Source organism: Talpa occidentalis, unplaced genomic scaffold, assembly GCF_014898055.3.
Source record: "Talpa occidentalis isolate TD23 unplaced genomic scaffold, MPIMG_talOcc4v2.1 talOcc4.8, whole genome shotgun sequence".
Taxonomy (NCBI): Eukaryota; Metazoa; Chordata; class Mammalia; order Eulipotyphla; family Talpidae; genus Talpa; species Talpa occidentalis.
This window is the reverse complement of record NW_023605194.1, coordinates 34,580,910-34,640,350: the sequence shown is the minus strand read 5'-3', so window position 1 is coordinate 34,640,350 and position 59,441 is coordinate 34,580,910. Positions and strand designations below refer to the sequence as shown.

At 39.6% G+C, this 59,441-nt stretch overlaps 1 long non-coding RNA gene across 2 annotated transcripts; it reads left to right on the top strand.

The window, feature by feature from the left end:
• The first annotated feature begins 3,731 nt into the window (after positions 1–3,731).
• Positions 3,732–43,443, top strand: LOC129145070 (uncharacterized). Of its 2 annotated transcripts, none has more exons than XR_008550113.1 (3): positions 3,732–3,883; positions 4,868–5,030; positions 43,157–43,443. It is a non-coding gene; the product is annotated as an uncharacterized LOC129145070 (long non-coding RNA). The 2 variants fall into 2 exon arrangements; XR_008550114.1 differs by having other exon boundaries at positions 3,732–3,898.
• Positions 43,444–59,441: the final 15,998 nt, after the last annotated feature.

Here is a 59,441-nt window from a genome sequence, read left to right as displayed (position 1 = left end):
TTCCTGGGTGATTGTTCTTACTGTACCAAAGAAAAATTATGTACATTAGATACAACACTTTTTCTTTCAGGTTAGCAGATGCTCACTCAAATCCTGTTAAACAGTAAGAATGTATTATAACCATGTAAAGATGTCTCATGAACCCCAGGATATTAATGCTACTGGGCCTCAGGAAAGACGGGACTTGCAGCAAAAGGAGTGTAGTTAACAAAAACAGGTGTCTAGCAGGAAACCAAAATGAACATAGTCAAGAATCTCCTGGTGGGGATATCCCAATATTACCTCAATTAAAAATTAATCAATTATTTTAGGGCCTCCCCGGTTGTGCAGCGATTGAGCGCTGGGTTGCGAAGCTGCCCGCAGCCTCTGCAGCACCAGTTCGATCCCTGGCCACTCTGGCGAGGGTCCCACATGGCCCGCAGACCTCTTTTGCAGCCTGCTGCTCCCCTCAGCAGTGTACTTCGTCCATCTGCCTGTTCTGCTCCCCGCTCTGGCCCTGGTGAATTCTCTCACCCTCCCGCGCTTCTGACTGTACCCAGTGCTTGTATAAATAAATAAATAAATCTTAAAAAAAATTAATCAATTATTTTAAAAGTTTAAAAGACAAAAAAACAGTGGTCTATGGTGGGGAAAATTAAGAAAAATAGCACATTTGGATTGGCATTAAAACCTTCTAGATAAAGTATTTGTCCCTATAATTCCTTATGTAGTTACTTCTCACAACATCTGAACTACCTGGGAATTACTGAGTGTTTGGACATCTATATTCTCCCTTGCTTATTTATATTAACATGGATTCACAAACAGGAAAATTGTTTATGTATCTTTTTTAAATTATTTTTTATTAATTTATTTTTTATTTTCTTACATCACTGTTCATTTTTTTACAATATTTGATCTCCCCCCTCAAGTATAGTCCCCTTAATTCTCCCTCCACCGTGGCACCTGTGATCCATATACCATTTGAATGAGTGGTAAATTCAGATTAAGTTGATAAACCTTTCACAAAAAGAATCACCTTAAGTGACTACACTAATTATCACCATCAGTACTATTTGGGTGACTAAAGCCTTGTTTACACTATTGGATAATTAGCCCAGGGAAATGCAAACAGGTGGAGACTCTGATAAGAAATATAAGGGACTGCAGAAGCAGCCCTGAGCATTCAGTGTTCGGGATTCAGCTTTCAGGATTTCAGCATTTTCAGATCTTCAGTGATTGGGAGGTCAGCGATTTCTGTCCGAACCACGCCAGTCTTCCAGAAGGCTTTTGCAAACCTCTGAAGGACATGGAGAGGCCTCCAGCAGCCAGACCCAGAGAGGGGGAGTTCGGAGCCTTTGCAACTAGCCAAGCAAAATGAAAACTGTTTCCGGTTTTGCTACTGTTACAGCCTGGCAGGGAAGGCGAAGACGCAGAGCCAGGTACCTTGCTGAGTTGCTGCGTAAGTGTGACCATGAATGTCGCTGTTTGTTGGGTCCTTGGGCTGCTGCAGCTGCTGTTTTGAGTGTTGCTTGTCTGGTGCTGCATCCGGGCATCTCGGCAGCTTCATGAGCTTCTCCTGTTGTGTCTTCTGCTGTTTTGTGAGTTGAAACCTGGCTCACTGTCTGGCTGCCACGTTCTCTGTTTCTGCATTGGGGGGTGGGGGGGGGTGGGGGGGTGTTTAAATCTTAGGAGCCTGTTTTTAGTACTTTAAAACACTGAACAGGGCCTCTCTGGTGGTGTAAGCAGTTGAGCGCCGCACTGTGAAGCTGTCCGCAGCCTCTGCAGCGCGGGTTCAATCCCGGCCTGCTAGTGAGAATCCCACATGGCGCCTCAGACCTCTCCTGTCTTGCCTGCTTCTCCCCTCAGCAGTGTATTTTGTCAGTCTGACTGTTCTGTTCCCTGCTCTGTCTCTGGTGAATCCTCTCATCCTCCCACGCCTCTGGCCTATACCCTGGTTCTTGTATAAAAATAAATAAATCTTTAAGAAAAATTTAAAAATAAAAAAATAAAACACTGAACACTGCTTCAGGTGAGGTAAACAGCCATTTGTGGACTCAGTAACTCTTGGTTTTCCCTGGTTTGTTAAATAAATCCCATTATCATTGTTCTCTGAACCTGAGTAGTCTTGCAACTGCACTGAAGAACTCAGACAGTGACCGATAAACTATTTGGGCAGCATCCTTGGCCAGTTTTAATGCCCCTTGCTTCCCTGTATCAGATTTACAGGGACCATTTTTCCTCTCCTAAGTATCTTCTCATTAGACATTTCTCAGAGAAAGCAGAAAACATTCAATTCTATATAAGCTTTGTTCAAGGGTCAGGAAAGAAAACTACTACACTTTTATTAAATACCTGCTTTATAACAATACTCCAAGAAATGGGTATATTATTCATAAATGTATAAATTTGTGTCACTTTGGGGAATGGCTATAAACTCATGTGTGTTTATTAACGTCTCCTGTCAAGATACCAGCAGACATTTTGCCTATGAGTTCTGGGCTTCTTTTTCAGTTGAGCAGAAATTTCAGAATCCTTGCCCCTGTAAGATGAAGAAAATTTTCTAAAGGGGGATGGGTGGGTATTGGGCAAGTGTCATGGGCTTTGCTCGTAGGTAAGGGCCAATCTGAGAAAATGCTGTCTGAAATAAGAAAGGTTGGATTTGTGGGTGCACAAGAGACAGCAGTATATACCTCAGCCCCAATGTACCCCACAAGAGCCAGAATCTCAGTATATAAAATCTGCTCAGGTGTCTATGAAGGATCTACTCTTAGCCTGGGTCAGCAAATGATGAGGGCTGCCAGGAGATCTGATGTAAAGTTCTATGAAATTATGTATAAGAAGCAGTGATAATTTCACATGAGAAATCTGGGCCTTTCTCATGATTTCTAGCTTGAATACATGGTAGGTTTCATATAGGATCTAAGTAAGGGAAGGTAAGCAATGAAGCATTGCTGGGGATGAGCTTCTCTTTGACCTTGGCAAGAGATATGGGATAAACTTATGTTTTTGTGTTTTTTTAATAAAATATTTATTTATGCATACAAGAGCTTGGATATAGGACAGAGATGCAGGGGCTGAGAGGACTCACCAGAGACAGAGTGGGGAACAGAACAGGCAGACTGACTGAAATACACTGTTGAGGGGAGCAGTGGGCGAGTCAGGGTCTGCTGCACCATGTGGTTGCTCCCTGGTGGGCTGGGGATCGAACTCATGCTGCAGTGGCTAACAATAGCTTGTGGTTTTTCTGCCCCAAATGAATTATCTAAATTTAATTATGAGCAAGCATCGAACAGTTCTAAATTGAGAGATAATCTACAAAATAGTGAAAGTGTTATTTTCAAAGGATAAAATTTGTGCAAGTCAGTAAAGGCCAAGAAACTATTCCATATTGAAAAGATGTTAACTAAACAAAACTGCAATGCATTGGAGGTAATGTGTTAATAGCAGTGATATACTAATATATTAATACCAGTTTCCAGTTTTTCTTCTAATAGTTGAATGGTGTTTTTTAGATGTCTAGCATGAAGTGGCATCATATTGGCAACTTGTATTCAATCTGATAAATGGCTGATGTACCTCTAGACAACACTTGTCTACAGCTCTAGCTTTGCCTCTCAATTCCTGAACTTTGAGGAGTCACTTCTCTTTCCAGACACTGGAATGTACATCTTTTGGACATTATAATAATGTGTTCTGAGTCCAGACCACTTTGGAGTTCTAGAATGTGGGCTTCTGTTATAGTTGCTAAGTTCATCTAGAGAAGCTTTTCCCCAAAGGTGAAATGAGATAAATCCTTCCACCTCTTTACTCAGACACAGGAATAGTAAATTTTGAACACTGATTTTGTCTCCCAGGAGTGATGTACAACATAGTTAAAACTTCCAATGCTGATATAACTTGTGTGAGTGTTACTCATGTGAGTCCGTTATCCTGACTGTTTTTGCAATTTCTTTTACTAAATTTATCCTGGATACAGTGATTGGGCCCTCAAAATATAAATATTATATTTTAGTCCAGGAAAGTTATCAATATATTTTGAAATTCTCTCTTAGCTATTTTCTATTTTCTTCTCTCTCTCGTTCTTCCTTTCTTCTGGAAATCTAATAGATAAATATCAGGATTTTGATATCTTTGGTTTTAACTGTCCTGTTTTCTATCACTTAATTCTTTTAGAGAATTCAAGATCAAATCTTCTATTATAGTACTCATATTTTTTGAGTGTTTATTTTTACTATTCATTTTGATATATACAATTACTAGATTTTCAATGGGAATTTCTGCATAATCACCAAAATTCTTGTATGATGTAGAAAAAATCCTTAGCTATCTTTGAGTTTTGTCCATTATAGTTTTAAAATACTCCTTAGTCTGCTATATTAGTTCTGTATAGTTATGTTTCTTCAAGATACTTTTTTTCCAGATTTTTCTATAATTTTTCTTATGAGTTCATATTTATATTTAATATTGCCTTAGAAAGCTTCACCTGACTATGGATTTACCTGAATACATTAATTTTCCCTAACCCAAATCCCCTTTCACTGCCTTGCAGTCTAATCTTGCTATGATGTGGCTTCTATCGTTCCTGTCAGCACTCTGCAAAGTTATTGTGATGTTCTTTTTCTTCTTGCTAAATTTCCAATTGCCCTCATTCTCTAATATCTACTGCATAGCCTATTTCCTCTAAAATTTCCCTTTTTCATGTTTTAACATGCTGGATTTCCTCAATTCCTCAGTTTTTCCAGACTTTGATACATGATACATCATCCTGATCTCATCTAGTGAATGCATCATGCTGTTATCTGATTAAACTCACAATTATAAAAGTATATTATGAGAAGAAAGTCAGATACACTGAAGGACTTGTGTGTATCTTTCTGCTTACCAGTAGGAGGACTGCATGCCAGTAACCATAGGAATCTGAATCTCATCGAAGTTGTCACATGTTTCACAATATTCTGACTGTGTTCAAGCCTATGGCCCTTCATTTTCCTTTGATGCTTAAATCCTTCTGAACAGTGGGTAGCACTGTTACTTCAGTTGATTTACAGGTGAGAAAAATATATATTCATTATTATGGAAAAGTTATTAATCATTCTCAGACTTATTGACTCCAATTCAGTAGATTTCTTTTTGACACAATAATATTCTTTAGTAATAATAGCACTATTAAATATATACATGTATGCATATATTTATAGCACATTGAATGTATATATATGTTGTAATGTAAAATGATAAAATAGAATTTTGCAAATTTTAGTAGAAAGAAAACTGAGTCTCAGAAAGTATAAATAACTTATTCAAAGGCAAATAGAACAAGCAGTGGAGCAGAAATCCAACCCTTTATCCTGAGGTCTATCGCCCTTAAGAAATGCAACACATGTACATCTTTATTTGTCTATGTAGCGGCAGGAAGGGCACAGAGAAGGGTTTATGATTCTGTGCAGACAGGTGAAGGAGGAGTCCTGGAGCCCTCAGTAGCTTTTTCAGGCTTTTATTGAGATTACCAGGTACATGGCAGGCAGGGGTGTGGCGGGGGGAAGGGTTTTTGAGGGGCGGGGAATGGCAGGCCTCCCAAACCCTAGCAAGTCTTCACTCTTCCTGAGCTCTCCAGCATTCTCTTGTGGCCTTGTACTGCTCTCTGGCTTGTTCTCCTTCCCTTTCGCTCTGGTGGCATCCCCATGACACCACCCTTATAAGCCCAGTGTTAGCCTAGGGGTACCTACCTACATATGCCCACACCCTACTCCCGGGGCCCGCCATGAGGCATGTGTTTAATCTAACGGTGGGAGGGCGTAAAAACCTGATACTTTACCTACAGTCTAACATGAAAAAATGACACAGTACAATTTAAATGTAAAACAAAGTATGCATTTACAAAGACACGGTAACTCACTCTAATGCTCTCCTAGGAAATGAGAACTTTAACATTTTTTATTCAACTTCACACAACTCAAATAGTATGTAAACATAGACTTTTACTTTCTTTTTTTAAACATAACTTTTTTTAAAAAGATTTTATTTATTTTTATACAAGAACTGGGGTAGAATTTGTAACAGGGTGGTCCCCAGAAAAGGGAAAGGTTCCAGGTTCCCTGCCTTACCCTAATGGAGGGTGGAGCTGAGCAGGGAGAGAAGAAGCTGCAGAGGAGACTGAGGAAGGAAGCAGGATGGAGCCAGAAGGAGACCTAGAGGAGGCACATGGAGCCTAGAGACATGTAAAGAAACTGCACTTGTCTTTTGGTTGTGGACTGTGTAACACAGATGTGGGTGAGACCCGTGGGGAGGTGACAGTGGCAGCTTTTATCTTGATTTTGATTTTGCTCTTTTCCTTCTGGGCTTGTCTGGTTATTTCTGATCCTTTTCTGTGGGTCCCCACTGGAAGATGCTTTAGACTTGTGGCAGGCTTTGGGGCCTTGCTCTGGGCCAGTCCCATTTGGATGGAGTTTTACCCATGAGGGGATGGGTAACTTTGGGTGTTTGATTTAGAAACTAGGTTCTTTGCCTTTCCTGTATTGTTTCCTAGTTGTATTAAAGTTCCTTCCCATTAAAGTCTCATATGTTTTGTGTTGATGCGGCAGATGGCAGAACCCATTTAGAATAGGCAGGTTTGCAGGGTTTGGGCTGCCCCTCTCCCTGCCCTGTAACAGACTCACCAGAGACAGAGTGGGGAACAGAGCAGGCAGACTGATGAAACACGCTGCTGAGGGGAACAGCGGGAGAGACAGGAGAGGCCTGCCATGCTATGTGGGATTCTCGCCGGCAGGCCAAGAGGCTGCAGACAGCTTCACAGTGCAGTGTTCAACCGCCTGTGCCACCAGGAAGGCCCACTTTACTTTCTTATAACAATGCTAGATTAAGTAAAAAGAGAATTTAAATAACTAAATCCATTATAATGTTTTATAGATAAGATTCCAAAGCACAACTAACTGATTCTATAGAAAAGAGTAATTGATTTGTTAAGGTTTTAAAAAACTTGATGGTGGAGTCTAGATTGAAACCTGTCTTTAAAATACAAACCTTTGACATTTTTACTATATTTCCTTAATTAGGGGAAAGGTTAATCTCTTTAAGCAATCAGTGAACTCCTGTAATGTGCAAAGCAAAGTCAGTTAATTGATTGGCAGGAAGTGGTACTGTTACAGGGCAGGGAGAGGGGCAGCCCAGACCCCGCAAACCTGCCTGTTCTAAATGGGTTCTGCTATCCGCTGCATCAACACAGAACATATGAGACTTTAATGGGAAGGAACTTTAATACAACTAGGAAACAATACAGAAAAGGCAAAGAATATAGTTTCTAAATCAAGTACCCAAAGTAACCCGTCCCCTCGTGGGTAAAAGTCCACCCAAGCAGGATTGGCCCAGAGCAAGACCCCAAATCCTGCCACAAGTCTAAAGCATCTTCCAGTGGGGACCCACAGAAAAGGATGAGAAACCACCAGACAAGTCTGGAAGGATAAGAGCAAAATCAAAATCAAGACAAAAACCACCATGGTCAGATGTGGGTCTATCACCCACATCTGTGTCACCCAGTCTACGACCAAAAGGCAAGTGTAGTTTTTTCACATGTCTCTCCACTCCATGTACTTCCTCCAGGTCTCCTTCTGGATCTCCATCCTGCTTCCTTTCTTCTCAGTCTCCTCTGCAGCTTCTTCTCTCCCTGCTCAGCTCCACCCTCCATTTGGGTGGGGCAGGGAACCTGGAACCTCCCCCTTTCCTGGGGACCACCCTGTTACAGTACTGTTAGGGGGGAAAGGATGTCCTAAAGCTAATCCCATACAGGCTTTGTGGACTCCACCCCCACCCCAGGTCAAAGCCAAAGACACTGGGAACTCCAAATCCCATCACCACCAAAGGGAAGGTGGCTGGGACCTGAGGGTGGGGTTAAGCAGCCAGGTGGATATAAAAGGCAGACACGTGGGCTTTGGGGGACCCCATTTTGGCTCTCCACCAGCTCGCAGCGTCCGGCCAGCTCTAAGAGTGACTTTGGGTTTCCAGGTCGTCGGATTGGGTAGGACGCATTAAAGACTTTATTTCCCTATTTTCTCCCTGAGTTGTACATTTTCCTTATTTCCTTTCCTCTTGTAAATAAACTTTTTATTAACCTTTTTGTGTGTGTCTGTAGTAGAGTATTCATTAAGTCCCTTAAAAGCGCGCGGGTGAGGACCCACAGCCAGGAACCCGTTTAATATCGGAGTTGCTCTATAACAGTACCACTAACTGGAATGGAGAAATCTAGAAGTAAAACAAGTATAGGAGTAAAATCAATGTTTCACGGACATACAGGAATATGTAAAAAACATACACCATTTTGTATCTAAATTTATATCTAAAGTAATATAAATAATTTAGACATCCTTTTCCCCCTAACAGTACTAGTTTAAAAAGAAATTTTCAGGGCCTCCCTGGTAGCCTAGGGGTTAAGTCTCAGCACTATCACCACTATGGCCAGTTTGATCCCCAATCAGGGAGCTAACCCACATGGCACAACAGACCTCTCCTGTCTCTCCTGCTGCTCCCCTTAGTGTATTTCAGTAAAAGCTGCCTATTCTGTTCCCCACTCTGTCTCTGGTGAATGAATCCTCTTACACATACCCCTCACCCCCAATCTCTGGCCTATACCCCAGTTCTGTTGCAGAAATAAATTCTAGCCTTTTACCCAGGCAAGGGAAGAACAAGCAGTACTTCAGGAATGGTGAAGTCAGGAGAAGCTTTATTACTCATGTGTGAGGTCTCAGACCTGGGTAGCCCCATAAGGCCTGAGAATGGGTCTAAAAACAAAGGGTCTCTTTTATACATGACCATCTTACATTGATAACATCAGTCAGCAAGTACAAAAGTTCTTGACAAAAGAGGGGGGGGAAATGCAGATATCCAAGGATGGCCTGGGAGATCAATCAGCCTGGCCAATGGTCCTACTGTGTTAGAATGTCACCTTTAGATATGCTTATTAAGGAAGCAAACTTGCCATTTACACTTACTTTGCATTATTTACTGCACCAGGCCTGTGACTTTATAGCAGGAAACAGGAAAGGTTTTATTTGCTTAGCAGTTCCCTTTCACTTCTACACACACACAAAAAAGGAAAAATAAAAAATTTTCAGAAAATTGAACAGAGGTTGTATTCAATACCTTGAGCTACAATAGTGAGACTTCCAGTCAATGCTGAGGGATCTATGTGTTAACTGGAGAGCAAATAGAAACTTAAAATGGTTTTAAAATCTCCTCCAGCTTTTGCTTTCTCCCAATCTGCCTCACAATGTCCACACATATACACTGGGTTTGCCAGCAATGATGTGAAGGTGGCCTGTACCTTTCTGTTACCTTTTGCACATGCAGATTACTTTCAGTCAACCCACAGGATCCATGAATTCAGCAAAACCCAGCTGCTCTCTCACCTCTCAGAACTCCCTAATAAATGTCCAGTTACTTCATTGTTCTGTTGCTTTTCACCAGTCAGGCCCAAAAGCCATTGTTACTTTGCATCTACTTGCCATTGACACTTGCTTTGTTATATTGTTGTTTATTTAAAAGAAAGACAAAGGCAGATGCATAGGGAGAAACTTAACCAATTAGATATTAAGACCAGTAGCATGTTAAAAAATTTTCATCTAGATTCTGTGCATTTTTGTAAGTGAATTCTGTATCATTCCTTCTATTCAAGGTTATCATATAAAAAGTGTTATCTTTTATAACTGTATTTTAATTGTTCAATAAATGTCATCTCTCAAAGGGTAGCATTTCATCAATAGTAATTGTTATCACCATTATTATCCATAGCCATAGCCTATTGCTAACTGCTCATAAAACTCTATAGTTATCAGCCCAAATCAAACACAATTTGAGAATAAAGGCAATATAAACTATTCAAATGTCATAATTATTTTATCATGCATTTAATTTCTTGTTTATATTTTTATAACATTTACTTCAGAGATGTAAGCATTCAGGACTTGCCTTGAAATATGATTTTCTTCAGCAAATACTGGTTTGCCAGTACATACTAATAGTGAAACTGTATCAAAAATTGAAATTTTGTATTCTACAGATGACAATTTTAAATATTGACAAAGGCAAGACTATTATAGTATAATCACATTGTGTTAGATATAAAAGAACTTAAATACTATAAATTCTTTTGCTCATCAAAATATAGAGCTTTTATTAATATTCATATAATAATGAGAAAAAGATTAAGAAACAAAGGGGGAAATTTCTGAATTACTTGGAAACCAACTACAAAATGGAGCCACAAACAATTATAGCATGAGTCACACATGCACATGTTTATTTTCTATTTAACGACCAAAAGTGTTCTCCTGTTGCTTCTATACATTTGTGTGTTTCAGAGACTGCTACAAGTCTGGAAAGTATATTTCTTTGAAATTCTAGTTTATATTCTATCTGTGAGAGTTATTGCCATGAGATTTGAGAGTATTTATTACACCTGTACTAATATTGCCAGGCACAGAACTTTGGCAGTCTGCATACACTGCTTTGCAGAAGCTTTCCAAAATTCTTCGAGACAATCCTGCTTCTGTACTACACTATCTGCTATTCTTGCAGTGATTCTGCTTGCATCCTTGCAGATACATTACAATTGTATCCTTGCTGATACAATTACTGCTCCCCTGAGATTGTTGTTTTTCTGACCTTCACAATACCACATCTCTTACAGATATAATATATTATAAATTTCTCATTTCTTGCATTAATTCCCTGAGCAAACTCTAATGATGTAGGATTCTGTATAAGAATAAGTTCAGTAAACAGTCACTGAAAACTTACAGATTCACTATGTAGAATATACATTTACTGTTCAGGTACTAACCACATGTGCCTGCATATTTCTTATCTCCCCTTCAATTAAGTGAAAACTAATATCTATTTCTACCCTACATGGACTTTGAAAGGAAGTTACTGAAATTGCTTTTGGTATAAAAACCAGGATATTATTAGTTAAATGGTGCTGGGAAAACTGGGTCACTACAAGCAAAAGAATGAAGCTTGACCTCTACTTCACACCATGCACAAAAACCAAATCAAAATGGATTAAAGAACTAGACATAAGACCTGAAACCATAAACTATATAGAAGGAAATAAAGGCGAAACACTACATGACATACACCTTAGTAACATCTTTAAAGACACCTCACCCAAAGCAGTGATGGTGCAGGCAAAGATAAACAGCTGGGATTACATCAAATTAAAGAGCTTCTGTACAGCAAAAGAGACAGTAACCAAAACAAAGAGACACCCGACGGATCAGGAGAAAAAATTTGCACATACACTAGTGATAAAAGACTGATCACAAAAATCTACAAAGAGTTGATGAGACTCAACAAAAACAAAGTATATAATCCAGTCAAAAAATGGGCAGAAGAGCTAAAAAGAAACTTCTCCAAAGAGGAAATGCAAATGGCCAACAGACATATGAAAAAATATTCAACATCACTTGTAATCAGGGAAATACAAAACAAAACTACAATGAGATACCATCTTACACCAGTGAGAATGGCACATATTAAAAAAACTAGCAACAACAAATGTTGGCGAGGATGTGGAGAAAAAGGAACTCTCCTGCACTGTTGGTGGGAGTGCAAACTGGTCCAACCACTATGAAGAGCTGTGTGGAGATTTCTGGACCTACTAAACATAGAGCTTCCATATGATCCAGCAATACCACTCCTAGATATTTACTCAAAGGACAGAGAAACATTAATTCAAAAGGGCACCTGCACCCCTATGTTTATAGCAGCATTATTTACAATAGCTAAGCTATGGAAACAATCCAGATATCCAAAATAGATGAGTAGATCAAGAAGATGTGGTACATCTACACAATCAAAAAAGATAAACTTATGCAATTTGCAGCAACATTGATGAAGCTGGAAGGGATCATGCACAGCAAAATAAGCCATAAAGAAAAAGAAAAATACCGCATGACTCGCTCATAGCAGGAATTTAGAAAACCTAAATAAGGGACCAGGAGAAAGACTATAATAAAATAAAAATCAAAATCAGTAAGCAACTATAAACCAGAGATACACTATGGGGGTTGGGGAGGGACTAGGATGAAAAAAAGTGGGGTGGGAATTGTATGGGGACTATAACCAAGATGAAAATGCATACATTGTGCAAAAATGAAAAATGATGTAAAAAATGTATAAAATAGGGCCTCCCCGGTGTCACAGTGATTGACCACTGGGTTGCGAAGCTGCCCGCAGCCTCTGCGGTGCCGGTTCAACCCCCGGCTGCTCCCCGGCCACCGGAGGAGGGTCCCACATGGCGCACTGACCTCTCCTGCCGCCCACTGCTCCCCTCAGCAGTGTACTTCGGTCCTTCTGCCTGCTCTGCTCCCCGCTCTGGCTCTCGTGAATTCTCTCATACTCCTGCACTTCTGACTGTACCCAGTGCATGTATAAACAAAACAAACAAACAAAAACAATAAATAAATAAAACATGCCTCTATAAAAAAAAATGTATGAAATAAAAAATGAAAAAATAAAACCAGGATATTAAATGAATATTAAATCATTTTGTTTTCTAGTTGCATATGCATATTTGTAGGCAAACATTTTTTTTTAACATTTGTGCTTTATTTATTTATTTATTTATTTATTTATTTATTTATTTATTTATTTATTTATTATTTATTTATACAAGCACTGCACCAGAGCCAGAGCGGGGAGCAGAGCAGGCAGAAGGACTGAAGTACACTGCTGAGGAGAGCAGCGGGCAGCAGGAGAGATCTGCGTGCCTTGTGGGATCCTCACCCGGTGGTGGCCGGGGAGCAGCCGGGGATCGAACTGGCTCTGCAGAGGCTGCGGGCAGCTTCGCAATCCCGGGGCTCAACCGCTGCGCCACCGGGGAGGCCCGGCAAACAGTTTTTTATCCTCAGTTTTCTACCTGCTCTGCTACTTGAACAGTGATGCACTGACACCACGGCTTCAGAGCCTGGGACATGTCCATGGTGATTCTTTTATTTTATCTTAGTTATAATGTGAATGAAAGATAAATGTATTTCATGCATTTACTCTTCATAATTACATAAGCATAATCACAGACTTAAAATAAACAAATGTGTACAGTTGACAAAACAGCATAAAGTGACATTGTTTAGATGTTTATGGATTTGGTTCTTATAGATAATGAGTGTGTTCTTGAGATGTGATGAAATGTATAGCTTTATTGAATGTTGAAAACTCTGCATTTATTCCTTCATTCAACAAATATCTTTTTAGCACTTTCTTTGTAACAGACATTGTTCTGCATATGTTAATGCATGACCACATATATTATTTGTTGCTTTGGGCTTCCATAGAAAAATACCACAGACTGGGTGACCAATAGAAATACTTTTTTTTTTTTTTATAGTACTTGAAACTGGAAATCCAAGGTCAAGGTGTAAGTAAGGTTTGTTTCAAGTGAGACCTTTCTCCTTGCCTTGCAGATGGTGCCTCCCATGGCCTCAGTTTTCACAAAGAGGGTGAGCTCTGATGTTCTTTACAAGTTCATCAATCCTATCAGATTAGGGGCCCACTTTTATGACCCCACTTAACTGTTACTATCCCCATCTCTAAGGCCCTATTTTTTTGTCTTCCACAAAAAATTTGGAGGAGTGGTAAGGTATAATAGAATTTCATTCATTAAAAACATGCAAGCAAAATCATTGTAGAGTTTTCTTTTCTCAAGAGGGGCTTATATTAAGGAAGTTGTAAAATATTTGTTTTTCAGAATGAAGTAAAATGTAGGAAGGCCCAGTGTCTAGTATGTAAAATGCTAAATGCAACAGAAAGAATTCCAAATGCAGGTCTTCTGATTTTTAATACTAAAAAAAATTTTAATATTAATATAAAATATTTTAATATTTAAAAATAAAAATATTAAATATTAATATTAAATATTTTAAAAAGTTAATATTACATAAAAGTAGCTTTGTGACTTTAATGATACAACGTTTTTCCAGTTTTTACTTTCCAAGCTTGATTAGCTTTATTGCAAGTATCTGCCTCCAAATTTCGAGGTTTTACAATGTATCTTCAAAACAGTTTTAAAATATGAAAAAATATTTGACATATGAAAAAGTGAAAATCAGGACTTAAAAGTTATTTGAGAGGTCATGTACTTGTAATCTTTGATATTAAGCAAGTACTGAAACAATATGAATTTGACATTTTCTTGGATAGGTATATATGAAGGAAGTAGCTACTCTTTTGACTTTACATATTGTATGGGTTGAATTCATTAATTATGCCTGCAGTTTGGGACACTTCCAAAGCATTGTTATTCTGGCACATGTCAAAGAATATACAGCTATTTAACTACAGTGTCAAATAAAGATCTGTAGAAGAAAATTTTCAGTTCCCAAGAGAACAATGGTATTTTAAAACAGAAAGATTTATTATAAAATGAAATGCCCCTTACTCTATGAATATGAAAAGAAAACAGTGGCTTTATATATCATCTAATTATTTTTATGGCCATGTGACATTATAACAGAGTGACAATTCAATATTTTCCCATTCCCCTCTTTTCCAATTTATTTAAAAATAATTCTTTTTCCTTGTCTTAGTAAGTTAGTCTGCTATAACAGAGCACCTTAGACTGAGTGACCAAAACAACAATTTTTATTTCTCATGTTCTAGACACTGAAATTACAAAATTAAGGTGTCAGCATGTCAGGATCTTGGTGAACAACTACTCTTTGGCTTATAGATGTCCATTTTTTTGTTGACTTCCCCTGTTGGAGAGAAAAAGAACTACTTCTCCACTTCTTGTAAGGACACTAATTCCACAGAGGAATACTCTACTGCAGTAGAGGAGACTCGACTTAATTATCTCCCAAAGGTCCAGCCCAATCACTATCACAGCAGGGCTTCAACAGAATTTTGGAGAAACAAAAACATTTAGTCCTTAATTTCTAACATGAAAATTTCAATGTATTGTTTTTTTCAGTGCTACACTTACTGCGCATACAATATTTTCTTTTTTATATTATTGCAAAAATATAAGAGAATAATAAAACTAGGACAAAATCTTTTGTTATAACCTATCACTTTTTTAAGTCAAAATCGGTCCCCTTTTCCTCACTTAGATTATCAGTGATTTTTCAAGTGATAGTGTAAATTTCAATTAGTCACAGGCCTTGGATGGCACATATGGCTACATCCTTCCCCAGAGTCTCTATGCTTAGGTCTGGAGTGAGAACTATCATCTCACCTTTCTTCAATATTTTCCATCTTTTTTCTTTCTCTGCCTCCTTCTGGGTAATTTCTTCAGATCTATTTTCTAAGTAATACATTTTCTCATATCTGTCATCAGTAAATATTTCTGAATGAACAAAATATTTCAGTCATTCAGGGGCCTGATTTACTGTTACCCTATACCCATGCATTGTGCCTTTGTACCCACATGTTCTTGAGCCAACTATTTATACAATCTCTAGCACTCCCTTCCTTCTTTGAAAAGAGTACCATCCAGTATCATCTTCCTCTCATGTTACCCTGAAATAGGGCACAGGGCCTTCTGGTGCCAAATTCTTCACTAGCTTTAGTAGTTTTCCACTGCTATGTAATTGGTCAGCACAAACTAAGAGGCTTCAAACAATTAGTCTAATCATTATCACAGTTTTCTTGCATCTGGAGTCTTGGATGGGGCAGGGAACCTGGAACCTCCCCTTTTCCTGGGCACCACCCTGTTGCAGTTACAGTGGGCATTCATAAGAAGTCAAGTAAGACTCTTAATCTAGGTGTTTCTGGAGATTGTTGATATTATAAAGAGATCCAGAAATGTTCAATGAAGATTGATAAAGGTAGGGCAGCAATTAGCATGCAGATCAATCAGGCAGACTTATGTTTCTGTGGATAAGCTGCAATAGGCTCCAAAAATCAAAGGTAAATCTAAGCTGTAAGATCACACTAAGTGAGAACAACAATATAGGGCATCGACTCATTGGTATTGAACATTTACAGGGACTTATCACTGAAAGACCAGATGTTCCATTTATGAAAGTAAAGTTTTTACCCTTTCTGCAAAATTACCTCATAAAGGTAACATTTAAAAGTCCTTTGTTTCAGAGGAATATATGGTCTAGTCTGTAGCATTTATCCATGGTCTAAACATTCACCTGGAATGAGAAAATATTCCAACATATTGAGAAGAAATAAAATGAAACCAGAAAGATCTAAAAATTAGGATATTTAGCTTTTTCTGCTGAGTATATTGTGTACTGTGTGCATTTATTATTGCTTCCCTCATAAGATCTTTAGATTAGATTTCATTTGTAAAATAGAGACTTTTGAATTTATGACTTCTAATGTCTCATTTGAAACTTCTGTAAATCTAGATACTCAAAAAACAAGGTTTATTTTCAGTACTTTTTTTTAAAAAATGAGACTGTTCTTATACTGTGCTTTTTATGGGAGTGGATTTCTGAATGTGTGTCGGTAAATTTTGGTCATCACCTCAGCTAAGAGCCCCACATGGTCACTCCTATAATTACAAATCTGTGTCCTCATTTAAAGTTTCAGTGACATATGCAGTGGAGGTGCCCACACAGAGATCCGAGGGTCAGTATCTCCAGGCAGCAAGCAGCGTTTTTCTTACTTTTGGACCACCCTCATTTCCATATAAATGCTGCCATCTACAATAGGCTATGTGACTTTGGACCTCTAAGAAGATAATGATGAAATCATTTGGAGTGTCATTTATGTTTCTCTTTTGATTAAGTTACTTGCAAATTCAGGGAGTTCAGCCTAAGCTTCTCCAATTCTTTGACTTTTCCACTTTTCTCATTGGAGTGAACAATGGAAAAGTTAAGCATTAATCACAGCTCAAAATTCATAAGTTCAGTCACCTACTACTTTACATTTATCTCTCCTAGTACAAAAGGGAAAAAGAAACTGAATGGATGTTCTCTTTTAATCTTTAAAACAATAGTGAGATAGGAAATTTTTCTACCATTTTAGATAGAAGCAGATTATGCACAAGAGGTGAAAGGATATGTCAAATCAGATTTGGTTCAGAATCACTTTTCTGATTCCACACTCACAATGAAATAAAGTGATATAATGATGAGGGAGGGGGAAAAAAGAAACTGAGTTTTTTATGTAATTAAATCTGGGATTTTTAGACAGTTGTGGAACAAAGCACAAATTTCTAATAAAACAGGTTCATTCTGTAAAGTATAATTAATGTGATTATCAAGAATTAATAAGAGTTCCTTCTGATGGCTTTTTTATTTCCTGAGTTATTGGAATAACTCACAGTAACTCAATAATATAGACTGGATAGGAATATATAGTATAGGTTCAGTGTAAAGGTTATTAAATAGCTATTCTGTGACTAAAGATGTCTGAAATGCATAGCTAAGGAAACTATGCTTTCCTTTATGAGTATATCCTTTTATTATCTGGATTATCTTGACGGTTTCTTAATAACTGTATCAGTTGGTGGAGAGTTTGTATCTAAAGCATTTTTAAATGTATTTGACTTTCCAAAAATTTAACGGGGGTGATTCCAGTCATCTTAATAGGTCCTCCATAATTTATAAATGGTTTTCTGGTGGTTGCAAGTAACCAAAAATTGACTGCAGTAGTTATAACTACAGATTTGCTTATTTAAGAAGTCTAGAGATTTGTGGCTGATGACACTATTCTAGTAGCTTCCACATATGAAGATTAATACCTATATTAAACACTTTGACTTTATTAATTGCTACTCCTTGTGGTCACAAAACAATATCTGCCTGTATAGAGATCATATCTACATCCCATGAGGAGAGAAAGTCAAGGATGAAACATATTTTTTTCCTGATGGTATGCCTCATTATTTAAGAGAGAAAATGTTTGAGTTCTTTGAGAGCTTTTTGTTTCATTTTTTAATTTTTAGTTTATTTTTTGTTTTATTAAGTCTCCAGTCAATCATGGATTCCTCTAGCTGGAATGTGCTTTGGTTGAAGAGGCTCATAAACAGTGAAGTAGCACAAAATATCTAATTGTCAAGTCAGATTCATGTGAGCAAGAAGTCTTATCCCATATCAAGTTTTATTACTAATTTCAAGAATGCCATCAAGAACATCAGAAGAGACAGAGTTCTAGGAAATCAAGACAACTCAGATCTTTCTTTCTTGTACTAGACACACATTGGTCCACAGTATATAGAATCTCTATGTTAAATACAGGTAAGAAAACATTTAGTCTAGGAATGATCTCTATTTTAAACCCTGGCTTTGATGGTATTGTCCAGGGAGGCAGCCTCATAAATCCATAAATGATAAATCTTCTTTTTCTTGTTCTTCCTCTTCTTCCTTATTATTTTGTCTTTTTCCCTCCTTTTTCTTTTATTAATGCTGATTCTTAAAAGGAGACAGACTTATTCAATACATAAGAACTCCTTTCCTAACAAACATTATTAGTCTATTTGCTCATGGGCCCAGTTATTGTGCTGTCAAGGTTATTAAACTGTGTCACCTGTCTTTCTTCTCCTTCCTAGCAATGTCCTCCTGGTAAAGGGAGTAAATGCATTATAAGCTTTAACTTCTTCATCTGCAGACAGTTTCACACACAGAGACAATAAGCTAATTATATTGACTGATATAGAAGCTCTCTATAACCTTTTCTCCAGTGAAGCAGCTATTTATAAAATAACCAATTTGAACTCAATTTTTTTTTTTAGTGAAATTTATGTTGAATGAAATGAACATTACCCATGAGGACAAACTTACTCTCTAAGATATGACTTATCCTTTCATTTTGACCCTTTCCTCCCATTGTTAATTATAAAAAATAATTCATTTTGCCAGCCGTTCAGCTGAATATCTTCTTGTTTTCTCTTTAATGGGCTATTTGTAATAATCAATTAATTTTTTCATTCATGCATAAAATATTTTAGGGGTATGCACACACACACACACACAGAGAGAGAGAGAAAGAGAGAGAGAGAATGAGAAGATCTTCAATATTTCATTCAGCTTTGCTTTGTTATGTTGATTAGAAAAAACACTGAACAAACTATCATTCAAGGACATAATTTTATTATGTTGTTTCTCTTAAAGTCACAAATTACAAAAACCTGCCAACAACATAAAGTGATGACTTGCTGTACAAAGAAACGAACTAAGTGCTAGAAAAACGCAGTCAACAGATACAATCTTAGCCCCTCTTGGTTTGTTTTTTTTAAAGATTTATTTATGCATACAACTGGGGTACAGGCCAAAGGTGTAGGGGGTGAGAGGATTCACCAGAGACAGAGTGGGGAACAGAACAGGCAGAAGGACCGAAGTAAACTGCTGAGGGGAGCAGTGGGCAAGTCAGGAGAGGCCTGCTGTGCCATGTGGGTAGCTCCCTGCCTGGGGATTGAACTCATGCTGCAGTAGCTGTGGATAGCTTCATAGGTTGCATCTTAATCCTTGCACCACCAGGGAGGCTCAGCCCCTCATGTTTTTTATAGTCTAGTAGACAAGAGATCAGAATATAATTATCAAATTATATCATTGTGAATTTTGATCAGATATTTAAATAAAACATATGTGAAATGTTAGAGCCTAATGTAGTGCCCTGTGTAGGAAAGGGTCTAGAAAATTTTCCTTTAAGAGATTTCCTTAAAGGGCCATGCTGGTGGTGCAGGGCTTAAAGCCAGTGCTATCAAGCTATCCCCAGCGACTGCAGCAAGAGTTCAATCCCCTGGCTGGCCAGGAAGCAACCCACATGGGGCAGCAGACCTCACCTGCCTCACCCGCTGCTCCCCTCAGCAATATATTTCAGTAGATCTGCCTGTTCTGCTCCCCACTCTCTCTGGTGAATCCTCTCACCCCCTTTCCCCAGTGTCTCTAACTTACACCCCAGTTCTTGTATGCATAAATAAATAAATCTTAAAAAAAGAGATTTCCTTAAAGCCAAGGTATATAAGATATAAAGAAGTAGTCATAGGTAATCTATGTCAAAAGAATGGAAAATAATAATTGTTATTCCTAGGAACTTTTTCTATTTCATCAATATAACAACTCTGCAAGCCGGATATAATGATCCCATTTTGCAGGGGAACACAGTTTTCATAACTGTGACAATTTGTTAGTTGTTCTAGATTGGATTCAAGCCCTCCCATGTATATTCAATCTAGAACTCAGAGAATGTTTAATTGTCAGTAAGTTTTCTGAACTTAGTGATCTGTAAAGTTTCCTATTTTTTTGGTGTCTGTTGATTGTAGCTTTTAATGTGTATATATAAAGACCCGTTATATTGATGCATGGGACTTTGAAGTGGGGTACATGGAATAATATTTTGGTTGAAACTTTGATATAATTTCAGTTCACTGTGTGATCCTGTGCCTTTGAATCATATAGAGTGTGGTAAACCAATGTTGCCCAGATAAATAATGAAGTTAATACATTGGGACATTTTGAGGATTTTTGTGAAAGTCCCCAACTAATGACCTGTCTCAACAGCAGCACAGAGGCAGGGAGATGAGCAGTGCCTGGGATATGTTGTTGCCTGAAATATATCATAATTATATACATATGTCCCAGAGTCTAAGACAATTCCAGTCATTGAGAAGATTTTCAATTTCTAGAATATGGAAACTTTTTATTATTTAACTATTCAGAAACAATATATCATTCTAGAGTAACATTCTATTTAAACTTCATGGCTGTTCTCTTATTTATCCATTAAACAAACATTATTATATTATCTAACATATGAATCTAGTTCATATAGACTTCATTATAAGAACATTAACATATAATTGATGAAATGGAAATATTGAAACAATAATATAAAGTTTCTGCTCATTTCTTGGCACTTAGAATAAAGTATTTCAAATTACAGTATCAAGTGGACATAAAATATACTCAATATGTTATAGGCTGCCTGACTGTGGGTCTTCACCCACACATTTAAAAGGGACTTAAAATAGTACTCATCTGCAGGCACACACAAAAAGGTTATAAAAGGTTTATTTACAAAAGAAGGGTAAATGAAGAAATGAATAACTCAGGGGGGGAAAGAGGGAGATAAATTTGTGAATGCATTCTACCTGTTCCACTGAGCTGGAACCCCAATAGCATGCTGAGAGTTGGCAAAAAACCAAGAGACCCCCAAGGCCCACATGTCTGGTTTTATACCAAACCTGACTGCTTCACACCACCCTCAGGTCCCAGCAATCCTCCCCTTTGGTGATGATGACATTATGGGATTTATAGTTCTTGGTGTCTTGGCTATCTTCGATCTGGAGTGGGGGTGGACTCCATAAAACCTATTTGTGGAGTTTATTCAGTACATCCTTTCCCCCTAACAAATAGAAATGCTATTTTTTCCTAAAAACTGGCCCATGCTTCTCTCATTGTTCTTGCCCATGTTTCTTTTACAGATCACTGGGACATTTGTTATCATTTCTCATGACAGTAAGGTAGGGAAATGGCTAATGTCATGAGAAGAGCTAATAAATGACCTAGAAGAACTCTACTATTGAAGCATGGTGACAGGGATAAGCAGCCTGGAGACCTTAGTAATAACCTTTTGCTCAATTCCTGTTATGCAACTTAGTCCCTGATAGGAATTTTAGACCATGTATCGCCATGAGGCAGGATGGAGAGGGGGGTGTCCCATGACTGCTGACCCTTTACTCTCCCTTTATTCAGCATTGGTATGCAACTATATGACTCACCTCTCAGTATGTAGCTGTCATATCTGACCATGTATAGCTGCCAGTGTAAACCCACCCAGAACCTTGCAGAAACCAAAGTGCATATAAGGCCCTGACTTCCTACAGAAGGGACTCAGCCATGGGATGAGAATCCGCGGAGTCAGCACCAGTCCATCAAACCTGCTTCTTGTTAGCCCTGGTATCAGAATCTCTTTAGAACAGGCAGGTTTGGGGGTTCTGGTGTGCCCCTCTCCTACCCTGTAACATTTGGAGAAAAGGAGACTTTGGGTCAACATGTCGGCCTACATTAGCAGGACTTTGGCATTTTGTATTTTGGAAAGAACTCCCTTCTTTCCATGCTAAAGAATTCTCAGATTGAAATGGAACAAATAGGATTCAGACAAACAAAACATCATCATTCAAGGAATGAGCCAATGTTAAGATATTGGGTGTTCCCACATCTGACAAACAGCTCATAATAGTTGGTGGAGGATAAGAATATAAAACCTGGAAAGGTGGCACCACCAGACCAGAAACCTGGCTCACACTATGCCAAGAGCTGGAGGTGGGGGTAAAGGGATTAGAATAGCCATTGACCCAGCTATGGAAACCAAGATCCTTAGGTGCCAATGCCCAGATTACAAAGCATAAGATCCAAGTAAGTATCAGACTGCTGAAGGGAGTGTCAGGAGCACAGACCCAAAGGTAAAGAATTGGAAATTGAAAGCCATTGTAGAAATCCGGCCCCTTTCAAATTTTACATAGTTTATTCAAAGTCAATTAACAAGCAACCCCATGAAGCAGTGAGCCCCTCCCAAAGAAAAGTCTTTAGCAGTGCAGACTCTGCACTGGCACAGGGCAGCAGTCCTTCTGCCCACCTGTGACTATGCAGGTGCTTCTTTCCACCAACTCTCTTACTCTGCAGGGCAGCAGCCTCCTGCCTGCCAGTGACTTGCACCATGCCAGGGATTTTCACTGACCTCCCTCAGCAGAGGCAGCTCTCCTCAACAATGCAACCATGCAAGACTTTCTCAGCAAACCTGTCCCTTTCTGGACAGTTCTTCCTGCCCGCTTGTGTCTATGAGAGTCTTTTATTCTTAGTCCCTTTCCCTCATAAACCTGCTCTTTTAAATAAAACTAACATCTCTGTCTCATGGAGAAACTTGCCGCTTAAAGGGGAGCTCTGGTGATGTTGCAGAAATAAAGTCTAGACTTTTACCCAGGCAAGGGAAGAACAAGCAGTATTTCAGGAATGGTGAGGTCAGGAGAAGCTTTATTACTCATGCATGAGGTTTCAGACCTGGGTAGCCCTATAAAGTCTGAGCACCAGTCTAGAGACAAAGGGTTTCTTTTATACATAACCATCTTACATTGATAACATCTGTCAGTAAGCACAAAAGTTTGTGACAAAAGACAAGTATTGGAGGATACCCTGGGAGATCAATCAGCCTGGCCAGCTGTCTGGCCTTGTTAAATGTAACCTCCTTTAGGTAATCTCATCTAGATAGGCTTTAGAGAAGCAAAACTTGTTATTTACATTTACTTTGCATTATTTACCATACCAGACCTATGACTCCTTAGCAGGAAACGGGAAAGATTTCATTTGCTTAGCAGTTCCCTTTCAGTGAAACCTTACCCAGATTGAACTCAAGGACCCTGCTCTGAAAAACCATCAACTCCAAAAAACAAAACAAAACAAACAAAAAAAACCCAAAAACAAAAACATTAATAGTCTTTAGTTTGCCCTCCAGTGGAAATGTTAGGGGGAAAAGGATATCCTAAAGCTAATCCCATACAGGCTTTGTGGACTCCACCCCCACCCCAGGCCAAAGCCAAAGACACTGGGAACTCCAAATCCCATCACCACCAAAGGGAAGGTGGCTGGGACCTGAGGGTGGGGTTAAGCAGCCAGGTTGGTATAAAGCCAGACACGTGGGCTTTGGAGGGGTCCCCATTTTGGCTCTCCGCCAGCTCGCAGTGTCCAGCCGGCTCAGAGAGTGCTTTTTGGGTTTCCAGGTCGGCGGATCGGGTAGGACGCATTAAAGACTTTATTTCCCTATTTTCTCCCTGAGTTGTACATTTTCCTTATTTCCTTTTCCCTTGTAAATAAACCTTTTATTAACCTTTTGTGTGTGCCTGTAGTGGAGTATTAATAAGTCCCTTGTAAGCGCACGGGTGAGGACCCACAGCCAGGAACCCATTCAATATCGGGGCTGCCCTATAACAGAAAGGGAAGATCATTGATAAGATCATTGATACAAATAAGCCTTCTGTAAGTAATCTTAGATCCAGAACCTTCACTCTGAATTGTAAACATTTCTCACATAATCTTATCCTTAAATTTTGGAACCAGCACTGCCGCCATATTAATGTAACATTTGCTAAAAGTTACTGAATTACCAATTTTCTCTGACCCGGTCAGTTTACTAAATCATTTGTGTGTGTGTGTGTGTGTGTGTGTGTGTGTGTGTGTGTGTGTGTGGTACATTACCACTATTCACTCTTTACAATTAGAAATCAGGGGGCCACCCCGGTGGCGCAGTGGTTGAGCACTGGGCTGCGAAGCTGCCCACAGCCTCTGCAGCACCAGTTCGATCCCTGGCTGCCAGCGAGGGTCCCACATGGCACACAGACCTCTCCTGCTGCACCCGCTGCTCCCCTCAGCAGTGTACTTCATCAGTCTGCCTCTTCTGTTCCCTGCTCTGGCTCTGGTGAATTCTCTCACCCTCCCTCCTGCGCTTCTGACTGTACCCATTTCTTGTATAAATAAATAAATAAATAAACAAACAAATAAATAAATAAATCTTAAAAAAAAATACAATTAGAAATCAGGGGCCTCCCTGTTGGCTCAGGGGACTGAGCACCGCACTCTGAAGCAATCCGCAGCCTCTGTAGCACGAGTTCCATCCCCGGCCAGCTAAGGAGAAACCATGTGGCAGAACAGACCTCTCCTGTCACTCCCGCTGCTCCCCTCACTGGTGTATTTCAGCCAATCTGCCTGTTCTGTTCCCCATTCTGTCTCTGGTGGATCCTCTCACCCCCTACATCTCTGGCCTGTACCCCAGCTCTTGTATGCATGAATGAATAAATCTTTAAAAAAAAAGAAAGAAAAAGAAATCCACTGATTATTCAGAAAATTTACATTTGAGCATGGGAACAAAAATTTAAGGCAAAGTAACCATTACAGTTCATTAAATAATAGAATAGTGTTAAAATAAAACAAGAAAGCAGTTAAAAATTTTGTATAGTGTTAAGAATTCACATATAATTTTCTTTCCCACAAACCACTAAATACTATTTATATATATTAAATACTATTCATCTGTACATTAAATAATCTTATTCACATATATGCTACATATGAGAGACCCTGTTCTTTCCATGCTTTATAATCAAAACTTAGACATATCTATCCTAAAGACGAACTAATTTAGAAGATGGAGTAAGTAACCGTAGAAAGTAACGAGCTTGCAAGTACTCAAACAAAAAGATGGATGCATTGTGAGGAAGAAACCAAAATGGCACATTAGCTTGGATAGTTTTATTGTTTTTTTTTTTTTTTTTTAGATGGTATTGAACGACAGTCTTAACTGGTTTTCACTGTGTTCCTGCATGGTCCCTCCTAAAGAAAGAAAATTGACAGGATATAAAGATAGAGAGTATCTCTTACCTCCAACAGCCATTTGTTCACATTCTGTGGGGGATAAACTCAGAGACACTCCTCTCCTTTTTTTCATGAGCTATTTTGCTTCTACTCTATGAAGTCTACAGCTGCCATTTTTCTCTTCCCTGAGATAATTGCTTACATTCCCTCCCCAAGAGAGGATTTGTTTACATTCCAGAGGAAAAGATAAGATTTCTCTCTTTATCTCAGAAGGGGGGAATGACAAGCAGGCTAGCAGCTTTGTGAACAGTCTGAGTTTTTAAACTTTGAAATTCCTATCCTGTGGTGCAAATTCTGCCCCTTGTCCAGGTGACATATGGCTCTCACTGCATCAACTCATGGGAATCTGCTATGTCAGGTAATTATTTTATTTACTCTGTGTATAAATCAAAAGATTTATTCCCTGTTCCGAAGATCTTCTGTGTATGTATGAGTTAAAATACACATGAAAATAAATTCACCATTTACAGATATAATTCAGAATATTTATTATATTCACAGTGTGAATGCAAACATTACCACTCTCTAGTTACAGAACATTTTAATCACCCCAAAAGCAAACCCTATAATCACTGAGCAGTCGCTCTCCATTACCACCTCTCTGTAACCCTTGGCAACTACCAGCTCGATTCTGGTCACTATGGATTTGTCTATTCTGGAATTTTATATAAATGAAAATTTGCAAGATGTGATGTCTGGCTTTGGTGTCTGGCTTCTTTCACTTAGCATAATGCTTTCAAGTTCTACCCATACTGCAGCAAGTATGAGGACTTTGTTTCTTTTTATGACCACATAATTTCAGTGTATGAAAATACCACATTTTGATTATCCATGCAACAATTAACAGATATTAAGTTGTTTACAGCTGTTAACTTTAGTTAATAGTCCTGCTATGGACATTAAGTTACAAGTTTTGGTGTGAACACATTTTCAGTTTTTGAGGGTATATACCCTAGGGTGGAGTTACTGTGTGATTTGCTAATTCTATGTTTAACTTTCTTAGGAAACACCAAACTGTTTTCTATGGTAACTGTAAGCAGTTTGTGAGGCTTCCAACCACTCTGCATTCTGGTGAATACTTGTTATTAAACATTATTTAATTAATTACTACAGCCATCCTAGTGGGTTTCAAGAGGTATTTCATTGTGGTATGGACCTGTGTTTCTCTAGTGACCAATGATGTGACAGAGTTCTAGGGCAAGTTAAGGATAATTAGGCAGCTTTAGGGACAGTGAAAGCAGGGACTTCAGGGGAGTTAAGGAAGGCTCCAGAGATAAGGGCAACAAATTCCAAAGGGGACTAATCAAACACCCCCAGGACTAGGGGCAACATGACATTCCTGAATAAAGACAATTAAAAAAAAAAAAAGGGCTGGGGCCAGGGACTTAGTTTTGGGCACAGACCTTTAGGCAATGAGTGAGACCACCCAGAACTAACCAATCACAAAGAGACTGGTGGAGTTTTAGTATAATTAGGGAAAGAAGGTGCAAATTAGCCGGGACTTGACAAGACTCCACTTTGGCTTCTTTGCCCTCCAACCCCAGGTACTTTATACATGGGAGTCTTTGTCCTTTTTTCCTAAATAAACCTTTCTTTACTCTCTAAGACAAGGTTTGCTTCTCTCTGCTAATCTGAAAAATCTGTGAAATCCCTTTTTAAGATTTCATGAGACAAGAACCCATAGTGTTTACCAGAGTGAAAAGCAGCAACAGCAGCAACAGCTGTGATCCAGGTAACACTGGCTTTGTAACAGGGTAGTCCCCAGGAAAAGGAGTAGTGCCAGGTTCCCTGCCCCACCCCAAGGATGGTAGAGCTGAACAGAGAGAAGAAGCTGGGGAGGACACTGGGGAAGGAAGGAAGCAGGAAGGAGAGCCAGAAGGAGACCTGGAGGAGGCACATGGAGCAGAGAGACAGGTGAAGAAACTGCGCTTGCCTTTTGGTCGTGGACTGGGTGACACAGATGTGGGTGAGAGACCCGTGGGGAGGTGACAATGGCAGCTTTTATCTTGATTTTGATTTTGCTCTTTTCCTTCCAGACTTGTCTGCTTGTTTCTGATCCTTTTCTGTGGTCCCAGCCAGAAGGTGCTTTAGTCTTGTGGCAGGCTTTTGGGCCTTGCTCTGGGCCAATCCTGCTTGGGTGGACTTTTACCCACAGCGGGATGGGTAACTTTGGGTGCTTGATTTAGAAACTATATTCTTTGTCTTTTCTGTGTTGTTTACTAATTGTGTTAAACTTCCTTTTCATTAAAATCTTACATGTTTTGTGTTAATGTAGCAGATGGCAGAACCTATTTAGAGCAGGCAGGTTTGGAGGTTCTGTGGTGCCCCCTCCCTTCCCTGTAACAGCATCATTACCGTCTTTTCATATTCTTAGCCATATGTATATGTTCCTTGGAGAAATATCTATTAAAGACATCTGTCCATTTATTTCTATTGGATGATTTCTCTTTTTGTTGTTATTAGAGTTCTTTATATTCTAGTTACTAGAACCATATCAGATGTATGAATTGCAAATACTTTCATGTTGTGGGTTGTCTTTTTGCTTTCTTGATCATGCCTAATGCACAAGATTGTCCATTTTGAATCCTAATATATGTATTTTCTTTTGTTGTATGTGATTTGAGAATCATATTTAATAAACCATTACTAACTCCAAAGTCATGAGGAAGAAGTACATACCTTTTATTGTTTTTAAAGATTTATTTATTTATTTATACAAGAATTGGGGTACAGGCCAGGGCTTTGGGGGGGTGAGAGGATTCACAAAGTGGGGAGAGACAGAATGGGGAACAGAACAGGCAGACTAGAGGGCATTGAAGTTACAGAGAATACAGATGCTAAGTCACATCCTTTTTTTAAAAAAATATTTTTTAGATTTAGTTATTTATGCATAGAAGAACTGGGGTACAGGCCAGAGTTGTGGGAGGGTAAGAGGATCCACCAGAGACAAAGTGGGGACAGAACGGGCGGATTGACTGAAATACACTGCTGAGGGGAGCAGCGGGTGAGTCAGTAGAGGTCTGCTGTGCCATGTGGGTATCTCTCTGACTGGGGAACGAACTTGTGCTACAGTGGTTGCAGATAGCTTCATAGGTTGTGTCTTTTTTTTTTTTTTTTTTAAGATTTATTTATTTATTTATATAAGCACTGGGTACAGTCAGAAGTGCAAGAGGGTGAGAATTCACCAGAGCCAGAGCAGGGAGCAGAACAGGCAGACAGATGAAGTAAACTGCTGAGGGGAGCAGCGGGCAGCAGGAGAGGTCTGCGCTCCATGTGGGACCCTCGCCTGGTGGCCAGGGATCAAACCGGTGCTGCAGAGGCTGCAGGCAGCTTTGCAACCCAGCGCTCAACTACAGTGCCACGGGGGAGGCCCCATAGGTTGTGTCTTAACCCCTTGAGCCACCAGGGAGGCCCAGTAGCATCCTTTTTGACCTCAGAACTCACATCTGTAAAACTGGTATTATATTCTGTATCAGAATAGCCAAAATTTTCCTAAGTAAATGAAATAAATTTCTATACAGAGAAACCTTGAACGTTATGAATAGATTCAGAGGTAATAATATGTTATATTACTATTACATGTATATATGTTTAATGTATAAACTTGTATTTCATAGTAATACAAGGCATGTTGTTCCAAGGGTAATAAACAAGAAAAAAATTGACTTACAAGAAAAGATCCCCTATATATATAATCTAAACAGCGTTATATCAAAATATAATTTACATACTATATTAAAAATAAATGATAAAATTGTTTCTTTTTCTCTCAACCCCAGAAATGGCTCATGTATCATCTTGAGCCAATTCTGTTATATTGCTTTTGTTTGACTGAAATACTTTATCAGGAAGGATTATGATAGTAATTTATTTAGGAGTGACTATTATGGGTGCAGAAGAGTCACTGCTTCAGTATTTATTATCCCCAGTTAACTTCTATTCTATAAGTTCTTTGAAATTAGTAAACCTCTCATTCATTTCTTATTCTTAGCAGCAAAAGACAGTATAGATGCCAAGAACTTAGTCAGTTTTGTCAAATGAACTAGTGAATGAAAGATTAAATAAATGAATGAATAGCATGCTAATTCAGGAACAGCCCCTCTTTATAATCAAGAGCTTTTCTGGTTATACATGAAGCTAAGCAAATAAATTTCAGTAATTTATGTGACTCAGGGATTCTGAAACTTTAACAGACATCAGAATCCCCTGGAGGACTTGTTCAAATAAAACATTGGGTTCCACTCCCAGAAAGTCTGATTCAGTTTTTGATAAGGATCTGAAAATTTGCATTTTTCACAAGTTTTCAGGTGATGTGGCTTCTGCTATTCTACGAACACATGGATAATCAATCATGTACCCAAAAATCTGTAGATAATTTAAGTACAGCTGGTTCCAGGAAGGTCAGATCATTTCATGTAGACACAATTTCACTTTATTCATTTTTTAACTTTACTTTCCCCTATGGTGAACTCATTTTCAGAAAGATTGCCAGAAGCATCTCTTAGCTCGTGTAATGGTCGTAGCTATGTATCTTGGAGAAAAAAAGAACTCATTCTTGACAGTTTCAGCAAATCCAGGACTGATTTTCATGTGCTTCATTCAGATCACATGTTCACCTCATGTGATTGCAATCCCCATTGGATGAAAAGAGGAGCAGCATTACAAACAGGAATCAAATGTTGTTGGATAAAAAGGTAACATACCTGTTGTTCTGTCAACCCCACACCACCTTCCCTTTAAAAACGAGTACTTCATAACTACATATGTTAGTGCATATCTAAACACTGAATCCAAGTTAGAAAGTTAGATGATTTTAGTACAAATAAAATGAGGAACATAAATAAAAAAATTCATTTGCCTTCCCAGAACAAGAATGACTGAAATAAATGTTGTCAAAGCAATTCCATAGAAATTCATACAGTGCCTTGCTTCTTTAGTTTTTAACTTTTTTTTTTTAAGATTTATTTATTTATACAAGAACTGGGGTACAGGCCAGAAGCGCAGGAGGGTGAGTGGATTCACCAGAGACAGAGTGAGGAACAGAACAGGCAGACTGCTGAAATACACTGCTGAGGGGAGCAGCGGGCAAGACAGGAGAGGTCTGCTGTGCCATGTGGGATTCTCGCCCGCCGGCTGGGATAGAATCCGAGCTGCAGAGGCTGCAGACAGCTTCACAGTGCAGCGCTCTACTGCCTGAGCCACCAGAGAGGCCCTGCCTTGCTTCTTTATATAAAAATAAGTGAGCACAATAAGGACACTGATATTTGATGGACCATGGATTACTTTTGAGGAAATAGTGTTAAATAAATCAATGTAATCATTATAAGGTTATCCACATTTTATTTATCCCAAAGGCAGATTAAATGTTCTTCTCTCATAATTATAATGTCAATGACAAAAATGAATAATATCACTGACATCTCTGTGAACACACTCTAAGCTAACTAAAATAGGTATAACAATGGTTACACATGTTGGTCCCCTCCTCAAATATATATCTCTGATTCCTTTATCCTGATAGGAAGGATAAGGAAGAAATAACATGGGTTGTTGATGCTGTACTTTCTGAATTCCTTGACTACTATGTTCTCGCCTTTCCCTGAGGATTTCTGTTTTTTGTTTGCTTGTTTGTTTTGTTTTGTTTTTGAGGGTTCCTGGTTTGTATGTTTTCTCTGTTTGGCCTAGGGCTGCTGAGGCTATTTTTTTTCCTACCCCTTGAGCTCCTCCCCTTTTCTTCTTTTTTTCTCATTTTGTAGCTTCAAGAGTCTGCTGTAGCTTACTTCTTAGCTTTTAAGTATCCTCTGAGGAATAATAATACAATTAGCTAAGCTTCTTCATTTATCTACCGGGGGCTGTTTTAATCCCTTGTAAAAATATGAACCCCTTACATTTTCTCAACAATCATGTATGATGGCTACATTTATTAGCTTCATTATCCAATGAAGTAAATTAGACTGAGCAAAATTATACAGCTGCCTAAAGTAGTAGCAAAAAGCATAAACAGTGGAGGAACTAGGTCAAAACCAGGCACTCTCCCTGTGTCTTTTGACTATAGTTAGGGTAGGCTAAACTTCTTTAATTGCCCCAAACTGTATACTGACGAGTATCAGGCATTTTTTTCCCCATGAAATGAAAGTAGGGTTCGGGCCTCCCTGGTGGCACGAGTTTCATCACCAGCCCCACATGGCTAGGCAGACCTCTCCTGTCTCACTTGCTGCTCCCCTCAGCAGTGTGTTTGAATAGATCTGTCTGTTCTATTCCCCACTCTGTCTGATGAATCCTCTCACCACTCTGCACCTCTGGTCTGTACCCCAGTTCTTCTATGCATAAGTAAACCTTAAAAAAATAAAAGCAAAGTTTTCTTTTGTTGGGAGGTTCTACAGTTCTCAATGATGTAGGGATCCAGTATACTTCATCTCTGGATCTTCTTGTCACCTACATCCAATGGTTACAGGGGGATCATGAAGGAGCACAATGGTATGACTTTCTGGGAACTCACTCCCCACTATCCAGACTCAGTGACTTGCAAACATCTAACCACAAGGAAGGGTGGGAAATGTAGTCAGGTACATGCTGAGAAGGGGCAGTTGTTATCACAGTGACCTGCGAGTTGGCATTTTCCAAAACGAATATTTAAAAAATGAACCACCAATAAAACAAATAATAAACATTTGGTTTATTAAAAGAAACACCTCCCAAGCAGGCAATAATCAGATAACATAGTGCAAGATACATAAGTTGATCAACATTTCCTGACAAATGAAGGAATACAACCTTCTCTACCTATCTTTGCAAGCATATGGTATCATATATATTTCAATTGCTCCATTTTTGCTTTTAACTTTGAAATAAGTGATATTTTAATATTCGTGAGCAGACCAATGAGTCTGTGTATGTCTTATGAAATGCAAATTCAGTATATTCACACAGTACAAATGGCTCCCATATGTAACAAATTAGGATTGTTAAAATAATATCCTACTCCTTTTTTAACTTCACTATCCAGATAATAAAAAAACACAGAATTGTGGGGTAATCTGTTTCTTCATTAAGAGATATGCTATGTTGCAAAATGTAATAACAATCTGATTTATATGGTGTAATGCTACATAAATTAAGTATACCATACTTAACATTTTTTTCCTTAGTGCAGTGACCTTTCTTTTTAAATAGCTTTTAGTTTGCTGTAATAAAGGAATATTATGATTTTATAGGCACTGCCTAAGAAAGAAATTTAATTAACATGAGTAATTTCAAAATTCATTTAAGATCTTGCAATTAAATATTTTATGAACAGTTAAGGTAGTAAATTATTGATTGGCTAATCAAATTCTCATTTACTGACTAACTGATAAGTTGTCATCTCTCCAATAACAGATATTCTCTGAATGCAATTTCCAAGACTAACTTATTCTCTCAGTATCTATCACATTGCCTTACAAATTAGGAATTTCTTAAATCTCTGCCTTTCATTTCTATTCATACTTTGGGCTTATAATTTTCAAATCACAATCACACCCATCCTAGATCAGGCTCCTTTTGCAAGTGTCTGACATGCCTTAAGTATCAACAAGATGTCATCAGCAACTAATTATCAATGGGGTGGCTGTTTATCTGTCTTGGTCTCAGCCATATGTGTAGTATGTCAGGCTTCCTGGTGACTCAGCTCAGCCAAACATTGAGTTTGTGGACACTCAAGCAGATAGGTGATTGAGACTCCTCCAGCTAGTGAGGAAAGTCTGGTATCATCCATTTATGCCCATTATCTAATAAATTTAGTTACAACCTCTTTATCTTATGATTGATCATAGGTTAATTTTTTTTCCAAAGGAAGAAAGAAGAATTGAAAAGAACAAAAGAACTTAACAGGGTGGTCCCCAGGAAAGGAGGAGGATCCAGGTTCCCTGCCCCACCCTAATGGAGGGTGGAGCTGAGCAGGGAGAGAAGAAGCTGCAGAGGAGACTGAGGAAGGAAGCAGGATGGAGCCGGAAGGAGACCTGGAGGAGACGCATGGAGCCTAGAGACATGTAAAGAAACTGCGCTGTCTTTTGTTCATGGACTTTATGACACAGATGTGGGTGAGACCTGTGGGGAGGAGACAATAGCAGCTTTTATCTTGATTTTGATTTTGCTCTTTTCCTTCTGGGCTTGTCTGGTTATTTCTGATCCTTTTCTGTGGGTCCCCACTGGAAGATGCTTTAGACTTGTGGCAGGCTTTGGGGCCTTGCTCTGGGCCAATCTCATTTGGATGGAGTTTTACCCGCAAGGGGATGGGTAACTTTGGGTGCTTGATTAGAAACTAGATTCTTTGCCTTTCCTGTATTGTTTCCTGGTTGTATTAAAGTTCCCTCCCATTAAAGGCTCATGTTTTATGTTGATGCGGCGGATGGCAGAACCCATTTAGAGCAGGCAGGTTTTGGGGTGCACCTCTCCCTGCCCTGTAACAGATTTGGTGCCCAACTAGAATCTAGTTTCTAAATCAAGCACCCAAAGTTACCCATCCCCTCGTGGGTAAAACTCCATCCAAATGGAGTTTTGGCCCAGAGCAAGGCCCCAAAGCCTGCCACAAGTCTAAAGCATCTTCCAGTGGGGACCACAGAAAAGGGTCAGAAACAACAAGACAAGCCTGGAAGGAAAAGAGCAAAATCAAAATCAAGATAAAGGTTGCTATTGTCTCCTCCCCACGGGTCTCACCCACATCTGTGTCATACAGTCCATGACCAAAAGACAGCGCAGTTTCTTTACATGTCTCTAGGCTCCATGCGTCTCCTCGAGGTCTCCTTCTGGCTCCATCCTGCTTCCTTCCTCAGTCTCCTCTGCAGCTTCTTCTCTCCCTGCTCAGCTCCACCCTACATTAGGGTGGGGCAGGGAACCTGGATCCTCCCCCTTTCCTGGGGACCACCCTGTTACAGAACAACAATCCAAGTCCATGTTTTAGAGAAATAATCATGATAAGTCCACTCCTTTAAGAACTTAAGTGCCAGCTCACCCAATTTCTATATTTATTGTTTCAACAAATATTTATCAAACATTTTAAATTGCAGTGGGTAAAAGTATATAGACAACTTTAATAAATTGAATAAATGATTTTAAAGATGAATAGAAAGAAACAGAGGAAGGAAACACAAGAGATAATAGAACCAGATTTTAGAGAGAATCAAAGATGTCTTTCTGAAAAAAAGTGCTGCATCAGATGAGAACTGAAGATACAGATAATTACTGCCATCTGCAGAAAGTTCTGAGTCTAAGGCCTTCCACAATGTTCAAAGAGAGGATATTAACAATCTTAATATTAAACAAGCAAATAATTCACTTAGCATGGAAGAATAGAGGTAGTCAGAAGATAGATAACTTTCTTTGATCACAATGATATTCAGAGTTTTGAGCATCAGTCTGAAATGGTATCTTGTCCCTTTGTACAAGACTTTCTTCTTACAGAGACATAGACCTATGCATAGAGAAAAGCAGCAAAGTCCAGAAGCAAGATAGAGAAACATTTGAAGGCTTGGAATCATAGATTATAATCCGAACATGATTATAAGCATAAGGAATGCCAGAATTAGAGATAAAGATGTAAAATTTTGTGTAATCTTGTGGGTTATCTAAACTATATTCAGATACCTCTTAATAATTTCTGGTACATAGAGCCACACACTGTTGGTTAAGAAGATGGTTTGGATTGGAATAGGGAATTATCACACCAGTGCTTATCCATGTGCCAATCACCATTATCCCCACTGCGGTCATGCCATGGGCCTTTGAATAGTGAGTACAACCTTTGTTATCCATTTATCTTACATTGGATATCACATTAAAGTGTGCAGAATTAAAGCCTTTTAAGCCTGTTCCTAGGCAAAGAACAACTATTAGCATCAAATTATTGAAAAATGGTCTCATCTAAGTCTCAATTAAGCATATCAATAGGAAGATATATCCTTTTCAAGGACAAAATGCTTAGAATAGGTACTTCTTCTAAATTAAGAATGGATATTTTAAAGAAATGCATTCACAAGGAAAATGAGTTGAGATCTGAGAATAATTACTTTAAGAACATGGAATATTTATGATTTACATATATTCAAACATCTTGAGGAAAATACTGAGACATCTGCTCTCTTACCCTTGTTTGACTAAAGTGTTTCCTTCCAGGAACTAGATAAATGGCTTAGATTTAATTGAGATTCTTTTCCCTAAGTTTTATTGATATGCCACTAGTCTACTCCACTAGATTTTGGAAATACAGCTTCACATTCCCATATGTTTATGCACATTCCTTGCCTTTTGTGAATGTCTCCTCTGAAGAGAAAGGCTTAGCAACTTCAATATATGCTGAAGAGTCATTATATATTATAGGATTCATAACCTCATCAACCTACTTAGTGCAAAGCAGGACTTAAACAGAAACTAGCTTTTTCAGAGTATATGATGAAAACTCTAAATTCAGTTGGTGTTATCTATTAGGAGAGTTAGACAGTGCTAAATTCTTTAGCAGAGTTTTATTATACATTTATCGGAAGATATATTTTCATTTAAAAAGTCTCACATTTTCCAGATAGAAAATACATGCATACAGGGCCTCCCTGGTGGTGCATGGGGTTAAAATGCAACATAGGAAGCTATTCTCAGCCACTGCAGTATGAGTTTGATCCCTGGCCAGGGAGCTACCCACATAGCACAGCAGACCTCTCCTGACTTGCCTGCTGCTCCCCTCAGCAGTGTATTTCAGTCAATCCACCTGTTCTGTTCCCCAAACTGTCTCTGGTGAATCCTTTCACTCCCTACACCTGGCCTATACTCCAGTTCTTCTATGCATAAACAAATCTTTAAAAAAAATACACACTAATTCATGTGTGTTATGTGCTGAATGCTTAATGTATGCCAAGAATTACATAAAACATCCTACATGTACTAGCATATATATTCTACAGATTGTTTCAATGGCTTTCATACTTTTTTTTAAATCACATTTTACAGTAAGAAACACATTTTACCTGCTACTAAAGAAACCTCTATACTCATATTTTGTTCTGTTCTATGGTTGTTTGGGAAATATTGATCTTGACCCTCTAAATTTATTATTCAAATCACTCATGGACTTGGAACCACAGCTAAAAGACATTGTTCTGTGTTGTAAATACTAGTATTTAAGAGTTAGGGATTTACCGTTTGATTTTTTTTAAGTGATCAGCCAATGATTTGAAAGATGTGAGCATGTGTATGTGTTTATTTGGTGCATGTGAATTGTGTATATTGTAGTTTCAATCCCAACTAGTTTACTCACAAATTCTTTGAACAGGACTGACTGCATTTCTGGCAAAAGAAAATTATTGAACAATTTCACAACTTTACTGTGAAGTGCAAATTGAAATAAAATGAGATGCTTTTTGACTTTTTTACTATTCACTCCAGTCTCTGAGGGAGTGAATTTAAATGTGCATAAACTATTTGCAGGGTAATTTGATAATGTGTATCAAAAGCCTTAACAATATGTATAAACAATGAACCAAAAACTCAATGACTAGAAATTTATCCTAAGGAAATAATTAAGCATATGGTCAAAATTTTAGCACAATTAACTGCAAGGCTGTTCTTTTACAGTGGTTTGTCGGAGGGAATCATTGGAAACAACCAAATTTTTCAACAGCGGAGAATTGGTTAGATGTAATGAACATTCATTCATACAATGGAAGATTAGTACACTGTTAAAATATCATATGATAAATCATGCCATACTGATATTGAAATATGTTTACAATTTGTACACAAACAGAAGATAATTTAAATAAGTACATGATGAAAAGAAAGAGGCTATTGCATTACTTACCAGATTTAAGGGTTGAAATCAGGGAAACAGAAGGGAAGTGGTTGGTTACTAATTAAGTGAAAAAATACCATCAGATAAGGGCATCATAGTGCATCTCCTGTATTGGGAGGTGTTGGGAGAACAGTGATGCCAGGCAGATAAAAAAAAGACAATGGGGAGAAATTGTGCTCATGAGGACTTGATAGAAGAAAGGTCAGTTGGAGGAGTGGATAGTGAAAAGATCTGACTTGAGATGTTCTTTATGGTATTTTGCGCTGTGAAATGTCTCCTGCTTACAAACCTCTTTTTTAAAAAAAAAATTTTAAAGGTCTATTTATTTATGTATACAAGAACTGGGGTACAGGCCAGAGTTGTGGGAGGGTGAGAGGATTCACCAGAGACAGAGTGGGGAACAGAACAGGCAGACTGACTGAAATACACTGCTGAGGGGAGCAGTGGACGAGACAGGAGAGGTCTGCTGCACCATGTGGGTCACCTCCCTGGCCAGGGATCGAACATGTGCTGCAGTTGTTGCAGATAGCTTCATAGTACTGAGGCTTACTTAAACCCTTGTATAACCAGGGATGCCCTTTGCAAACCTCTTTAAACAATCTGTGGGAATGGGCTTCCCTGGTGGCCTAGGGGTCAAGCCCAGGGCCTGTGTTACATCCCTGGCAAGGGAACTGACTCACAGGGCACAGTGAACTTCTGTCTTGCCCCCGGTTCCCCTCAGCAGTTTATTTTGGTATATCCACCTGTTCTGCTCCGCACTCAATCTCTGGTGAATCTTCTCACCCTCCTGCACCTCAGGTCTACACCCCAGTTTTTCAATGCAGAAATAAATAAAACATATTTAAAAATTACAAGGGCCTCCCTTGGTGGCACATGGGTTAAAGACAGCACTATCAAGCTATCATCAGGCACTGCAGCAGGGCAGGAGTTTGATCCCTGACCAGCCAGGGAGCAACCCACATGGTTCAGCAGACCTCTCCGGTCTCACCCGCTACTCCCCTCAGCAGTGTATTTCAGTCAGTCTACCTGTTCTGGTCCCCACTCTTTCTGGTGAATCCTCTCATCCCCCACACCTCTGGCTTATACTCTAGTTCTTATATGCATAAATAAATCTTTTAAAAATTATAAAAAAAATCTGTAGGAACATTGGTGTTATCTCTAAGACTTTATTGGTTGGATTACTGCATGTTAGACTCAAACTGTGGGCCTTCCCAAGTCATTAGGTCCTCTCTTATGTTTGTATTATTAGAAAAATATTTAATAAAATAAAAATGCAATATGTAATAATTAAAGGTTGTATTGCATATTCAAAGTATTTCCTTGTCCTTTGTCAGAACACGCCTACTAACAATTCCATGATCCTTCTGTTTTCTTCTTTGTCCTTATCCATAAAACGAGAGAGAAATGAAGTCCTGGCCTTGTGCTGGTTCATGCTGGTTAACACCTTACTAGAATATCTGACATGTGCCAAGCCTTAAACCTGCAGTTTTGTATTACTTGTATTTCAGTACATCTTTACTGAAAGGTCTGGAATTATACTTCCATTAATACTCTCAGGATCCTACTATTTTATCTAACTTTGTATTTAATAACTTTCAATGATGGATACACCAGGGCATTTATCACAGATTATCTTTATTATTCATTCTTGCTTTAAATTTATTTCAGTTTTTTTAAAAAATTATTGATTTAATTGCAAAGAAAATCCCTTTGAGTTTCATTATGTATGATGGGATTAGGCTTCACTTTTATTTGCAAAGCACTATAATTTTTAGATTTTTGCCTACAATAGGAATAACTATTTTCATTTTCATTCTTTTTACAATATTACCTTATTCCTCTTGTGAGTCTTTTACCCATTAGAAGTATGTTATATAATTTCCTCATGTTTGTGAATTTTCAAATTACCATTTTTCATATTATCACAGAAAGCATGCTTTATAATATTGTAATCTTGTGAAATGATGGTTCTTGCATGTATATGTACACTTAAGAATGTGTATTCTCCTGCTGTTAAAAGGAGTGTTCTAGAAATGTCTGTTACATGTGATGAGTTTATCATGTTGACCAAACATCCTTCCTTGTTGTATCTCATTGCTTTTTGATTTCATTTTTTTAAAGATGTATTTATTTATTTATACAAGAGCTGGGGTACAGGCCAGAGATGCAGGGGGTGAGAGGATTCACCAGAGACAGAGTGGGGAACAGAACAGGCAGACTGACTGAAATACACTGCTGAGGGGAGCAGTGGGTGAGTCAGGAGAGGTCTGCTGAGCCATGTGGGTTGCTACCTGGCCAGCTGGGGATCAAACTCGTGCTGCAGAGGCTGTAGATTGCTTCATAGTGTGGTGCTTAACCCCTTGTGCCACCAGAGAGGCCCTGTTTTTTTTTTTAAAGATTTATTTTTATTTATGCATACAAGAACTGGTGAGGTACAGGCCAGAGATGTGGAGGGTGAGAGGATTCACCAGACACAGAGTGGGGAGCAGAACAGTCAGATGTACTAAAATACACTGCTGAGAGGAGCAGCAGGCAAGACAGGAGAGATCTGCTGCAAATGTGGGTTGCATCCTAGCCGTCCAGGAATTGGACTCTTGCCGTAGAGGCTGGCAGTAGCATGATAGCACTATCTTTAACCCCTGTGCCACCAGGGAGGCCCAAGAAAGTGTCTTTTAATAAAATGTGAGTCCCTTAGATATAGTAGATAGTTGGACCTTTTTTTCATTCATTCAGCCAGTATGTACTCTTAATTTGAGAATTTAAAATATATTTCAGGTGATTACTGATAATCATGGCTTTACTTCTACCACTTTGTTATTTGTCATATATGTTTTACATATTTTTGGTTTCTCAGTAGTTTCATTAAGCCTTCTTTAATATGAAATGGAAAAAGTATAAAGACTGTTATATACAGGGCCTCCCCTGGTGGCGCAGATGGTTGAGCGCCACAGCGCTGTAAAGCTGTCCACAGCCTCTGCAGCGCCAGTTCAATACTGCCGGCCTTCAAGAGTCCCACATAGCATGGCAGACCTCTCCTATCTTGCCCACTGCTCCCCTCAGCAGTGTATTTCGTTAGTCTGCCTGTTCTGTTCCCCACTCTGTCTCTGGTGAATCCTCTCACCCTCCCACAAATCTGGCCTATACCCCTGTTCTTGTATAAATAAATAAATCTTAAAAAAAAAAAAGAATATTGTATATATCATGTTATGATGAATTTGAAAAAGTAAAAGAAAATTATAACTAAAGTAAAAGTTTAATTTACGTAAGTGTAAATTAACAATGACTGGTAAACTCTCAACAGAAAAAACTATACTACTCTAGTGAAAAATATTACTTCAATCTCAAGAAAATATTTAATATTGCACAAGCATGCACCATATATGAAATTCTATAGATGCTATAATAATCAAGAACAATGAAGTTGAAAAGGCACTGCCATTGTAAAAATATGTTATGAGCTGGAGTAATTTTAACATTGTCACATTGTTACGTGAATGGATAGCTATATGTGTAGTACTGAACAGAGTAGAGAAACATCTGCTAATACATCCAGAGTTCAATTCTATGGGGATAAAAAGCTCTTATAAATAAGTTACACAGGGAAAATTTGTTATCTATATTATTTCCACTAATTGAAAAAAAAAAAAACTTACTGAAGTGATCAATGGGAATAACAGAACAGAAAAAAATTAACAGAAAAAACTAAATATGCCCAGTAGGCTGTCTGGTGGACATCAATTACAACCTAGAAAATGCAAAAAAAAAAAAAAAAAAAAGAATGCTTATGTATTTTTCATATATACATTTTGTTTGAAGGGTAAGTGAAAAATTATCAGGCTTTTACACCCTCCCACTATTAGTATTAATGATGGATCCCTGTGGTCCTACATGCATGCCTGATGGTGGACACCTGGAGTAAGGGTGTGGGCATGCATAGGTGGGCACACCTGGGCTGAGACTGGGCTTATAAGGGCGGTGTCATGGGGACGCCAGGAGAAAAGAAGAACAAGAAGGAAAAGCAGGAGCAGAACCAGCAGAGAAGCAGAGAACATGAGAGAACACCAGAGAACCCAGAAAGAGTGAAGATTTGCTGGGGGCTGGGAGGCTTGCCAGCCTTGTGGCCTCCTGGCCCCCTGCCTTGTAAAATAGAGATCCTGCACTGTGCCTTCCAGCCAATTCAATGTTATTATGGCAGACTATAGATATATAGATATAAATAATACGGAAAATGTTTGTAAAGTTATATCATGCAGAAATACATACACCTAGTTCCACCCAATGCAACCATGAAGGTTTTTGGAGAGAACAGGCAGAGAATCCTGCAGAAAGGTGTATTTAGTGTTTGTGTTAATGTCCATGGGAAGAGACCTAGGAGGCAGAACTCTGCCCTATATCTTTCCACAAATTTATAGGAACATTAGAAGGGGTTTCACGGACATTCAAGTCAAAAATGGATTACAAAGAAAGCTTCTCAGTGGAGCACCTCCTCTTATTAGGAAGGGGACGCTTTTGGAGTGCTTTAGCTGATGTTAACATCCACTTCATTTGGGGCTGGCTAAGATCTGCTAAATTAACACTAAGGAGTAAGAAAGAAGGAAGTCTTAGGGTGATTCACATCTGTTCCTACTCACACCAAACTGATAATGATGGTCACCTCTGGAGAAAGGTAAGGATATATGTGGGGAAGTTTGCAAAACTAACTCACTTTGTACCTTATGTGTTACCGATGATTGCATTTGTTTATCAGGAGAAATAAATCAATCTATTGCACCAGTAACTCAAAATTAAACACTGCTTTTGCACTGAAGGGTGGGAAGGATGAAGCATGCTGTTGGTGTCTTTATAATAGTAAATGATACTGAAGGTATTCTAAATGGATAGATAGGAATGCTTAACTATGGGGAAATGCGTGAAAAATAAATTTCCTTAGAATGCCAGTGAAGAATTCCTTCACTGCTTTCAGCTAAAGTTATTCAGCAAAAAACCTAGAACACCAGTTTGCTTCTTTAAGGGAGCAATCACAGTCATTGTGTTAACATGCCAGGCTTTTTGTAATTGTTTTGTCCTACAAATAAATTTATGCTGAATATTTGGCTCCTGGTCAATGGGGACTCACAGCAGCTGAGAGAAGATGACAGAAAATAGCCCCTAAGCAGATAGAAAAGTCACTGCTTTTATGTATCTGACCACAAACACTAGACAGAAATGTTTATTAAATCTGGGAGAATGTAACACCTTCTCTGGCTTTAAATGGAAGATGCAAGTAAAGTGAGGTATTTGCAAACACAGATCTAGTTCTTCATACCTTTGGCTCAACAAACTAGGTGTCTCCTGTTGTGTTCCTGGCATATCAGTCTTGTGGTGCAGAAAAACAATTTTTTTCTAACTTTTATCTTTTGAAAGGGAATCTAATTAATTTGTGATTGCTGCATTCATTTTCTAGATGTAATATCTGTTTTGCTTCATGGGCTCGGCAGCTGTGACAATAGGCCTGCCATCCCGCTCAGGAAGTGGGGCATCTGATGAATACTGTGAAAGAGGTCCCACAAAAGCCTCCTAACAAGTACCGTTCTGCTGGGAAAAAATTGATTAATAAATTGTTTCAACTCCTACCTGGATCTCTAATGATAGTCTCGACTTTCTATCCCACTGAATCCTGTTTTTTTGTTTGTTTGTTTGTTTAGACATGTTGATTTACAAATCAACCATTTATAAAATAATGGAGATAAAATAAATGTATCAGAGCAAGTGCAAAAGAGTGTCCCCAAATGATTCCATTTGCTGAAACTCACACTCTGAAAATACCAATTAGATGACAGATGGGATGTGGTAGATTGTTGAAAAGCTCACGCCAACTATTTCATCAATAAGTGACTTAGCAATAAACAAAAATAGTCATGGTGTTTTGTGATAAATGCTATTGCTAAATGTCCTGCGCTAATTATCCAAAGAGAACTACAATCATATTGGTATCTTTTTTTTTTTCTTTATGAGTTTTCATGCTGTTCTCTTTTTATAATCTCTCTCCTCCTTAATGCTTTGCTTATAGATTCTTTACCTATCTTTCAAGTAAGAGACCCTCAAGAGAGCCAACTGGATTTCCACTCTTTGAGATGCATTCACCTCTAGCAGCAGTACATCCTGGGTCTACTCCCATGACAGCAGGGCTTACAGAGGGCTGGATTCTTCCCTGCACCTCACCAGACCTACTATCCATTCATCTACATGTTAATTTTAGTCCCAGAAGATTGCTGACTTGGGTAAGAGAATGTCAAAAGCTGTGTTTTCTGGAGCTTTGACCAATTGGAACACAGAAGATGATCAGAGACAGAAAGGAAGATAAAGTCAGGGATTTATCCCATGATTTCCTCTTTGGACTGAAAATATTCAACCCTGAGCCAATATTTCTTTCAAGGTGGTTGCTTTATACAGGGCTATACTAAACACCCCTCCATTATTCCTTTGCATTGTGGTTTTATAGTTCTGCTGTTTTCTAGCTTTGGGTTATAACATTTTCCCTGGTAATTATGCCACATTCATAAGTCTGTAAATGGTCCCTCTCAAGATCTCTATTCTATATACCAAACTTCTCCAATATTTAATGACTTTATCAATATACATTTTACCTTTTTGCTCAGAATGTTTTGGGTTAGGAATTCCAGCAGGATTTGACTGACCAGTTCACCTGCCTGAAGTGGTTGTATTACAGGGCAGGGAGGGGACACTCCAGACCCCGCAAACCAGCCTGATCTAAATGGGTTCTGCCATCCGCCACATCAACACAAAACATATGAGACTTTAATGGAAAGAAACTTTAATACAATTAGCAAACAATACAGAAAAGACAAAGAATATAGTTTCTAAATCAAGCACCCAAAGTTACCCATCCCCTCGTAGGTAAAAGTCCCCCCAAACAGGATTGACCCAGAGCAAGGCCCCAAAGCCTGCCACAAGTCTAAAGCACCTTCCAGTGGGGACCCACAGAAAAGGATCAGAAACAACCAGACAAGTCTGAGAGGAAAAAAGCAAAATCAACATAAAAGCTGCCATTGTTATCCTCCCCAATGCTCTCTCACCCACATCTGTGTCACCCAGTCCACGACCAAACGGCAAGTGTAGTTTCTTCACGTGTCTCTCTGCTCCATGTGCCTCCTCCAGGTCTCCTGGCTCTCCATCCTGCTTCCCTCCTTCCTTCCTCTGTCCCTTCTGCAGCGTCTCCCTGTTCAGCTACACCCTCCTTTTGGGTGGGGCAGGAAACCTGGAACCTCCCCCTTTCCTGAGGATCACCCTGTTACAGTTGGACTTGACTTATTTGGTTGTATGCAGCTGAAGGCTTGACTGGTGGTAGTATCCTACAGGACCTCATTCACATCCCTGAGCACAGATAGGACCAACTAAAAGGTTGAGCTAAGACAGACCCTTTCCCTTTTTACTGTGGTCTCAGGGCATTTTCACCTTTCTAGTAGGTATCTTACAAGGTGGATCTTACATGATTTAAAGAGATTCTTTTTTATCCATCTTGAACAGACCAGGAAGAAAGTTACTAGTCCTCTGAAAAACTAGTATCAGGGTAGTATCAGGCTCTACTTTTTTTCTATTGCTGCATAACATAAAGAACATGTATGCCAAAAAGCAGTCATCTTTGACAATGATGTTGTTTTTGCAGTCAGTGGGTTTAGATTGTGGGGTCTTTGGGTTCACACTGGAAAATGTTTTACTAGAGCTCCCGTTTCGGCGGCAGTAGTTATATTTAAAGAGCAGGTTTATTAGGGAGAGGTACAGAAGACACAAGTGAACAGAAAGTGCTGCCCCAAAAGGGACAGGTTTGCTAAGAAAGAGGCCTGCATGGTTGCAGGAAGGCGGCCTTGAGGAGAGCTGCCTCCACTGAGGGAGGTCAGTGAAGAGAAGCCCTGGCATGGTGCAGGTCACGGGCAGGCAGGAAAGCTGCTGCCCTGCACAGGCAGAGAATTGGTGAAAAGTAGCTCCTGCATAGGCACAGGTGGGCAGACGGAGTGCTTGCCTCACTCAGTCCAGAGACTGCACTGATATAGTCTTCTTCTCTTTGGGAGGGGCTCACTCCTTGTGAGCCTTCCTAGATGCTGATTTTGGATAACTATGCAGAATCTGAACAGAGGGAGACTCCACAATGGGCTCAATCTCCATATCTTTGCTTTTGGGCCTGTGCTCTAGACCCTCCCTACAGCAGCCTGATACCTGCTTAGGTCTTATGCTTTGTAACCTAGGCTTTGGCGCATAAGGATCTTGGTTTCCATAGCTGGGTCAATGGCTATGCTAATCCCTTCCACCCCCACCTCCAGCTCTTGGCATTGTGTGAGCCAGCTTTCTGGTGTTATGGTGCCTCTTTTTCAGTTTTTTTTATATTCTTGTTCTCCATCAATACCACCTTAGGTGTTTGTTTTTTGAATTCTTTCAAGTCCCAAATGATTCATATTTCTTCAAAATGAAAAACACATTAACTGCCTTTCCAAAAATTTGTAAGAGTCTTTTACCATTATAGCATCAGCTCAAGAGCTAAGAACTCATTATCCACATAATCCTAATCAGGTGAATCATCTCATTCTGAGGTTAAGGTCATTAAATTCAGCTTCTGGGACAAACTTTCTCCATCTGTGGACTTGTGAATCTAGAGACAATTTATATGGCCCTAGCTATCCCAACATATGATGATGATACACATAAGGGGTAACAGTTACAGATACTTGTAGGGTAAGGAAAAAAATGTCAGACTATTCTGCTCTCCTGCCATCAGGATAGATGATGGATCCTTGGGTGCTGAATGCATGCCTGATGGCGGGCACCTGGAATAGGGTGTGGGCATAGGTAGATGGGATTCACCTGGGCTGAGACTGGGTTTTTAAGGGCGGCGTCATGAGGATGCCAGTAGAAGCCAAAAGAGAAGCAGAGAAAGAAGCAGAGAAGGAGAAGCAGAAGCAGAAGCAGAAGCAGAAGCAGAAGCAGAAGCAGAAGCAGAAGCAGAAGCAGAGAGCCCAGATAGAGTGAGGATTTGCTGGGGGCTGGGAGGACTGCCAGCCTCCTGGCCCCCCAGCACCCCTCTGTGTACCGGGTAAATCCCAATAAAAGACCTGCAAAAACCACTGACTCTGACTCCTCCTTTGTCGGGTCTGCTGGATCAGAAAACATGCTCCGTGTCCTGTCCTGCCCCTACAATACTGCAGTTCAAAAGAGGATGAAACAGGTGGAAATAAATAACTAGTTCTTGAAAGTTATGTAAAAAGTTAGGCAAATAGTGAAATTTTTCTTGATTCTGTTTCAAAGATTAGGACTAATCTGTGTCTCTAGGCTCTACCTTTTGTGCAATTGTTTCCACTCTGAGTCATCTTTCCTTTCTCACGAAAATTAGTTAAGCATTTGAAACTGAGTTGTTTATCAGTCTGCCATAGGACTTGGTGCTATGAAAGGTTCCTTTCAATTTAAATTTTCTTGGTCCCTTTCAGTTCAAGCTAGCAGTATTCCTGCTGAAAAAAGTATTGTTGAGAATGTTGGGGGAGGGTGAGCTTTGAAGGAGTTTACCGGGTTTTACTCCATTAGGCAAAAACTATACCCAAAATCTTTTCATCTGAGACTTTAGCAAAGGGCTGTAGAGACACATATTCAGTGTATTTCTTTCATTCATTCATTCGTTCATTCATTCATTCTGCATTGTGATGATTTGACATTTAAAACACCCATGTGGGGAGAGTCTTGCCCTTCCAGAACTAGTCAATTATTAGAGACAGTGGAAGTAGAGCAAGGAATATGCCTTAATCTAGAGTCACACTTCCTAATCTGGTGTTTACACCCCCAGAGGTAACATTCCCTTTCTTTCATCATCTCAGTTCTAGGTAGCAGGCAACTGGATGTGGTCCAGCAAACCAAGGAACAAGACAAAACAGCTGCCCTAGCCTTCAACCTAGCAGTTCTGTTTAACACACTGTTGCACATCCCTCAGGCATGGTGATGAGTGGTTTAATGTTCTTTCGGAGGATACGGAAGAGTATCATGCCTGATGAACACACTCAGGTCTTTTTAAGATGATAACACAGACAATAAGCCAGGAAATGAAGGAATCCTCCCCACACCCTTTCCCTCCTGTGTTCCTTTCCTCTCTAACCTTTCTTTACTGGCCTCTGGAGGAGATGGATTTTTTTTTTTAAGATTTATTTATGCATACAAGAACTGGGGTAGAGGCCAGAGGTATGGGGGGGGTGAGAGAATTCACCAGAGACAGAGTGGGTGTAGTAGTAGTGTAACAGGGTGGTCCCCAGGAAAGGGGGAGGTTCTAGGTTTCCTGCCCCACCCAAAAGGAGGGTGGAGCTGAACAGGGAGAGAAGAAGCTGGAGAGGAGACTGAGGAAGGAAGGATGCAGGATGGAGAGCCAGAAGGAGATCTGGAGGAGGCGCGTAGAGCCGAGAGATACGTGAAGAACTGTGCTTGCCTTTTGGTCATGGACTGGTTGAAACATATGTGGGTGAGAGACCCGTGGGGAGGTGACGATGGCAGTTTTTGTCTTGATTTTGCTCTTTTCCTCTCAGACTTGTCTGGTTATTTCTGATCCTTTTCTGTGGGTCTCCACTGGAAGGTGCTTTAGACTTGTGGCAGGCTTCTGGGTGGACTTTTACGCATGAGGGGATGGGTGACTTTGGGTGCTTGATTTAGAAACTATATTCTTTGCCTTTCATGTATTGTTTCCTAATTGTATTAAAGTTCCTTCCTATTAAAGTCTCATATGTTTTGTGTTGATGTGGCGGATGGCAGAAACTATTTAGAGCAGGCAGGTTTGTGGGGTCTAGGGTGCCCCTCTCCCTGCCCTGTAACAGCAGGAATGGGCACAGGGCAGGATCTCTATGATCCGAGCAGACAGGTGAAGGAGAGAGTCCTGGAGCCCTCAGTGGCTTTTGCAGTCTTTTATTAAGTTTACCAGGTACATGGCAGGAACAAGACAAAACAGCTGCCCTAGCCTGGGAGGCCTCCTAGCCCCCAGCAAGTCTTCATTCTTCCTAGGCTCCCTGACATTCTCTCGTAGTCTCTGCTTCTCTGTTGGTTCTCCGCTGGTTGTCTCTCACTCTTCCCGTGGTTCTGCTGTTCCACCCTTTTGCTCTGCTGGCGTCCCCATGACACCACCCTTATTAAGCCCAGTCTCAGCCCAGGTGAATCCCATCTACATATGCCCACACCCTACTCCAGGTGCCCGCCATCAGGCATGCATTCAGGACTGCAGATCCATCATCAATCCTAATGGTGGGAGGGCAGAAAAGCCTGATAATTTTTTACCTTACCCTATAATGGGGAACGGAATAGGCAGATTGACTGAAATACACTGCTGAGGGGAGCAGTGGGTAGCTCCCTCGCTGGGGATAGAACTCATGCTACAGTGGCTGCAGATAGCTTCATCGGTTGTGCACAAGCTTAACCCCTTGTGCCACCAGGGAGGCTCAGGAGGAGATGGATTATTTAGAGTACTGACTGCCATCCTCCAATGCTGGTACTGTTATAGGGTACCCACGATACAAAACGGGGTGCCTGACTGTGGGTCCTCACCCGCGCATTTAAAAGGACTTATCAATGCTCTACTGTAGGCACACGTGAAAGGTTAATAAAAGGTTTATTTACAAGGGAAGGGCAAATGCGGAAATGTACAGCTCAGGGAGAAAAATGGGAGACAAAGTTTTAAATGCGTCCCACCCGATCCGCCGATCTGGAATCCCAAATGGCGCTCTGAGAGCTGGCCTCAAGCTAGGAGCCGTTAAGCCAAGAGGCTAGCAACAGAGCGAGAGAGCCCCCAAGGCCCACGTGTTTGGTTTTTAAATTATTTTTTTTTAATAGAGGCATGTTTTATTTATTTATTTGTTTGTTTGTTTGTTTGTTCTGTTTATACATGCACTGGGTACAGTCAGAAGCGCGGGAGGGTGAGAGAATTCACCAGAGCCAGAGCAGGGAGCAGAGCAGGCAGAAGGACCGAAGTACACTGCTGAGGGGAGCAGCGGGCGGCAGGAGAGGTCTGCGCGCCATGTGGGACCCTCCTCCGGTGGCAGGGGAGCAGCCGGGGATCGAACTGGCGCTGCAGAGGCTGCAGGCAGCTTCGCAACCCAGCTCTCAACCGCTGCGCCACCGGGGAGGCCCGTGTTTGGTTTTTATACCAAACCTGGCTGCTTAACTCCACCCTCAGGTCCCAGCCACCTTCCCTTTGGTGGTGATGGGATTTGTCTTTCCCAGTGTCCTGATGGCTTTGGTCTGGAGTGGGGGTGGAGTCCACAAAGCCTGTATGGGATTAGCGCAGAACATCCCTTCCCCCTAACAGTATCACATAATAAAGGGCTTCCTTTGTGGGAACATTTTTGTGCTTCAGAGTCTGACTCTCTGATAATGAGCAATGGGATCTGGTTATGTTGGCAATGTAGAGGGCTGTGGGTCTGCTAATCCTAAGTGGCCTATTTGGCCACCATTTTGTTACCTACACTTCTAAATCCTAAGCAAGGTCAGAACTGCCCAGTGAATTAGGTACAGGAGCCCTACCCTGCAAGGTGCCTTTCAAATCAATCAAGAGCACAAAGCTGGATCACGCTGGGAAGGCAATGCATCAAGAGGTATGACCTGGAATGCCGGGGTTGGGATTGGGGGTGGCTGATGACCCATGCATAAAACGTACTCCTGACTTATACATCAGAAGGTATGACCTGAAACTCCCCTGGGGGCCCAAGGACCAATGTATAACAAGGGGCCCCAGAACTGATCAGTGGAATGCCTTGTTGACAAGATTGAAACCCTGGCTGGGGAACTAGGGCTTAATACCAAGTCATCAAGCAGATAAGAAGGGCCTGGAGAGCAGACTCAAAATCCCTGATTTTCTAGTTACATTCTTCCCCTTTTCTTTTTACCTTCTTCCCTTTTCTGTTTTCTCCTACCCCTTACGATGCTGTATAATTCTTCTACCAATAAAAAGGCCAGGATCTTGCTCTGCAGCAGCATGCTGCATAATGTAGTCTGCTCCACAACTCCCGTTTCTTCATCAGTGTGGTGTTGCCCAATGCAACGGACAGCCTTTCCTGCAGAAATCCCAATGAAGAGTCTGGGTTAAACTTTCCCTGTTCCTGTCTTCTGCCACCTGCCATCTGGTATGTTCCCTGTAACCCTTAGAGACATGTGGTGATGCCCCCACACACATACTTTGTAGGCTCTCCAAGCATAATAAACTTGTGTTTCCCTGAACCTCTCCCATGTCCTCTCTTGTGGCTGCATCTGACTGACCATCACAAAACAGAATGCATAACATTTAGCCTTTCCTTTACGCCACATTTTTGGCAATAATACTTTACTTTTAACATTTTCATTTAACATTTGTGTTATCTGGAGAGAAAGAATTTTCAAAATCGTTAAGTCTTTTTTCTTTTTTTGTTTAACACTTCTTTATTTATGTCTCTCACATTTTGCTATAACAGCAAGAAGAAACCAGGTAGAACCTTCCAAAATTTGTTTGGCTAGCTCCTTCTATATTTACAGTCATCCCCTACTAGTTCTGTTGTCTACATAACTGCAAGAACATATAAGGGCTTGCAATACCACTAAACTAAAGTCTCAGCTCCTTCAGTTTTTTTTTTTTTTTAAAGATTTATTTGTTTATGCATACAAGATCTGGAGTACAGGCCAGAGTTGCGGGGGTGAGAGGGTTCACCAAAGACAGAGTAGGGAACAGGCTGAAATACACTGTTGAGGGGAGCAGCAGGCGAGTCAGGAGAGGTCTGCTGTGCCATTTGGGTTGCTCCCTGGACAGCTGGGGATCAAACTCCTATTGCAGTGGCTGTGGATATCTTCATAGGATGCATCTTAACCCCTTGCACCACCAGGGAGGCCCCTCCTTCAGCTTTCAATACTCTGTTCCTCATTTTCTTCTGAGGACTTACTGGCAACATGCTCAATGTCCATATATTTCTTTTTTTTAGTAATTTTTAAAAAAATATTTATTTATTTATACAAGCATTGGGTACAGTCAGAAACATGGGAGGGTGAGAGAATTCACCAGAGCCAGAGCGGGGAGCAGAACAGGCAGACTGATGAAGTACACTGCTGAGGGGAGCGCGGGCAAGACAGGAGAGGTCAGCCACGCCATGTGGGACCCTTGCCAGCAGCCGGGGATCGAACCAGTGCCGCAGAGGCTGCAGGCAGCTTTGCAGCCCAGTGCTCAACGCTGCGCCACCCTGGAGGCCCTCAATATCCATATTTCTACTAAAAGTCAGTCAAGGCAGTTGAGAGTTTCTCTCATTCACCTTGATATTCTTCCAGTCTATCCAATCCTCAATCTCATATCCTCCAATATATTTTAGGTATTTGTATGGTAATGATCCATTTTAATATCAAAATCTGTGTTAGTTTTCTATTATGTAATAAATTGGCACAACTTTAGACTTGAGCAACATTTACTGTTTTGCAGATCTGTAGGTCAGAAGTCCAAGCACAACAGCTTCTCTGTTTAAGGTCTCACAATTCTGAATCCAAGGTGTTGGTCACTCTGGCTCATTTGAGACTCAGATTTCTCTTCCAAATTCTTTAAGGTTTGTGGGTGATTTTGTTAGGGGGAAATGATGTCCTGCGCTAATCCCATACAGGCTTTGTGGACTCCACCCCCACTCCAGACCAAAGCCATCAAGACATTGGGAAAGACAAATCCCATCACCACCAAAGGGAAGGTGGCTGGGACCTGAGGGTGGAGTTAAGCAGCCAGGTTGGGTATAAAAACCAAACACGTGGGCCTTGGGCGGGCTCGCTGTCGCTTGCCTCCTGGCTTCATGGCTCCTGGCTTGCAGCCAGCTCTCAGAGTGCCATTTGGGATTCCAGATCGGCCGATCAGGTAGGACCCATTTAAAACTTTGTCTCCCACTTTTCTCCCTGAGCTGTACATTTCCTCATTTCCCCTTCCCTTGTAAATAAACCTTTTATTAACTTTTCGCGTGTGCCTGCAGTAGAGTATTGATAAGTCCTTTTAAGCGCGCGGGTGAGGGCCCACAGTCAGGCACCCCATTTTGTATCGGGGCTGCCCTATAACAATTTCACTTCCTGTTGGTTGTAGTAATGATATTCCTTTTTTCTTGACTGCTCCCGGTCCTACAGACTAACAGCTCCATGCCTCACTCCTCTCACATGTCATGGGTTCTCTACAATAACTCTTTGCAACTTCAACACCAGCAAGAGAATTGTGATGTTTTGAATTCATTCCTTATGAAAGACCTGTCCATCCTCAGACTTATCTAATTAGTTCAGGCCTAATCAGCATAGTGTCATTTTTGATTAACTCAAAATAAAGGTATTTGGTACATTAATTGCATCTGCAAAATTCCTTCCCTTCAATGCATAATCTAATCATGAGAGCAATATCCTATCATAGGGGATTAGATATGGCATATCTATAAGGAGAACATCAGGGGATCATTTAGAATCTTGTCTGCCACATTCGCATTAGTAAAATTTCTATTGCACTCTTTTGATTTAAAGCAGTAACGTTTTCACAGATGTAAGGGGGTGAGGGAAGATCTCATCTTTCATTGGCAGTTGTCTCAGTGAATCATGGCCATTTGTAATCTACCTTGGTTCATATTCCACCCACAAATTAGTAATATTCCTACCATGTGCAAAATTCTCACCACCTTCTAAGAGCCCGAGTCTCATACCATTCTGGCTTTGGGTTGAAGCTCAGGATTTCATCATTTAAATTGGATATAAATGAGGTTCCTTGAGTGCAGTTCTTTAGATATGGTTCCTCTTGCTATGAAAAGATGACATGTTTTCTATTCTATAGAACAGGGAGGTGGATTTAGAATCTAATCTATTGCATCATATTAGATACCCTCATAGGAGGAGGAATGGAAGGTACAGCAGTTATTGATCCATAATAGTTCTAAAACTTAGCTGGACATATCTGATTTGCCCAAGTCTGCTTCCTGGGACTGAGTCTCTGTGATTTTTTCACACTTTTTTTTTTCCATAAGAAATAGCTGTTATTTTCAGCTGAGTAGGCTTTTCAATTTACTACCTATTCCTAGAAGATAGAGGGACTCTCCTCCCCTCAGCAGTGTTTTTCAGTCAATCTGCCTGTTCTGTTCCCCACTCTGTCTCTGGTGAATCCTCTCAGCCCTGCACCTCTGGCCTGTACCCCAGTTGTTCTTGTATGCATAAATAAATAAATCTTAAAAAAAGTTTATAAATATGTGTTGAACCTCTTTTAATGTGGAGACTGGAATGGAAATTTATAGATAGGTTGTTCAGTATTAAAAAAGACAAACTACAAGCGATGTCATCTCTTGCACTCTAGATCTACTCCATCTTTTTTTCTTCAACTCATTACCTGGGCAGCTGACTTGTTCAAGAATATATCTTGTTCACTTTAGTTAATGGGAAGTCATTTCAGAAGATCAGATGAAGAATGAGATGATTTTAGTCCTTGGTTTTCTCACCTCAAAGTTACTTTTTTCACTGGACCAAAGACTTTTCTAAAAACTGTCTTCTCTCTGCAATTCTTTCCTTCAATTTCTGTGTTCCCCTCACTCTTTTCAGCATTTTGGGTGATAACAGCTGTACCACTACTGGTTGCAAGGCACTGAACTATCCTTCTTTTTCTTTTCATTGCCCCTCTATAAATAGGCTCTTTGTAAATTAATCCTGTTCAAATTACTCTAAATTGACTGTGCCATTAGTTTTTGTACAATAATTGGCTGACTCAACAGTCTATGAGTTTGATAAAGTGGCTGTTTGATGCCTCAAGACTATAAGCTTTTTATAGAAAGTAATCCTATCCTTATGTCCTCAGTATGGGTTAGCATTTAATAAATTGAGATTGAATAAATGGAAGAAGAAAATTAACATGAAGAAAATTATTCAGAGATACTTAGTATAAAAATTTGGGGGGAAATTTAAACTAAAGACTATAAGCGTCTTGTCCAGGACTGCTGGCATCTCCATCATCCAAATAAATACTTTCCTCTATATTCCTTCTCTTTGGATCCCCATCCTACTAGATAATTCCTAACTACATTAACTACAGTTTCAGAAGCTTACACACTATTCCAACCTCACACAAAATTGAGAAGTAAACTTGAAAGGAAGATCCTGATTCTAAAATCTTCAAAAATTCCATCATTAAAAAAAATTTGCAGATAGAAATATTACCAAACCAAAATTTCTTATTCTTATAAATAATATGGATCTCAGTAATGGCACATGAAGTCCCAATAGAATGTTGTATTTGTCTGAGTAGAGAATTTTCCTTTGGAAAATAGAGAATGTGATGTTTACTAAGCACCAAGCAGAGGATCATGTACAACTTTGCATTGCCTTTCTTTAGAGCATGTAGCAAAACTAATAAAAACTTTTGAGATGGTGATGCATTTATACTACAGCTTTTAGTGCCTGAGTAGATGAAAGATGAAGTCAAACAAGAGGAAAAATAAGTCCAGACTAAAATGTTTGAGGTGGAATTAGGTAAAAGAGAAGTAGAAGAAAGTATTACCAAAATAAAAAACTCTCAGGTGAGAGAAATTCAAGGAGAAATGTTCACCAGACCCAAGATATTACATAATCAGATAATGTTAATAGTTTGATAAAGATCAAACTTACTGGAGAATAAGTTTCAATGGAACAAAGAAGCAGTGGGGGCAGGAATTAGTAGAATGGGTTCAGGCATCTTGACTGAGAGGACACAGGTAATTAGTCATATTCTATTTTTATCTAGAAATATTCACTTCTTTCTTTTCCTTTTTAGTGTGGGTTTGCTGATTACACAAAAATGTTCTCAGCTTTTACTCTGAATCAAAGTCTAAGAAGCCATCATTAGAAACTTACCAGAATTGAGGCTACTAGGAGGGGAGGAGGCACAATGGACTATGATGGTGGGCATGATGATGGTGGCTGTGGGATGAAAATACACAAATGATGGGTGTGATCTGATACCTCTGTAACATACACAGCATTGTAAGCCAATATTTTCTTTAAAAAAAAGTTCCAAGAAAATTACCCCTACTCAGAGCAAAAAAAACCTTGCACATGAAGTTATTCATGTCCCTATAAAAAATTCAAGAACAGGCAATGAACCTCATAGCCAATGACCCAAAGAAATTTGTGTGGAGCTTAGAGACTTTGAATGTATTAATTTAATTAATAATGAGTAATTGGCTCTTTTATAACCTTATTTTACAACAGATTAGGTCTTTAACTATGGAATGATTTAGAGTGGGGTGGTAAAAGCTATGGAGAGATGGGAAGACAGGCATCGTAATTGAGTTGAAGACTCATTGGTTGAGACATAGGAAATTAGAAGTAGTTAGTGTGGACTCATCTGAGAAAGTTGAGGAAAGAAGAGCATGAACAGAACCCCAGAAAGTATCCATAAAAAGATATAGATCATTAGGAAAGAATTCAAGCAGTCTGCTGGGCTAAGGTAATGGGAACAAGAGAATGATTGTTTGGTTTGGGCTAAGGTAATGGGAACAACTGAATGATTGATTGGTTGATTTAATAAGGATGAGAAATGAAGGTGGGCATATGTTGATATACAGTTAGTCAGGAAAAGCTGTTGACTGAGGTGTTGAAAGACATAGAATGGGGACAAGCTGTTCTAATCATTGAATAACATTTGAAAAATGATGTTTCCTTGCTGGAGATTCTCTGCAGGTGGATACTCTACTGTCTTTTTTAAAAAAAATAGATTTTTATTGGCTTCAGTATTCAAAGAGAATGTTTTCTAACTTTATCTTCATTTCTGCTTTAATCTATGGTTGTGGTCAAGAACAAAGGAGAAAATAGTATATTTATCCTCATATAATTAAAATGGCATTTGGAAAAAATTAAAGCACATCTGTAATGGAGCTAGAAGAACCATAATTTCTAATGGATAATGATTATAGACTGCTACATGTACTCACAAAAAATATTGAGCAAAGTAAATGTATTACCTGGTTAAAAGTAAAAATGCTATTGCCATATTTAAAAAAATAATTTTAAAAATTCATTCTATAACCTGTTTTGAAAATATTCTGCTTTTAGCCTTATATCATCTTCAATAAGCATTTCATTTACCTAATGAAAAACATATTTAAACTAATGAGTACACAGTGTTTTAATTTGCATATGCAAATACACTTAATCACTAGGAATAGCTGGCAGAAGGAAAGAGTATGCATGTAATTATTTCAGTGACTGCCCACTCCTTCATGTTTATGGAAAGACTTTATAGCTAAGATTAGAGATTAATACTTTTTAAGAGAAAGAGATTAGAGTCTTCAATGTGGTAAATGGTTATAAGGATAATATTAGGCATCAATTATTGAATTCTACTTAGTTTTATGTGCATACTTTATATTATTTTCATTCTATACAATACCTAAACAAGGTAGGCATTATTATCCTCATTTTAGATATGAAGAAACTGAAGTTCAGTGAGGGGAAGTAATTTGCCGAAGGTTACACATTAAATAACAAAACTGGAATTCATAACTAGATCTGTTTGACTCTAAAGTCTGACCTCTTTCCACTACATGAACAAAACCTTCAATTATCAATTCCTGCAACCACATTAAAACTTTTTTTTTTTTATTGCTTTATCTTTAGTTTGAAGGTTGGGGGAATAATAGAAAGTGGTATTTCAAAGAATAAGTGAATGTTGATAGCACCACCTGTTTACATGAATACTGGGAGTAGTTGTTTTAGCTCCAGTGAATATATGTAAGAAATGCTAAATGTAACTTATAAATGGAACTGGAAATTCAGTATTAGTAAAATTTTGATTTTTATGAAAATGGTGTATCTCAGCTACAAAGTTTTTTATTCCCAGATATTAGTCCTAGGGAAGGAAATGAAAATCTGTGTCGGGCCTCCTTGGTGGTGCAAGGGGTTAAGCCCAGCTTCATAAAGATATCGGCAGCCTCTGCAGCACAAGGTTGATCCCTAGCTGGCCAGGGAACTACCCACATGGCACAGAAGACCTCTCTTGTCTTGCCCACTGCTCCCTTCAGCAATGTATTTCAGTCAGCCCTCCTGTTCTATTCCCCACTCTGTCTCTGGTGAATCCTCTCACCCCCTGCACCTCTGGCCTGTACCCCCGTTCTTGTATGCATAAGTAAATAATTAAAAAAAAAAAAAAGAAAATCTGTGTGGGTTAATATTCAATGAAAGCTCCAAGACAATGCAGGTGCACTGTAAGGATTAAAGGGATGATCTACTGAGCTTCCCTCCCATTTAAGTAGCTATAAGAGCCAAAAGGAAACACAAAGATCAGTTCCCATACAAGCAATAATTTTCCTTTTAGTACTTTCATGTATTATAAAAGTTGATCAATTATGTAAAAGAAAATGAACCAAAACCCAAGCTTTTAATATATCCTACATGATACTTATTTGCAATTTACCAGTTCTTACCACACGTCATCATTTCTAAACATGCTCAATGACAGAGATCCCCTAAGTTTATCTCCATATTGACTTGACCCAATACCTCTCTAGATTACTGTCCTCTCTATTCTCAGCTTGATAAATCTTTCCCTACTTTCATTTGGAAAGCCACTATATTTTAAAATTTAATTTTATTTGGAACATCTACATCTGATATCCTGTACTAATTAAAAGCTTCATTTTGGATTTCCAGTAATAACTTATTGACAGTTTTCACAAAATAACAATTCTCCCATATTTTCTAATAATTTTTTGTCTGGTCTGGGATTTTGACAGTTTCCTAAGGTACAGGGTGTATTTTTCATGCCTGATTCTTTGGTTTGTATCCTAATAAATGGCAAATATGAGGAGTATAATAATAATTATTAAAAGTTAAATGAATAGGGCCTCCCCTGGTGGCATAGGCAGTTGAGCGCAGTGCTGTGAAGCTATCCACAGCCTCTGCAGTGCAGGTTCGATGTAGGTCAGCCGGCAAGAATCCCACATGGCACAGCGGCCCTCTTCTGTGTTGCCTGCTGCTCCCCTCAGCAGTGTATTTCATTAGTCTGCCTGTTCTGTTCCCCACTCTGTCTGGTGAATCCACTCACCCTCCCGCACATCTGGCCTGTACCCCAGTTCTAGCATGCATGAATAAATAAATCTTTTTTAAAAAAAGCTAAATGAATAAAGAAAAGCAGAAACATCCTCTACCGACTATATTTTTCCAGGATAAGAATGTATACTACCAACAGTTATTGAAGTTTATTCACAGAATTGAAAAATACAAATTCTCTTAGAGTTCTCATCTAACCAATATATTATTTCTAGAGGATATTCCTTTTCTCCTGGTCCAGGATATGAGATTATAGGCATGACCACCGGTCTCCCAATTGAGCCTTTCTTTAAGTTCTAATCAATAATGGACCTTCTGGGCCTAAGATACTGAATCCTTTTCTGTATGGTGCTCTTTAAATTGGGCCTAGGGGGCCTCCCTTTAAATTGGCACAAGGGGTTAAGACACAACCTGTGAAGCTAACCGCAGCCACTGCAAGCACAAATTCGATCCCTGGCCAAGGATCAAACCACATGGTGCAGCAGACTTCTCCTGACTCACCCGCTGCTCCCCTCAGCAGTGTATTTCAGTTGATCTGCCTGTTCTGTTCCTTACTCTGTCTCTGGTGAATCCTCTCACCCCACCTCCGCTCCTCACCTCTGGCCTATACCCCAGCTCTTGTTGCATAAAAATAAAATAAATCTTTAAAAAATAATAATAAAATAAATTGGGCTTAGGTTTTAGGACTGCTTCTGAGATTTTAATTTGGTTGCTGGCCAGACAAGTCAAGAATTAAATGTAATGGATGAGGAGTATGTAGATTATTTATCAGACTTCATGACATGCAGTGGAAACCTAAATATCGTCGCTTATTGTTATAGAGGAGCAGCCCAGTGTGGCTCAGTCCTGTGCCCCATGCCCTTGGGGGAGGCTGGGAAGACCTTAGTAGACAGAGCTGCATTGCTTTCTGGCCAGGGTGAGGGGACAAGAAGAACAGCTCTATGCTTCATACTCCAACCCCTAATGTTCTGAGTGAGGAAGAGAGGGTTACTGGGAAGTAGCTGGAATAGCACAGCCATGAGAGTTTAAAAGCTAAATCCTCACTGGCCTGCTCTTTCTTTGTGGTATGAAGTATGGGGCTCCAGTCCCTATGGCTCTTGCTCTCTTCTTGTATGCACACCCTAATATCCTGGACCCTGTGTCTTTTTACTGGGCTGTCCAGTGGGTAGCTCTGGTCCTGCAGTCTGTGCTCAGTGCCCAGCAGACAGTCACACCACTCACAGCTGGCACCCAGCTTTTGCCCATTGGTCCCAGCAGGCAGGCCTGGCCACATGCATCTTCTGTGTGTGCAG